Here is a 72,089-nt window from a genome sequence, read left to right on the forward strand (position 1 = left end):
CACAGCCTTGAGAAGCTTATAGAATAGGGGTAGACTGTTAATTTGCTTCATAAAAACTCACCTTTTAGAAACAATAGCTACTCCAGGAAGCTTGCTTAGGGATAATTAATCATAGTTAAAATTAAAGCAAAAACAACCATAAGAGCTCAGTGAGTGCTAAGGCACAGCATCAAAGCCATTTCAATGAAACATGAAAGTTTCATTTACAAAATAAAAAAGGGGGAGATGGCACAGGCACTGTCATGCGACCTGCTTGACACACTACCAGCTTTGCAGGAAGTTCAGCTTGCTGGAATCTCCAGGATAAACTGAAACCATCTTGCCTTTTGCCATGTATAGGTCTTGGGATTAAGCTCTGTGTGGTCTTAATAATATTTACCTATGGCCAGGCTCAGAGCCTGATCAATAACAAAAGTAATGACAAAACTTGCATTGCACCCTGTAAGACTGATCATAATGGAACAAGGAATATCAGTAATGCAGAATTTTTCAGGAGACTCCAAGAGGAAGAATTGTTTCCCCACTTATCTACACCACTTCCTTTAGTAGTCCCCCTAAAACATAGAGAAAGATTGGTGGTTCCCACAGTGGAGGGGTCACCTTACATAGCCTAATTAATAAATGGAAAGTTAAGGTACTTGCCTAGATACATACAATGGGCCTTTTAAGCTACCACCCACCATGCTCCCACTTCCTTATACAGGAATAGTACATGAGAATCTAGGTCACATAATGAGCATACAAAAAAGCAAGCTTAATTTTATGGGGTAAAATTAAGTATCACCTTGCTGCATTCTCAGTAAGAAACAAAACAAAACTCCTTGATAAAACAATGGAACAGAATATATGAAAAATGGGCTGTTCAATTTGTTTAAGGCCCCTAGAAACATAACAAGCTTGAATTTTCTATGAACCACAGCTTCCGATGCCTAGGGGCAAGAGGATGGCATAAACATACATAATAGGGAGAATATTAATCTTAATCAAAAGGACATCTGACTAGCACATAGGTACAGGAAATAACAAAAGACCTAGAAACTGTGATGTGATCTCTAGGGAGAAAAGTGCCCCTAGAATGTGAATATTCCACAAAGCAGATGTTCCCTACCTGTGCTGTGCTTACTTGGTGATTTTTGTTTTAATAATCTATACCTTGGTGATTTCTGTATTAATGATCTATGCCTTATGAGACTATAAAAGTTCTGCTTGAGCATGACAGAGATGTCTGCCTGAGCTTGATTCAGCATCAACTCACTCATCTCTCATTCTTGGCCAACACCCCTCCTTTGGGATCCATGAGACCTGCTGGGGCTGGCCCCTGGCAGGTTTTAACAGTTCCTGAAAATTTCACCAAAGAAAGATCTATAAATGGCCACTTCTACAGATTATACCTCTTAAGAAAAACATACAATGAAGTTACAATCTTTTATCCAATTACCTGAACTTTCTATAACTGTAAAACTTTTAGATGTTTTACTTTGGTTTTGAATTTAGTTTGGAGAGACCAAAGCATCACTGCAGAATTACAGAGCTGAAGGTTGAACCCAGGGCCTTAAATATGCAAGTCTGTGTTCTAGCTGCTAAACAAACAAGGAAGCTTGACCAAAAAATTAACTAACTAATTAATTAAATAAGACACTGAGACAAAAAAAAACCTAGTTTTTAGAAAAGTGATCCTAATAACTCGAATATTTACTGCAAATATCAAAACCCTTCTTAAATTTTCAAGCAAATGAGAAAAACCATAAATGTGTTTAAATGCTCTAAAAAACACATTCACTATACATAACTGGTCTGAGATTTTTCAGTGCTTTTAAAATTATTCTAAATTATGTATTTATTACTATTGGATAGAGACAGAGAAATTGAGAAGGAAGGAGACAGAGAAGACACCTGCAGCGCTGCTTCACCACTCATGAAGCTTTCCCCCTCAGGTAGTGACCAGGGGCTTGAACCTGGGCCCTTGTGCATTGTAACACGTGTGCTCAACCTGGTGCATCACCACCTAGTCCCCTTAAAATTATTTTAATTTTACATGTTAACTTTCCAGATCTGTCATTTCTATCAACACTGAGAGAATATACTTCACATAGTCTACTTTTTAGAATATTTTGAGATTTACAGTTAATTCTTTATATACATGGTATGTATTGAGAATTTCAAAATCCTTCTTCCCAGTCTTTTCTCCTGAGCTTTTGTACTTGGTTTGCAGTCTGAACCAATGACACTGCAGTCTCAGGTAGCAATGATGAATACATGCACCCATAAACATTTTGCAGGGACAGGTGACATAGATGCAACCAGAAAGGATGCTTCAGTACTGTGATTTCTTTCATTCTAACTCTCAATAAAATTGAATAAAATATTTTTTAAACTTTAATTGATTGGATTTAGACCAAATTAGCAGGGCAGCCTAACAGAAAGGTCCTAAGAAGACACATCCCCAAAACCTAACTCTGGTTGAACTCAACAAATGATACTCAATGCCTGAACAACTGAGAGAAAATGTAAGATCATCAGATAAAGAAAGGACTACAAAAGTTGGTTAAGGGCAAGAGACTGGCCCACTTAGTAATGGCCTGTTTGGTCAATATCGTACCATCTGATCATCAGGGGCCCTACTTAGGGAATCCTTGGATTCCCATACACATATACTGGGCCTTGAACACTATAAGGTCCCTATCTCCACTACTGCTGGTCACTTCCATAAGGAACAGCCTCTTGGGGGCCTTCCAGGACCTTAGCTCTACCATAAAGCAATGATGGTAGAGATAGCCCCAGACTCTGAAGGGAAGCTGAGGGTATCCTGCCCTTCCACTTGAAAAAGATTGATCCTGGAATGAGTACAGCCTGCAATGGTCCTCAGATGTGACCATGAGGTATAAGCTAAGACCAACAGGGACTTAGAGGTTACTCAGGCTCTGTGCTAAACATAAATATATATATATATATATGCCCTGGAAAAGATGGATGGAGGTAAATAGTTAATTTTAGGCACATTTTTTTTCCATAATAATGGGAGCTACTCCCTGCCCTTATCTGAATATCTAGCCCTTTTCTCTACTCTGACACCATTCATTCAGACAATATTCTCACCCAACCTCAGACTAGCCACCAAACTCAAGCGCCTTGCCTCTTTGTATTCAATGTCTGATCTATCCAACAACTGAAATGCTTCCATCTGGTAATTTTTGCTACTGAACAAAATATGAAAATCTATACATTTCTGATTCTGCTCATTAAAAGCAAATCTTAAAGATGACATTGTCTTGTATATTATTTCACTTCTCCTGGACTATATTATATATATATATATATATATATATATATATATACGTATATGTATATGTATATATATGGGGGAGAGAGTGAGAGAGAGAGAGGAAGAGGGAGAGAGGAAGAGGGAGATAGAGAGAGATAGAGAGATATAGAGAGAAAGAGAGAGAGCCAGTGCCAGTGAAATATCTCACTTGGAAAGTGTGTTGCTTTGCGATGTGCATAACCCAGCCTGAAGCTGAGTCCCCATAGCATTAAAGGAAGCTTTGGTGCTGTGGTCTCTTCACTTTGCCTGCCTCTCTCTCTCACTCTCTCTCACTCTCTCTCACTCTCTCTCTCTCTCTCTCTCTCTCTTTTTACCAGAGCACTAATCAACTTTGCCTTATGGTGGTGCGGGGGATTGAACCTGTGATTTTGGAGCCTCAGGCATGACAGTTTGTTTGCATAACCATTATGTTATCTACCCACACCCATCACTCTGCCTCTTTCTCGCTCTTTTTTTAATATTTTATTTGTTTATTTATTTATTTATGTTCCTTTTTTGTTGCCCTTGTTGTTTTTTCATTGTTGTTGTAGTTATTGTTGTTATTGCTGGTGTTATTGTTAGATAGGACACTTAGAAATGGAGAGAGGTGGGGAAGACAGAGAGGGGGAGAGAAAGACAGACACCTACAGACCTGCTTCACCACCTGTAAAGCGACTCCCCTGCAGTAATTTGAAAAGTGCTGAGAGAGAGACCTCATAATATACTGTATAGAATGGTTAAACCAACAAGAATAAATATTGGGAAAATTAACCAGGACCACAGTCCAACTAAAAGGGCCCCAAAGGGTGAGGCACAAAATAATGAGGTCAACATCCAAACACTAGTTAAGGAAATAGTGACAGGAGTGTGTAAAGAGTTTGAAAGAATTCTCACCAGATATGCAGAAACAACAAATGAAACACTGGAAGAAAACACTAATTATCTCAAGGTTATTAGAGAGATGAAAGCTGAAATAGCTGAGCTAAGAACACAACAGGCTGGAGAAGCCAAAACAGTATCAGAACAGGATAACAAAATAGATGAACTCTCACACCAAAGTAAAAGACGCTGGGGTGGGTGGGTGGGGAGAATACAGGTCCAAGAAGGATGACAGAGGACCTAGTGGGGGCTGTATTGTTATATGGGAAACTGGGGAATGTTATGCATGTACACACTATTATATTTACTGTTTAATGTAAAACATTAATTCCCCAAGAAAGAAATAAAAATAAATATATTAAAAAAAATAGATGAACTCCAGAAAACAGTAGAGGGGAGAGAGAATAAAATAAATGAGGCTGAAGACAGAATGAGCAAGTTGGAGGATGACTTAGAGACAACTAAAAATGAAATTAGAGATCTCAAAATGACATTAAGAGATACTGACATAAACAACAGAGACCTATGGGATGACTTCAAACGAAATAATATACGCGTTTTTTTTTTTTTCCTTTTTGTCCCTGAGCCTGAAATCTGATATGCCAGTGGACCCAAGTTATTGTCTAGGGAGATGATGTCATGGCTGTAAAAAGGACCAGAAATCTGGATCAGGAAAGAGACTAGCTCCCAAATATGGGAAAGGTGTATAAATATTGCTGACTATAAACACCATCGATTTCATGTGATCTGGGGCCCATATTGAGTTTAGGAGCCTATGTGACCTCTGTATCCCTCTAAATCTGAGATCACATTCTGTGGTCCTGAGTAGGAACATTCCATGTTGCTCCAATATCAATCCATCTTCCTCAGATGTAGCATAGAGCATGTTGTCCATCCTCCCTTTGGAGGAAAGAACACTTTCTACCATTTTTTAAAATATATTTTATTTATTTTATTTTTGATAGAGATGAATACACAGAGTAAGAGAGAGAAAGAGAGGAAGAGAGAAAGAGAGAGAGAGAGAGAGAGATAAAGAGAAATACCAGAGCACTGCTCAGCTCTGGTTTATGGTGGTGCTCAGGGGGATTGAACCTGGGACTTTGGAGCCTCAAGCATGAGAGTGAGTCTGTTTGTATAACCAGTATGCTATCTCCCCTGCACTCTCTATCATTGTTGATCCAAGTTGAGGGCAAGGTCCTATGGGGGCCCACAAAGAGGTCTATTGAGTTGTTGCTATCAGAAATGACCCATAAAAATGGAGAGAAGTATTGATTAGAGGTCTAGGCCCATCAAACTAGCATAGCCACAAGCCCTTTCAAATTTAACTAAAATATGCCTACTAGCTATCTACAAAATGGAGGACCCTGCCCCCAACTCTTCATCTGCACTATTTCAGCCCTTAGGTTCATGATAGGTTAATAATTTGTTTGGCTTTGTATGTTAACTCTCTTTTCAACTACCAGGTTCCAGATGCTAGCATGATGCTAACCAGAATTCCCTGGACAGACAACCCCAACAATGTGTCCTGGAGCTCTGCTTCCCCCAGAGTCCTTCCTCACTAAGGAAAGAGACAGGCTGGGAGTATGGATGGACCTGTCAATGCCCATGTTCAGTGGAAAAGCAATTACAGAAGCCAGACCTTCAACCTTCTGTAGTCCATATTGACCTTGCATCCATAATCCCAGAGGGTTAAAGAATAGGAAAGCTATCAGGGGAGGGGAGTGGATGTCATACAGAGTTCTGGTGGTGGGAATTGTGTGAAGTTGGTCCCTCTTATCCTATGGTTTTGTCAATGTTTCCTTTTTATAAATTAAAAATTAAAAAATTAAAATAATAATAATAATAATATATGTATTATTGGCTTACCAGAGGAAGAGGAGGAAGGGAAGAAAGCATTCTTCAGTAAATAGTAGCTGAGAACTTCCCTACTCTAGACACATAAAAGTTCAAGAAGCCCAGAGGGTCCCAAACAGAATTAACCCAGACTTAAAGACAACAAGACACATGATATTTAGAATGGAAAGGAAAAAGGATAAAGAAATATCCTTAAGGCTGCAAGAGAAAAAACAAAGAGTCACCTACAGAGGAAAACCCATAAGATTAGCAGCAGACTTCTCCACACAAACACTGCAGGCCAAAAGAGAATAACAAGATATTTATCGAGAGCTTAATGACAAAGGCTTTCAACCAAGACTACTGTATCCTGCTAGACTGCCATTCAGATTAGATGGAAGCATAAAAACCTACTCAGATAAGCAATAGTTGAAAGAATCAACTATCACCAAACCTGCCCTGAAATAAGTTCTGAAAGGCCTCCTATAAACAGACCACCATAAACATGCCATCTATCAGATCACTCTAAGAATCTACAATAATGATGTTAAAATATTTTCAGCCTATGATATCAATAAATGTCAATTGCCTAAATTCACATATTAAAAGGCATTGAGTACGAAGATGGATCAGAAAACAGAACCCAACTATATGTTGTCTATACGAAACCCACCTAATTCCACAAGACAAACACATACAAAGTGAAAGAATGGAAAACTGTCATACAAGCCAATGGCACACAAAAAAGGGCAGGAACAGCTATTATCGTATCTGACACGATAGATTTTAAAATGAATAAAAGTTAAAAAGATATGGATGGACACTACCTAACTCACAGAGGATCAATCAATCAAGAGGATTTAACATTATTAACATTTATGCACTTATTGAGAAGTCATCTAAATACATCAAACATGTACTGAAAGAGGTACAGTAATATACAGACAACAACACAGTAATATTGGGGTATCCAACACCCCACTCTCTCAACATGACAGATCATACAGGCAGAAAATCACTAAGGAAATGAAGGAGATAGGGAGACGGGCGGTTGTGCAGCAGATTAAGTGCAAGTAGTGCAAAGTGCAAAGACCAGCATAAGGGTCCCAGTTTAAGCCCCCGACTCCCCACCCGAAGTGGAGTCACTTCACAGGTGGTGAAGCAGGTCTGCTGGTGTCTTTCTGTCTCTCTCTCTGTCTTCCCCAATATCTCTATTTCTCTCTATACTATCTAACAATGATGACATCAATAACAATAATAACTACATCAATAAAAAACAACTAAATAAATAGATAAATAAATAAGTAAAAGAAATGAAGGTGCTAAATGAAGAGATAAATAATCTAGAACCATTGGACATATTCAGAGTCTTTCACCACAAGAAACTAATACACATTCTACTCAAGTCCACATGGGTCATTCTCAAGGACAGTCCACATTTTAGGCCACAAAGACAGCATCAGCAAATTCAAGAGCATTGAAATCATTCCAAGCATCTTCTCAAACCACAGTGGTATGAAACACTTAACAATCAAGAAAAAAATTACTAATGGTCCCAAAATGTGGAAGCTCAAGAGTACACTACTTAACAGCTACCGGGACAAAGAGGAAATAAAGGAAGAAATCAAAATATTTCTAGACTCAATGAAAATGAAGACACAAGCTATCAAAACATTTGGGATACAGCTAAGGAAGTACTGAGAAGGAAGCTGACAGCCATATAAGCACACATTAGGAAACAAGAAAAAGCACAAAGAAACAGCCTGACTTCACACCTTAAAGACCTAGAAAAAGATGAATACAGGAAACCTAAAACAACCAGAAGGACAGAAATCACTAAAGTTAGGGCAGAAATAAATAACACTGAAAATAAGAAAACTATAAAAAAAGATCAATGAAAGTAAACATAGGTTCTTCAAAAGAGTAAACAAAATCCACAAACCTTTAGCCAGACTAACAAAATTGAAAAAAAAAGGGAGAAGACCAAAATAAATCAGATTGTAAAATGAAGAGGAGATATCAAAAAAAGACAGCAGAAATTCAACATATCATGTGAGGTTTCTATGAACAACTATATGCCCCCAAGTTAGAGAACATGGACTAAATGGACAACTTCTTAGATACCTACAAACATACAAAATTAAATAAAGAGGAACTAAATAATATGAGCAGGCCCATCACAACTAACAAAATTGAAACAGTTATTATAACCTTCCCAAGAATAAAAGACCAGGGCAAGATGGTTTAACAAATGAATTCTACAAAACCTTCAAAAAAAAAAGAACTCAAACCTAAGGAATCCAACAAGAAGCTTTTGGAAATCATCAGGACATACAGTAAGGTATCAGGCTATAAAATTAACATTCAAAAGGCAGTGGCATTCCTGTATGCTAACACTAAACTAGAAGAAATTGAAATCCAGAAATCAATTCCTTTTACTATAGCAACAAAAACAATAAAATATCTAGGAGTAAACCTAACCAAAGAAGTGAAAGACTTGTACACTGAAAATTATGAGTCACTACTCAAGGAAATTGAAAAAGACACAAAGAAGTGGAAAGATATTCCATGTTCATGGGTTGGAAGAATTAACATCATCAAAATGAATATACTACCCAGAGCCATCTACAAATTTAATGATATCTCCATCAAGATCCCAACCACATTTTTTAGGAGAATAGAACAAAGGCGACAAATGTTTATCTGGAACCAGAGAAGACCTAGAATTGCCAAAACAATCTTGAGAAAAAGAACAGAACCGGAGGCATCACACTCACAGATTTCAAACTGTATTATAGGGCCATTGTCATCAAAACTGCTTGATACTGGAAAATGAATAGACACACTGACCAGTGGATTAGAATTGAGAGCCCAGAAGCGAGCCTCCATACCTATGGACATCTAATCTTTGACAAAGGAGCCCAGACTATTAAATGGGGAAAAGACAGTCTCTTCAACAAATGGTGTTGGAAAAACTGGGTTGAAACATGCAGAAGAATGAAACTGAACCACTATATTTCACCAAACACAAAAGTAAATTCCAGTGGATCAAGGACTTGGATGTTCGACCAGAAACTTTCAGATACTTAGAGGAAAATATTGGCAGAACATCTTTCCACATAATGTTTAAAGACATCCTCAATGAAATAAATCCAATTGCAAAGAAAACTAAGGCAAGAATAAACCTATGGGACTACATCATATTAAAAAGCTTCTGCACGAGGAGTTGGGCAGCAGCACATCTGGTTTAAGCGCAGGTGGCCCAAAGCTTAAGGACCAACCTAAGGATCCAGGTTTCAGCCCCCAGCTCCCCACCTGCAGGGGAGTCCTTTCACAGGCAGTGAAGGAAGTCTGCAGGTGTCTTTTTTTCTCTCCCCCTCTCACACTGCATAACAAGAGTGATCCATTATCCACAGCCACTCAGTACCCTTTCTCCAGGCCTCCTATACCATTTGTTTAAGGGGCATTTGAATCCAGGGATTCAGTTTCACTTCTAGTTCCTTCTACAGAAAAACAGTGCTACAAAATATGTGCAAAGACACATGCAAGAATACTTGTTGCAGCATTGCTGGTAAAACGCTAAGGAAATATGAGGCCACCCCCAAATTTCCAGCAGTTGGAACTTGTTGAATGAGGCATGGTGCTGCTCTTCAAAGTATGACTGTTTACTGCCCACAAATCAGTGGGTTGCCTAAACAACATACTAAACTTCTTGTAACTCAGTCTCTTGAAACAGAAGATATCAATAGCACCACATCAAAACGTTGATTTTAAAATATAACATAGCTAGTACACAGGAAAAGTTTGCAATGGCACATTGCACGGTCAGCATCTATTACCCTTTGACTCTAACCTAACCAAGATTCTTCAAGTCATCCCAGACAAGTTTTCCTCAAACACCAATGTGAATATAGTCTTGCTCAAATATGTGCCCACTAGAAGGGAAAAAAAACAGAAACCCCCCCTAGTGTGGCTATAACACAACTCAACTCAACTCAACTCAACATTTATTTACTTAAATATTTATCAATGAGAAAGAACCAGAGCATCACTCTACCACATGTGATGCCAGGGATTAAACTCAGGACCTCATGTTGGAGTGTGCAATCCTGTATGCCATCGAATCTACTTGATCTTCAAGACTTTCCAAAAATAACCCTATCATGCCATCCTAAAAGCTCCCTCTGCACTTGAAGGTGCAGATGTTACTAGTTGATGATTCTAACTACTACGAAACGCAGTTGGCATTCTCCCACTTTTATCCCATCCAAGCCCACTGAACACTTTAGAAACGTTACCTTTCATAGATCTGTTTCAACCAGTGCACCGTTTGTTTTCTTTGAATGCTGCTTATCTGTGATATGACTATCCCAAAAACAGTCATCACTTTGAAGCATACATGTGAAGAAAGAATAGATATTCTTGAGGAATAAGATAAACAACACAGTCCAGCGCAAGGATCCCGGTTCGAGCCCCCGGCTCCCCACCTGCAAGGGAGTCGCTTCATAGGCTGTCAAGCAGGTCTGCAGGTGTCTATCTTTCTCTCCCCCTCTCTGTCTTCCCCACCTCTCTCCATTTCTCTCTGTCCTATCCGACAACTACAACAACAATAATAACCACAACAATAAAACAACAAGGGCAACAAAAGGTAATAAATAAATTAAATAAATATTTTTTAAAAAGATAAACAACACAGTCTTAACCACAAATTCAGATCATTTTTTCTTCTGTAACTTAAATATAAATTCCAAATATTTCCCTAAGCTTTCACAGTGTAGACAGTTTAAAAATCAAGTTATAGCAAACAGACATACAGTACTTATACCACACTACTAGTAACTAATAGCACTACCTGGCAGTTTCAAAAATAAAACAAAAAAAATGTTTAACCTTGTTAACACTTCCTGATATGTGCTTATATGAATTCATATGTACTTACAAAAGCAAAGAATCTCTATAAAACTCTTTATAAACTTCCAGTAGTTCATTATTTGTACTGAGTTTTCAGTTAAATGTCTCATGCACGTTAGGAAGAAGACACGACCTAAAGACAAAATAGGAAAAGATTCATTTAAACATCCCAAATTCTGTAGCTACCAAATCATACCTACGAGAGAAATATATGCAAAAAATAATTTAAAAAGACAGATTTTTGTTGGAGGTAGAAATGAAGGGAAGAAAGTTCCTTCCTGTTTTGAAATAGTGAACCTTTCATTTTACATTCTCAAGATTAGTCCCATGCTAGTTTTTTGTTTTGTTTTTTTCCGGGATTTTCACAGGTCTGTGATAACTTTCTGTTTATCTTTTTCCCAGACAGAAAGGGAAAGGCAAAGTGGGGGTGGGGGGTGGGAGGGTGGGGAGGGTGTGAGAAAGAGAAAGAGAGCAAGTGAGCCACATACCACAGCAGCACTCACTGAAGCTTCCCTCAGTGCTATGTGACAGATCTGGAATCTGACTGAATCCTATGTCAAAGCAGGCACCTTCCAAGGCCCACCTATCCCAGTTTTTTGTTTGTTTCTTTCTTTTTTCTTCCAGGGTTATCTCTGGGGATGGTACTGACACAACCTACAAACTGAACGCTCCTGGTGGCCATCTTTTGTCCACTGCTGCTGCTGTTATTGTTGTTACTACTGCTGTTGAATAGAACAGAAAAATTTGAGGAAAGGTAGAGAGGAGGAGAGAAAGACACCTGCAGATCTACTTCCCAGCTTGCAAAGTGACTCCACCTGCAGGAGACTCGAACTGGGATCACTGCATCAGTCATTGTACTTCACACTACATACGTTTAACCCAGTATACTATCACCTAGCTCCCTAACCAAGTTATTTTTAAGATAGAAAGAAATCCAGAGAGGGAGGGAAGACAGAGAGGGGGAGAGAAAGATAAATATCTGCCTACCTGCTTCACTACTTGTGAAACCACCCACCAGCAGGTGGGGAGCCCGGGCTCAAACTGAGATCCTTAATCCAGTCCCTGCACTTTGCACCATGTGAACTCAACCTGCTACAGGAACACCAGGATCCCCCAGCCCCATCCTAGTTTTTAATCATCATTCCCAGGCTATTCAAGCATCAGTCTGAAAATGTAATTCAGGAGCTGGGTGGTGGCACAACAGTAGAGTACATATGACAGTACACAAGGATTTGGGTTCAGTCCTCAGCTACAGGGAGGGAAGCTGCACAAGTGATGAAGCAATGCTACCGATGTCCCCCCCCCCTCCTCTGTCTCTCCCTTCTCTCTCAATTTCTGTCTCTATCCAACAAACAAATAAATGAAATAGTAAAAAGGGTTAGAATGTAGATGTAGAAATAAAAATTTAATTTCATCAAACGTTGAGCTGTGGGAGTATCATAGCCAATGAGCTTTATGAGCTTAACTACTGTTAACTGAAAAAAAATTCATCACAAAACTCCTTTTCAAAATCCAAGTGTTAAAAATAATCTCAGGGAGTCGGGCTGTAGTGCTGCGGGTTAAGCACAGGTGGCACAAAGCACAAGGACCAGCATAAGGATCCCGGTTCGAGCCCCGGCTCCCCACCTGCAGGGGAGTCACTCCACAAGCGGTGAAGCAGGTCTGCAGGTGTCTATCTTTCTATCCTCCTCTCTGTCTTCCCCTCCTCTCTCCATTTCTCTCTGTCCTATCCAACAATGACGACAACAACAATAATAATGACAACAATAAAACGACAAGGGCAACAAAAGGGAATAAATAAAATTAAAAAATAATCTCAAACTGAATTCACAGTAGATTAATTCAGGACCCGCTAGCAACTGCAATTCTATCAACAAAGCTTCTTGAAACATGACATCTAACATGTTCTGAGCAGAGTTAAGAAATGTACACATCAGGGGCTGGGTGGTGGCGCACTTAGATTACACATTTCCATGCACAAGGACCGAGGTTCAAGCTCTCAGTCCCCACTTGGGGGGGGGGGGGGCGGCAGCTCAGGAGTAGTAAGGCAGTGATACAGATGTCTTTTTCCCCACCCCCTCGCAAGTTCTCCCTGTCCTATCAAATATGAGAAAACTACAATCAAGAAAAAGAAACCAGACACTGTATTACGGAGTCTCCTTGCATATAAATTCCTAAAATACTGGTATCTTCCCTAAAAAAAAAAAGGAAAAAAAATATAAATAGTCCAACAGATCCTGATGGTATACCAGAGGCTATATATACATATACCCACTTCTAACATATACTCACAATTTCATAATATCAATACTTTAAAAGAAGCATCATTCTTGGAGAATGTTAAATGGAAATCAACTCAATTTCTGTACTTTTTCTCAAAAGCTAAATTATTTATTTATTAGTAAGACAGAGGTTATGGAGGAGAGGAAGACCGTGAGAGAACCAGAGCATCACCCTGGCATGAGATGCCAGGGCTTAAACCAAAACTTCTTGCTTGAGAGTCCAACTCTTGTTCCACAACACCACCTCTCAGGTGCTCAACTTCTTTTTTTAAACACTGACACAGACAAAGAGGTAAAAAGGCAAAGAAAGTGAAGGAGACCAGAGCACTGGAGTTTCCTTCAAAGGATTGGGGGCTGGGCTCAAACCTGGGTCATGCATAAGGCAATGCAGTGCATTATCCAAGTGAGCTATTTCACTGCCCTCTCCTATTCAGTATACATCCATTAATCAGGAAAATCCCTTTACAAAGAGAACATTTTGAGTGGTTTTCCCCAGGGGCAGAAGGTGTTAATATGAGGAGCAAAGGAAGTCTTTTCCTAAGAAAACAGTTCACCAATTAGGAGACTGTTTCAATGTTCCATTCTGTCCTGATTGAAGACCTGAAATTTTGAAGATGGCACTTGGCTTCCCATTCGTGACAAATCCCAGGAGCTGTCAGACTGTCACCCCATTTGAAATCCTGGTAGGAAAAGTAGACTGATCCACGGGACAGTTCCCAGCAAAAAACAAACAAACAAACAAACAAAAAACACGTGGTTGATATTTTCATAATCAGGCAAATCGAAAACAAATTTATCTTCTCCTACTTGCTGTGCAGCTCTTTGCACCTGGAACATACGAAATTCTCCCTTAGTTTATTTCCCACCAAGGTTACTACTGGGGGTTGGTGCCAGCACTGTGAATACAACACTTCCAGGGGGGCAGTTTTTCCTTTTTTTCTATTTTGTTGGATAGGACTGAGAAAATTGAGAGGGAGGGGAGAGATGGAAAAGAGAAAAGTGGGAGTCGGGCTGTAGCGCAGTGGGTTAAGCGCAGGTGGCGCAAAGCACAAGAACTGGCGTAAGGATCCTTGTTCGAGCCCCGGCTCCCCACCTGCAGGGGAGTCGCTTCACAGGCGGTGAAGCAGGTCTGTAGGTGTCTATCTTTCTCTCCTCCTCTCTGTCTTCCCCTCCTCTCTCCATTTCTCTCTGTCCTATCCAACAACGACTACAACAATAAAAAAACAACAACAAGGGCAACAAAAGAGAATAAATAAATAAAATAAATATATATAAAAAAAAGAGAGAAAAGCCTGACACCTGTAGACCTGCTTCACCACTCGCAGAATGTCTCCACGGGGTGCGAGAGTATTCCCTGGTCCTTGAGCTTGGTGCTATGTGCACTTAACCAGGTGCACCACCAACCAGTCCCCAGTTCACTTATTATTATTTTTATCACTATTCTTAACTCCTCTTAGTTGAAAAGTCTGGTAGGTTTCTATTACCTTTATAGTACAGCTGTAAGCACTACTTCTAAGTATAATCAATTACAATCATTATACCACTAATAATCTAATAATAGCTAATCTAATATTCCATGTCATTAACAAATATACCAGAAAAGCATAAAGCTTAGTGATCTAAAATAAGTATTTAAGAGATCACTGAGTGAAGGACATCTTTAAATAAAAAACAGATTTATAAGTATCCAAGGAGGCTCTGAAACAGCTGACTCGGATAGTACAGAGCTTTGCCATGCTCACGAGCCAGGTTCGAGGCCTGGCCCAGCGCACTGGAGGAAGGCGCACTGCTGTGGTCCTTAACACCATTCAACAAAGAGTCTGCAACACTGAACAGCAGCAAGAAAGCAGAGCTCTGGGACATTTCCAGGCGGCTTCCAAGGTGGCGAGCCAGGATGACTCCAGAGTATTCCTGACCATTTCAGGGGGTGACCTTGCCCCTGTCACACAATCTAGCCCAGTGGGCATCCTCTCTGGGGAACTTACAAGGAGGCCTGCTGCTACCGACCAACACGGGACGACTGGGGAGAACCTCAGGCCCGATTGCCCAGGAGTCCTCCAGGCTACACCAGGCCCCTTAGGTCTACACTGCAGGGTAGACCTAAAAAAAAACAGGGTCCTCAGACCACATGAGAACTGACTGCCCGCCAGGTGACAGGAGCTCGGGCAGAAGTCTACACTGCCAGCCACGCAGCTCGCCCAGGGTGGGAACTGGAGCTCCGGGAGAGGGCGGCGAGCAATAGCCTAAGATGTGCCTGCAGTGGCCAGGCTCCAGGCCGGCATCGCCTGCTCCCCTCCCAGCTGGGCTCACACCACAGCCATCCTCACCAGTCTCCCAGCCACTAAGCAGCGAACATGGCGGCGACCCTACGCCAGCTGATGGGCGGCCGAAACCGTCCTCGAGTCGCGGGGATGCCGGCCAGGCGGACCTCTGACCCCCCTCACAACTAGCTATCTGCCCCTGGAACAAGTATTTCCGGGCCTGCGCCAAGCTCCGCCACTATAAGTGCGTGAACATAAATGAAAACTACAAGTCCCAGAAGGCTTCGCGCCTACTTACTGTAGGTTATGGTCCCTGAAAACACACCCCCATTGAGAAAATTTGGGCTCCCAAATTCTGGAATCAGAATTGATTGACAGTTGAGTTATTGCCTCTGTGTAGTGTTTAAGAAATTACAGTGCGGGAGCCCGGCTGTAGCGCAGCGGGTTAAGCGCAGGTGGCGCTAAGCGCAAGGACAGGCATGAGGACCACTGTTTGAGCCCCAGGCTCCCCACCTGCAGGGGAGTCACTTTACAGGTGGTGAAGCAGATCAGCAGGTGTCTTTCTCTCCTCCTCTCTGTCTTCCCCCTCCTCTCTCCATTTCTCTCCTATCCAACAACGACGACATCAACTACAACAACAATAACTACAACAACAATTAAAAAAGAGACAAGGGCAACAAAAGGGAAGATAAATAAATACAATTACAAAAAAAAAAAAAAGAAAGAAAAATTACAGTGCGCCTTTATAAGCATCGCTTCACTAAATCCTTACAGCAGGCATTATCACTCTTTCCTTTAAAGAAATAATTATTCATTAACAAGAAAAAGAAGCAGAAGGGTGCAGGGCTGTGGTGCACCAGTTAAGCACACATACCACCAAAGGCAAGAACCTGGGTTCGAGCCACACTCCCAACCGTCAGGAAACAAGTCTACAGGTGTCTTATCTTTTTTCCCCTCTATCTCTACATCCCCTCTCAGTTTCTCTTTGTCCTTCTGAAATGAAAAAAAAAATGTTTTATTTAATTTTTTTAATTTTTTAATATTTATTTATTCCCTTTGTTGCCCTTAATTGTTGTAGTTATTATTGATGTCATTGTTGTTGGCTAGGACAGAGAGAAATGGAGAGAGGAGAGGAAGACAGAGAGGGGGAGAGAAAGAGAGACACCTGCAGAACTGCTTCACTGCCTGTGAAGTGACACCCCTGCAGGTGGGGAGCCAGGGCCTCAAACCAGTATCCTTCCACTGGTCCTTGCGCTTTGTGCCACCTGCGCTTAACCCTCTGCGCTACCACCTGACTCCTCAGATTTTTTTGTTTTAATTGGCCGCCAGGAACAATGGATTTGTAATGTGAACAAAGTGGGTAGGGCGAAATGAAAGTCAACTAAAATAGAGGTGGGATAAATTAAAAAATATATATTCAACACGTTGAGGCGCCATTTGTTGAAATTTAACTTTAAAAGGGGATTGGATCTGTGTTGTAACTTGAGACTTAAAAAGGAACTTAGGACTTGGGTGCTTAAGGATTCACTGTGGGAGCTGAGAACAGTGCTAAGTTGCTACTGACAGAGCCCTATCACAAACTGAGGCTGACACAGGCAATTGACAAAGTTAAAGTATTTATTCACACAGACACACAAGACACACACACAGGGGAACTCAGCACTGAGGGTCTAGCTGGGACAGAACCCTCAGGCAACTCTAAGACCCCCTATTTACACTCTCGAGGGATGGGGGTTGCACAAGCAGGATGTCCCAAGGGAAAACAGGTGCACGTTACATTCTAATCTTTGCCTTGAACAAGGCAAAGCACAATTCCTCCTCGATCTTTACCTAAACAGCACATTCCAATCTCTTTCTATGGCACGAGTTTATCTCAGCAAAGCAGGTAAACAGAAGCGAAATGAGCGGGAACATTCGAATTTAAACTGTCACATAAACATTATTTTGCATCATCACTATTGCAGGCTAGTTATCTATAGCTACCCAGATGGCCTTGGTCATTCCTGGGAGAGAGGTTAGTTTGTTTCTCAACTTTTACTTGAAAAGAAACAAGTCCCTAAGATGGAGAAACTCTCAAAATGGGGAGCTCTTGCTCTCAACAGGTTTAAAGAATAGAAGGTTTTGGGAGTTGGGCGGTAGAGCAGCGGGTTAAGTGCACTTGGCGCAAAGCACAAGGACTGGCATAAGGATCCCGGTTCGAGCCCCCAGCTCCCCACCTGCAGGGGAATCCCTTCACAGGCGGTGAAGCAGGTTGCAGGTGTCTGTCTTTCACCCTCTTTGTCTTCCCCTCCTCTCTCCATTTCTCTCTGTCCTATCTAACAACAATGACATCAATAACAACAACAGTAATAACTACAACAATGAAACAAGGGCAACAAAAGGGAATAAATAATTTTTTTTAAAAAAGAATAGAAAGTTTTGTTAGGGTGAAACGGATAAAGGGCAAAATAAACAATTATCATCAGGGGTTAAGATATATATATCTTCTGTTAAATATGATATATATGTATATATATATATATATATATATATATATATATATATATATATAACTAAATAAAGTCTCAGATGCACGTGAGTAGGAATTTTTTGGCATACTGAAGGAGCAGCTTGTATTTGGGAAGCAGGGAACACCCAACATGCTCCTGTGAGTGTGGGCACAGGGACTGGAGTGTCAGGGGGCTGGCAGACCTCATGTCTTATTTCCCACTGAAACCAGAGGCAGATGAAGTTTCACAACTCCAACAGATTGCCCTGAGCTTGAGAACCTTCAGCTAAAGGCAGAGCTTCCTGGCAATGGAAACAAATGGACCTGAGTTACCTTTTTTCTTTTCTTTTCTTTTCTTTTTTTTTTTTTTTGAGTTTCCTTTTTATCTGCCTTTCACCTTTTCTTTCCCTGGTCCTGGCCATCCTGGCCATAGGGATAAAAAGAAGGGGGTGGGGAGAATTTCCTAACCCAAGGAAAGGCGTGCATGCAGACACTTGGCCTTGCTCTCCCACTGACCTGTGAAATGCTCTTAAACAGCTGCCCCCCCCCCCACACACACACACCAGCTGGCTAAAGCTCTGTCCCAAAAGAGAAGCTTCTTAAAAGAGGCTGCAAAGGGCACAAGTGTTCTCAAAGGCTCTGGACTAGGGCATGAGTGAAGCCTCGTTGTAGAATGGCTTCAGTGAATGTACAGGCTTCCTGGTCAGCAAAGAAACTCAGCACCAACCAACTGGTCAACCCAGCTCCAGTGTTAGATCCCTTCCCTGTGTGAGACCACTGCAATAAATAGGATTCCTTCACATTCTCTTACTAGAATGTCCTCAGAGGTTTCCTTAAAGACTACCCTATTTCTTTTTAAGGCTCATTTGTTTGTTTGTTTATGGAGTTGAGAGAGAGACCCAAAGCATCACTCTGGGATCTGCCATACCAGGGATGGAATTTGGGACTCGTGCTTGATAGTGCCTCACTTTACAGCAACACCTTCCGAGTCACAGAGATCCCGGGCAAGCTGAGAGGACTGAGTGCAAAATGCAGTCTGAAGCCTGTTGACCTCTCCCACCTGGTAAAAGGTCAAGGGGGAATGTAGGTCATGGTCCACTTCATCCTGACTTGAGAGCACTTTTCCTGGGGCCAGGCAGTAGTGCACCAACTGAGCACATGCATTAACAGGTGCAAGGATAGAGGGCTCAAGCCCACGGTGGTCCCAAGCTTCACAAGTAGTAAAGTAGTACTGCAAGTGTTTCTCTTGACTGGTTTGTTTTTGTCCCCTTAGTCATCCATGTTTGTGTTTTGGCTTCCTGTGACAGGGACATGTAATAACCTTCTGTCCTCACTGAGTAATTACTTCACTGTGTTCTCCTCAAAACTCTAGTTCTTGGCACTGGATGTCTGTGAGCTCCATCCACCTGAGTGTCTGAATAAATTAAAGGGGGAAGATCCCTCCCTCCACTTACAAATTATTTCAAGATGGTTCACAGATGTCTGCATGGACAACTGTCCCTTTAATGACAGTGTGCAATGGGACACAGTGTGGAGGAAATCAGTTTGACCTTGGCTCCAAAGCTGCTGCCTCAGTGTTTCTTGAGAGCATCTCTGCACACCTGTCTCATCTCCCCCCCCCAAAAAAAAAAAACTGAGGCACAAAGCACAGAGGAGTTGCTTCACAGGTGGTGAAGCATGTCTGCAGGTGTTTGTCTTTCTCTCCCCCATTCTGTCTACCCTTCCTCTCTCCATTTCTCTGTGTCCTATCCAACAATGACAACATCAACAACAATAATAATAACTACTACAACAATAAAAAAATAACAAGGGCAACACAAAGGAAAATAAATAAATATTTTTTTAAAAAAAGAAAAGAGATGAAAAGGAGGAGGGAGGAAGGAAACAAAGTGGCCACCATGAGCAGTGGAGTTGTGTAACCACTGATCCTGGACAATGACACTGCTGGCAATAATGATAATAATAAAATTAAAGTTTAAGAACTATGGACACCTGCATCTGAGAGGCATATATTTCAGTGGGCATGCACTTGAATCACATTCAAACCCTAGCATCACATGGGAGGGTGTCACTGTACTGGGAGAAGCTCTGGTGCTGTGGTGGCTCTCCTTCTGTGTGTGTGTGTGTGTGTGTGTGTGTGTGTGTGTGTGTGTCTCGGAAAGAAGTACGAAGAGTACACTCTGTGGCTCAAATGCAGCAATTTTGCCCGGGTTCCCCATAGCCACATGCCTTCTTCCTCTCCTGCAGGGGAGGAGTCATCTGAGCCCTGAGAAAGAGACTTTTGCCCAGGATCATGCTGAGAAGGGCTCCTTGGAGGAGGTGGTGCAGCAGGTGAAGCCCACAACCATCATAGGCCTACCTATGGCCAGGGTATGCCAGGCTCGATTATTTTGGTAGGCTGAGCTCCTTGGGTTGCAGGAGTGGCCCCAATTCAGCTTGATGTGCAGTGTCTACATCAACTCAGAATCCTTGTTCTCACAGCCCTGTGTGTGTTCAGTGAAGCCACCCCATCATTTGCTTGTCTGGGGAGACCAGTGCCTGTCTGCTGTCTACTGATTGAATGGTCTGGTGGGTGGCGAAAGGAACCTGATAGAAAAATTCAGGCCGTGAATATCATCAACAAGGGCTTTATTTGTGTGCTCCTGGGGCAAGGTTCTCCAGTCTAGGCAGGCAGGGTGGGGTGGGGTGGGCATGGAGTCGCAGCCAGGGTCAGGGAGGGAGATTCTTATAGGTGAGGAGAACAAGGAACTTAGGTGAGAGTTCAGTGGGCATTTTCCATGACATTAAGTGTGGTGGGTCTGTGGTTTAGGAAACTGCTAGCCTCCAGCAGGCATTCCAGGAGGTATTGCTGGGTTCCACATTCTTATGATTGAGTGTTTTTAGCCACAAGCGCCTTCAAAGGTCAGGCCGTCCCAGTTGTATCATTCTTACCTTTTTGGTTATATAGGGTGCCAAAGTCATTCTGGCTGCTTCCTGCTAAATGGGGGCGACATGTGGTAGGGGTTAAAGGTAGGAATAGGTCTGTGAGGGCCCAACCTGCAGAGGAATGTAAGAGTGTAGGAGAAGCTGGTTGACAGATACTCTGCATAGCTTCCTCAAAACTGTGAAAAGGAGACAAGGACAGTGACCCCCGCCCCCAGTACCTGCTCCCCTTCCCCCGGCCTGTTCTTCTCCTATCACTCACTGCCACAAATGATGGGCCCTACATGAAAGATGGAGAGGAAATGCCTTCCACCAAAATCAGCACATCTCCTTTAGAAGAGATTGTATCCCAGTGGGAAAGATAGCACAGTGGTTCTGCAAAAGACTTGCATGTCTGAGACTCTGAAGTCCCAGGTTCAATCCTCTGTACCAGAAGGAGGAGTTATCCATGGGTTACCCACGATTACAAGTTGTTAATTGGCCGTTTAGAATATTTGTGGCCTCAGGAGATAGCGCAGTGGTTCTGCAAATGACTTTCATTTCCTTTATGTTCCAGTTTGATTCCCAGATCCATTATAAGCCTGAGCTGAGCTCTGGGCAAAAAAAAAAAAAAAGTTTGGTATATTGAGGCTTTGATAGCATCTGAAGGGATAGGCTCCATCTGTTTTGGCAAGTTCTCACATTTTAAGTCAGGCACTTGTTAACTTTCCCCATTGACAAATGAACATAAGACAAATGATCATCAGCCTTTCACCTTTCCCAGGCTAGCTGTTAACCTCCATGGCCTGGGGCTGGAGGCTTTGCTCGTGGGTGGTGAGTAGAGACAGAGGGCTGAGGAGAGGGGACAGGTGCCCTCTGAGAGGATGGTCTGGGCTGGTTCCTTGCTGGATGTCTCACTTTGTCCAGCACCCATTACCCATGACTACTCAGCCCCATCCCTAACTGACCACCCATTTACCCAGGATTCTCCAACTCTGTTCTTTACTGACTCTCCCACTTACCCATGATTCCTCATCTCTGTTCTTAATTGACTCTCCCACTTATCCATAACTCTCCAGCTCCATTCTTATATGACCACTCCATAAGCCTGGGATGGAAAGCCACTCTCCCTGCTTCAAACTTGTTATTTCCAAAGAGAAATACCCTGTCATCTGATCCACCCAGACTTCCCCACCCTCCACAAAAGGAAAACAAAGCTTCCTCGAGTAGAGGCAGACTGCAACACCGTTGGTAAATATATAACAGGCAACACAAGTGTCCCCACACTAAACCCAGATCTCTATCCTCTATAGAGTTCCCTTGGCAATCCCCACTCATTTGCATGAAGCCCTACAGATCCCCAGATCAGAGTGGAGGAAATGGGGAAAGGAGACAACTTGGAACCGCAGAAGGCAATTACTTGTCAAAATCTTTGGCATCTTCATCTCACTGCTGCTTCAGCACATCTTTATTCCATTCTTTCTGTAGGCTTAAATTGATTTTCTTTGTTCATTCCTGTTCTTTCTGCTAAATTCTGGGAGGGAAGGCAAGAGTATGACTCCATCCACTGAAACCACCTCCCCCCAAGTCCTCTGTCCTTTGGATTCAGTGGGAAATCTGGTTTTGCTCTCACTCTTTGAAATAAGAGGTAAAGGCAGATGCCAGGTGGTGGTGCACCTAGTTGAAAGCACACATTACAGTGTGCAAGACCCAGGCTCAAGCCTCAGGTCCCCAGCTTCAGGGATGAAGTGCAACAGGTATCTCTCTGCCTCTCTCCCTATCTCTATCCAAAATAAATAAGATTTTTCGACAAAAAAAGAAATAAAGAGAGAAAGAAAGGAAGGAAGGAAGGAAGGAAGGAAGAAAGAAAGAAAGAAAGAAAGAAAGAAAGAAAGAAAGAAAGAAAGAAAAAGAGTCAATGACATGAGCAGAACCATGGAACCCTAGTTCTCTGACAACTGAGGAGTCCAGGTCTTTTAGCCAAAACCCTCTTTCTGTCAATGAATCTCCACTCAAAGATGCTCGTTTTCACTAACTTATCTAAAACGTCATCTCATAGGGTGGCATGTGACAAGCGACAGCCTCAGAGGGTGACTGGGGAGAGTCAGATGAGAACTAGGGTGGGATGAGCTAGGGCCAGTCATGTACTCTCCATGTGTCCACCCATGTTTCTAGTAAGGTGTCTAGAGGGAGAGGGGAGGAGAGGCAGAGAAAGGAGGAGAGGGTTATGGTGGGGAAGGAAGGCCCAAGCCCCTTACTATTCTTGGTTTTTCTGTAGCATGTGTTTGTCTTGTTGCTGACTTTCAATGTGGCTTGGGATCATTTTTCTTTTGTCTCCTTCAGTGGCTTCCATCTCTTCTTCCATACAGTCTATGCTTCACTGCATCTTTCTCATTTTTCCCAACAATGGTGAAGTGCTCATGGGCTCATAAATGGGCAGTCTATAAAGTCGGTGTTTCAGCCAGAACAGAGAGGGCCAGAGTGAAGGCTGAAGCTTTGGGGTACAATGACAGGCCTACTGTTAGAGGAAGGAGCCAGGGCACCCCAAACTCACATGAGGAAACCAGGTAGATGGGTGGGGGCACAGTATTCTATCATCCACACACCAACATTCACAATGCTAGGTAGCAGTTTGTAGTTCTCAAAAAAGCAACCATCACTTTCCTGGGCTTCTAGGGATTTTTTATATACCTCTTTTTCATCACATTTGTCCTTTCAGAGTTGAGCTTTTTAATCTACAATCCTGATAACTGGAAGAAGAGGAGGTAAAGGCACAGTTTATTCTAATGTCGACCAAAATCATCATAACATGTCTACCAAGTAATAGTGAGAATAAGTGCCTAGGAAATAAAAGCTGGTACTTCCTTCTGGAAGCTTCCATTGCACTTGATGGAGACAGAACTTGGGGCCAGGTGGTGTCTCATCTAGGAGAGCACACATGCTGCCATGTGCAAAGGCCTGAGATCAAGTTCTGAACCTGCAAATGAGACACTTCACAAACAGTGGAACAGTGCTGCAGGTATCTCTCCTGCTCTCTCTTTCTCTCTTTCTCTCTCTCTCTCTCTCTCTCTCTCTCTCTCACACACACACACACACACACACACACACACATACACACACACACATACACACACAGACAGACACACACATACACACATTCTATATATATAAAAAAAAAAAATGACTGTCAGAAATGGTGGAGCATCAGAGGCACCAAGCCCCAGATAACCATAGTGACAAATAAGGAAGGGATGGGAGGAAGAGACTAGCTTTATGGAGGCAGAAACTATCTCCATTTGGGGGAGTCTTTCCCAGATAAGTTTCCTTCACTGCTCTCCTAACATCCTCCCTGACCCAAATGCTCATCCTCAGTCCAAATGTAACCAAACACTCTCTTTCCTCAGGACTGGGAAATGAGAGGAATGTTCATCCCAGGAGAATGGCAGGTATGAACATGGGGAAGCCTTTCCATGATGGCCTGGACACTACTTCCAGTCTGGGCCCCCACACTCCTGACCCTGGTCCTGGACCCCCAACAGACTGATCATAAACCTACACTGGGAAGGGTCCCTGCATTATACTGGCCCCTTCTTCCTCTACTAACACAACTGACCACCTGAAATGGCACCTGAAAATGTGTGGCTGTCTATATTCTGCCCTGCACTCATGCAACAGAGAAGAGTAAACCCTCCATTCATCCTCCAAACCCCTCCCCAATGCATTTATATAAGCTGTGAGGAGATCAGAAAGTAGCATCAGCTCCAAAACGTAGTGCACCAAACATGCCTTTAGTCTGTTCCTGGAAACCTGGCCGTGACCTAAACTTCATTCTCACATGAAATGCCTGATTTGGCACACTGCCAGGCAGACATGCGCGGGACATCTGCAGTGGCCTTGTCTTGTCTGCTGCCCCCACTGCACCCCCTCTCAGTCAAAGCATTGCACTACCTGGTCCTTGAAAACTGCTTCCTTCTCCTTAAGCATTTAATAGCTCCATACAGTCCGCTCAGCCTCTAATCTTTTTTTTATTTGTTTGTTTTTTCACACTGTAATATACCACACTGCAGACCTTGGCACGCTGCATGCACAGATACCATAGCTCCTATAATGACATGATGGATCTATTCCTACCTTTTGCTTTCTTACCTTTACACTACTTTGTGTGCTCCCAAGAGTTTATTTCTCAAAGAGTGTGTTTGCTAAAAGGACATATGAGCAACCATTGGCATGATGGTTTTGATAGGCTAAGCCCCTTGGTTTGCAGGGGTGGCCACAATTCTGCTTGATGTGTAGTGTCTACATCAACTCACAGTCCTTGTTCTCACAGCCATCCCCTGTGGGAGGTGGCAGAGAGATAGCAGGATTGCAGGTCTTTGCTCAACTTAGTTAGTGTTGAGAGATTCTGCTTGACTAGGACTGATTCATTAACACAGTAGCAGCACTCTCCTTGTAAGAAAACAATCTGCCATCAGAAGTTCTAGTGCAGGGAGGTTTTGAAGAGCCACCTGGGCATGTGAGGTGATCTGGTGTTGCAGTGAAGCCAGGGAAACTGTGATGGTGTCTATAGTGAGCTGGAACTTGTCCTTGAAGTCTTGTGCTCTTAAGAGACTATTCTCCAAGACTCCTCTGGCCACCAAATGTAAGGTTAGAGATATGCAAGGTTGTTGTGGGGTAAACATCTGAGACCACTCGAGGCCAGTTGAGTGAAATTTGAGTCTTTATTTTAAAATATTTATTTGTTTATTCCCTTTTGTTGCCCTTGTTTGTTTGTTTTTTACCGTTGTAGCTATTATTATTGCTGTTATTGATGTTGTCATTGCTTGGTGGGACAGAGAGAAATGGAGATAAGAGGGGAAGACAGAGACAGGGAGAGAAAGACAGACACCTACAGACCTGCTTCACTGCCTGTGGAATGACTCCCCTGCAGGCGTGGAGCTGGGTGTGCGAACTGGGATTCTTCCCCCAGTCCTTGTACTTTGCACCATGTGCGCTTAACCCATGGCACTACTGCCTGACTCCCAGAAATTTGAGAGCCGTTATTAAGCCAGATGGTGACTACACTCAACAGCTAAAAGTACTGCTCAGAATGCTGTCTGGAGCTCAGTGTAGCACAGCCATTTTAGGGGCAGGTGCAGGAAGCAAGCTAGGTTACAGAAGCCCAACATGCGGTTGTTAGGTTGGTCTGTTGCTGCAGTCAGGATAACCCGTTATGAAAGCAATCAACAATTAATAATTTCAAAACACTAATAGCTACTTTTGTTAGCAAAGTGGTTGAACAGGTTCAGGTTAAGTCAAGATGGAGTCAGTTATGTTAAGGAAGTGGGGAGCCTGTCACATTCCCCACTGGTTTTAGGAGATGATACCTAAAATCTTTGGTCTACCTTGAAGATCGTCTTTGCCTGGTTCGATATTTTTAGTAATAGTATCCAATGATACATTTCTGGTTTTTAACTTGAATTCAATTCTAGGAATGGGTCAAAATGTTTGTCTGTTCACTGGACCTGAATAGAACACTAGGAGAATTCTCAGTTCTGAGCAGCACCGCAGCCAGCCTGACAATTCTGAAATAAGTCTGTCTCCTGGGAGTGAGAGTCTGGACTTGGTTATGTGAAGTTACAGACTTAGAATTGTTCTCTTTTTATCCTGAGTCTGACTGTGGCCTGCCTTTTCTAAATTGATGTCTGAAAAGGTACTCTAACGCAGGATGGGTGAGGATGACTTTGGGTTTTGGTTTCAGTTTGAACGTGCTTTTTCCAGCTCTGTCACCAGATCCAGTACAGTGGTGTCAGAGTGGTATGTACTTGGCAGAGAACTTTGGAGGCCAGTGTTGATAGCCTCGTGGAACCTGTGGGGCATTGCACTCACCTAGGGAAGGAAGGAACACTGTTTGGATGTTTCTTTGAAGCTTCTGTGTTTGTATACTTGAATCGACAGTGTGAGGATTCTGGAGACTAAAAAGAGATGAGAGTAACGCCTGGTCTATAGTCCAGGACCTGGATAACTCACAGGCTCCATGGAAGCAACACTAGTGGAAGGCTTTCTTGGGAGCTCAGTGACAAAAGCCTTGAGCTTACCATCCAATAAAAAATTTTCTCCCTACTCTTTTCCCTGATCCAGCTTTCTAATCTTTCTTCCAACTATGAAACAAAATCCCCCAGATAGCCTGGGTCCACCTGTATATTAGATGTCAGGCTCAGGAAAAAAATACCTTATTTTTTATATTTATTTTCCATTTTGTTGCCCTTGTTGTTTAACATTGTTGTGGTTATTAATGTCATTGTTGTTGGATAGGACATAAAGAAATGGAGAGCAGAGGGGAAGACAGAGAGGGGGAGAGAAAGACAGACACCTGCCTCACAACTTGTAAAGTGACTCCCCTGCAGGTGGAGAGCCAGGGGTGGAACCGAGATCCTTATGCTGGCCCTTAACGCTTTGCACAAATTGCGCTTAACCCACTGTGCCACCATCCGACTCCTGCAAAAATTCCTTCTATCTTCCTCCAAGATGGCTCAGAGAAGGTGGGTTCATTATGTTACAGAAATGATTCCCAAAGCACAAGACTTGAGCCAGTATTTGGTGCATTAGAGGACTTTATTACATCGGTGTATAAGAGACTCCAGGTCACTCTGGGAATTTCTCTCTGTACCTTTGAAAAGCACACAGTTTTATTGAGGTCCTACTCCACAGTGGAGTGGAGAGAGCAGGTTTGTTTCACTATTACAAAGTAGGCAGAAACAGACAAAGGCAATCTTTCCGGTAATCGCTATACACCTTCCTTATCTGTGGTGTGGGTAAAGAAAGGGAAGAACTAGTGCCTGGCATGCATCAGTCTAGAGACAGCTCAATTTACTCCCTAGTCATCAGTTTTCCTTTAGCACTGCTGTCTGGGGCCCATTAGCTTAGCAATGTGGAGGGGAGGGAGGGAGGGGTAACAACTACAGCAACTGTTTTAATTGCCAGGAGAGCAAGTACAAAGGAAATGCAGTCTGAGGCTATGTCTCCATATCAGAGAGGAAAGGCACTTCTTCACCAGGCACATAGACTAAAGTATCCACATGGGGTAAATCAGGGGAGTATGCACTGTTGGTATGCTTCTAGTTCTGCTTCTGGGGTCTATTCTGTTACATTGCTTGACATTGTGGTCTATTTACATGGTCATTCTGTTACATTGGTTTGGTCTTGCTCCCCCTGCCTCCGGGAGATTTTGGTTTAGTCCTTGCTAGTTCTGGGCTTCTTCCTTCTCCCTGCCCCCAATTGTAAGTACTTCCTTGGTTCCTGATGTGGTGGCCAGGAGGAGAGAGATGGGGGAGCCCATTGTGTTGTGATTAGGTTGTTGGACTGTTTGCCTGCTCATGAATAAAGATTAAACTGCGTTCTCAGCTCAGCCATGAGTTTCTGGTCATCTATGTCTCCCACCCGTGAAGCCAGCCCAAAGAAAACAATGCACTCTGTGATCATCTATTTCTCATAATAATTATTCTTAATAGCTACATCTTATTTCATTGTATATATATATATATATCACAACTTTCTCAGCCACTCCTCTGTTGCTGGGCACCTGGGTTGCTTCCAGGTTTTAGCTATTACAAATTGTGCTGCTGAACATAGATGTACACGTATATTTTGGTTGGGTGTTACGGAGTCCTTGGGGTATATCCCTAGGAGAGGAATTACTGGGTCATATGGAAGGTCCACCTCTATCCTTGTGTGGGCTCCTCAGGCTGCTCTCCACAGTGGGCAGACTAGTTTACATTCCCAACAGCACTATAGGAGGTCTCCTTTGTCTGCACAATCTCTCTAGCATTTTTGCTGCTGTCCTTTTTGATGCATGCCACTCTTACAGGGGTGAGGTGGTATCTCAGTGTTGTCTTTATTTGCATTTCTCTGACAATCAGTGACCTGGAACAATTTTTTCATACGTTTGCTGACCTTTTGGATCTCTTCTGTAGTGAGTATTCTGTTCATCAACTCTGCCCATTTTTGAATGGGCTCATTTGCTAACACATTTCTAATAGTGACTTATTCTTTTAAATATTAAATCTCCTAAAAGCTTAGACCAGGGAGTACAGATGCAACTGGTGGCATTATTTTCTAAGATAGGACTATATATAAATAACATTAAAGGACATAATTTAAAGGACATAAATTTTGGTGAGGTTTTCTATGATATGATATCTTAACAATGGGATTTTCAAAGTTAACCCAATTGCCAAATAATTTGTTTATAGCAAGAGATTGTCTTCTTTTTTTAAAATTTATGTATTTATTTATTTCCTTTTGTTGTCCTTGCTGTTTCATTGTTGTAGTTATTATTGATGTCATTGTTGTTGGGTATGACAGAGAGAAATGGAGGGAGGAGGGGGAGGCAGAGAGGAGAAGAAAGATAGACTCCTGCAGATCTGCTTCAGTGCCTGTGAAGCGACTCCCCTGCAATTGAGGAGCCGGGGGCTTGAACCGGGATCCTTATGCTGGTCCTTGAGCTTTGCACCACCTGCACTTAACCCGCTGTGCTACTGCCTGGTTCCCGAGATTGCCATCTTAAACTCTGAGACAGCAGGAACCTTCCCCTTTCCCTATAAATCCAGTATTTTCTTTCTTTTTTTAAAATTTATTTTATTTATTTATTCCCTTTTGTTGCCCTTGTTGTTTTATTGTTGTAGTTATTATTGTTGTTGTCGTTGTTGGATAGGACAGAGAGAAATGGAGAGAAAGAGGGGAAGACAGAGAGGAGGAGAGAAAGATAGACACCTGAAGACCTGCTTCACCGCCTGTGAAGCAACTCCCCTGCAGGTGGGGAGCCGGGGTTAGAACCGGGATCCTTATGCCGGTCCTTGTGCTTTGCGCCACCTGCGCTTAGCCCACTGCACTACAGCCCGACTCCCATAAAGCCAGTATTTTCTCCAGTTCTTAAATCTTAAGGGTGGGGCTCACTTTCTGGCATGCTTCTCTCAAGTCATACCAACTGATACTGCATCTGCGGATCTAACCTAATCAATGCAAGGAGTACCACCTCAGCATGTTTCACGTTGGACTGTGTTCAGAGATGTCAGGTGTTGAATGTTACCGAGCTAGCTTCACAGGTGGAAGAGAGAGACGACCAGGGACTCATGGCTAAGTGGTACGCAGTTCAGTCTTTATTCATGTGGAATGCAGTGCAATCTAAGCTATCTCTAATCACAATCCTGTCCTTATATATCCTGAGGTGGAACTGTCAGGTCGGAAGAGGATGTACCTAGGATAGGGGGTGGGGAGAAGGAAAAAGCCGGAACCAGTGAGGATTAAACCAATGCCCTGGAGGCAGGGTGGTGCTTAGTTAACAGTGTTATGTAAATAGACTGCAGTGTTAAACTGGCAGGGCGGTGCTTAGTTAAGCAGGATTAGAGACAGAGGCTTTAAGCAGGGGGGAGCTAGTTTACTGCTCAACAGAATGTCAACTCTTCAGCTTCATTACCCTGCTGAGACCTTTCCTAGCTCATAGGACTCCTTAATTCCATTTAGGGTGGTGCACTTCTTAACAAAGTCTCAAGACATATATATAGACCAGGGCCCATGAACACATGCATCTATAAAGTAAGAGGAAATAAATACCTTTAAGCAAAAGTGCACAATAGTTTGCAGTGAGTCAAAAATGCAGCAAAGCAGAAAGATCTAAAAAGACACCATAAAGTACCTAATCAAATAGTTTCTACTTAGACCTAGATGCCCTCTTCCCTCCATCACTCCAAAGCTCACTTTGCCAAAATAAGGACTACAAAAGCTGAATAAGGGCATGAGATGGGCATACTTTAATGATAACTCTTTAGTCACTACCAGGACATCCCATCACCTGGGACTCTAGTCAGGGAGTCCTGGGATTCCCACAGAGACATGATGGGCCTAGACCTCTAAGTGATCTCTCTCACCACTGTCACTGGTAATCTCCATCAGGAACAACATAATAGACCCCTTTGTGGAACAATTATGTTGAGGACCTTGCAATCAAGCTGGATCAACAATGGTAGGACTATTATTCCATTCTCCAAATGAAGGTTGGATAACTTACTCTACCTATCACCAGAGGAAGATGGGTTCTGAAATTAATGCAGCCCAGAGTGTTCCTAGTAGTGACCACAGAATGTGAACTCAGACCTACAGGGATACAGACGTTACAACAGACTTCTGTGCTGAATATGGGCTCCAGATCAAACCGGTGGGGTTTGTAGTTAAAAATATTTATATACTTTTCCCATATTTGGAAGCTACTCTCTTCCCTGATCCAGATTTCCAGTCCTTTTTACAACTATGACACCATCTCCCCAGAGAAGAAGTTGGGTCCACCTGCATCTCAGATGTCAGACTCAGGCAAAAACTAATGGTCATGGGACCCTTGGAATATACCTAAAATAGGCCTACCTGCTTTTTCTAAAACAGAGACCCCAAATTTTCATCTGTAATATTTTTGCCTTAAGGCTCATTATTAGTCAAATATTTGATCTACTTTGTATCTTAACTCTTCTTCAGCCACCAAGTTCCAGATGATACCATGATGCCAACCTGACCTCTCTGAGCAGATGACACCATCAGGTGTCATGGAGCCCTGCCTCCCCAGGCCCTTCCCCTGCTAGGGAAAGAAAGAGACACGCTGGGAGTATGGATCAACCTGCCAATGCCCATGTTCTGCGGGGAAGCAATTACAGAAGCCAGACCTACCTTCTGCACCCCATAATGACCCTGGGTCCATACTCCCAGAGGGGTAAAGAATAGGAAAGCTATCAGGGCAGAGGGTGGGATACAGATTTCTGGTGGTGGGAATTGTGTGGGATTATCCCCTTCTTATCCTATGTTCTTGTCAATATTTCCATTTTATAAAGTAAAATTATATAAATTTTAAAAAAGCCTTCAGAATTGTGTGGAATTATAACCCTCTTAAACCCACAATCATTATTAAATCATTGTCAATCATTATTAAGTCAGTGATATAAATAAAATTTTTAAAGAAATTAATTTTTTAAAGTATTTTATTTTATTTTATTTTTGAGAGCAATGCTGAGATAGTAATATACAGAGAGAAACACCAGAGCAGTGCTCGGGTCTTGCGGGAAATTGAACCTGTTACTTTGGAGCCTCAGACATGACAGTCTCTTTGCATAGCCACTATGCTATCTACTCATGCCCAATGCTTTTAAAAGAAAAAAAATATTAATGATGAGAGAGAGAACAAGAACATTGCTCAGAAAAGACCTCAGGCTTGCCAGGTCATTGATTTATGAACTTCACTACCTCCCGTGCCACTGGAGGATCTGTCTTTAGTCAGATATGTGGAGTCCTGGGAGTCCTGAGATAGCCTGATCCAAGTGCCTTCTGCTAAAATCATCACTGTACCAAAGCCACACACTGTGGGCAGTTTGTCCTGACTCCCCCGTCCCCCAACTGCCTCATGACCCCTAATCTCTGACCTTACTATAATTAGAACAGAATCTTTCTCTCCTAGGAGCCTCAGTACTTGCTCCAACAGTCCTGAATCAAGCTCCAGGATGCTTTAACTACTGTTAATATGCCAGGGCGACATCATGGCGGTTAATAATAATAATAATATCTGTCATGCCTGAGGCTCGAATGTCACTGGCTCAACCTTCAGCACCACCTTAAGCCAGAGCTGAAAAGTGCTCTGGCTAACTTTTTAAAAATTAATAAAAAATAGAGCACTTGAGAGTTTAGACTTATATTCCTACTTCTAGAATGACTTCATCCACTTGACCCAGCCAGCAGGAGCACTGCCTGGAGGACACCCATCACTCAGTCTCATAAATATGCATCAGGGCTGAATTGGGCGGCCCTGAGCAGAACATGGGGTGGGGCCTAGAAACCCATCCCAGGCCACATCCACCTGGCCTGAGGGGGCGTGGCCCGACGGGGCGTGGCCTGGATCAGCGCCCACTGGACCACTGGAGAACTCAACTGGCGCCTGCGCACCTGCCAGGGACTCTTTCACTGACAGGATGGGGGAGGCCAGTCTGGCTTCCTCTAGCATTTCAATTCCCATCTGAGTTTTTAAAAGTTGGGCTGTGAACATCCCTGTGCATAATGTGAAGGCTTTAACTACTGCATCGGAGATTACAGAGCCGAGCCGTGTAGTGGGCCACCAAGGCTGAGTGGGCTGGTCCACGGCCCAGACTCCAGCGTCTTCCAGGCGGCTGGGCACGTAGGTGTGGGCAGTGTTCCTGCACCGTTTGCGTAGGAGCTGGGGTTGAGGGGAGACCCTCAGAGCCCACCTCTGCTGTCCAAGCACTGGTGGGCAGGGGTCCTGTGAGGAGAGGAGAGGCAAGGCGCTGCCTTCAGAGCCCAGCGATCACTCTCAGTCGTTGACTGGCCAGACACGTGCGGGCGGGCACGTGTCTTTGTCAGCAGTGTGGAGTTCGCCAGCCCGCCCGCCCATGGAGGCTGGGAGCCCTTTGCCACACTGGTGACGGCAGGGGAACATGTCTGAGGGAGGTGTGGCAGTGGTGGTAGTGGTGGGAAGCTACATGCCTGCCTCCAAGAAGCAGAAGCTGAGCAGCAACTGGAACAGCAACCTGAACCTGTCCTGGGACAAGAATGTGAGTGCAGTGTGGTCTGGGAGTGCAGGGCTCTGGGTGTGCTCTGCTCCCATCCCACTGGCAGCGGGGGAGTCAGAGCAAGGACTCCTGGCTTTGTGAGTTTTTACAGACATTTATCACCCTTTCTCTTTCTTCCTTTCCCCTTCCTTCACCACCCGTGGTCACATTAAAAAAATAACAATGATAATTTTCTAAATGAGACTGGAGCAGGAACCTGGCATGCGTGGAGTGGGGGATGGAACCTGCGACCTTGTGTTTGCAAAGCCTGGGCCCTGCCTGCTGTGCCTCCTCCCCAACCTCCAAAGTCGAATCTATTACTGTTATGATTATGATTATGATGACTATTACTAAATTTTTAAAGCTCTGCCATGGACCTTGATGACTCATCTAGGCCCAGTGACTGACTGTGTTGAGGCGAGTCATGAGACATGGAATAATAATAACAAGTTGGCATTACTAGGGCAAGGGAGACCTGCATAATGATTCTGCACAATCACATTTCTGCCTGAGGCTCCAAAGTTCTAAATTCAGCCCCCAGCAACACCAGCAGCTGGTGCTGAGCCATACTCTGATAAAAAGGAAAAGAAAGAAATGAATGTTACCACTAAGCCCAGTTTCATGGTGAAGTTTCTATACAGTGAGCTCCTCAAACTGTCTTAAGTGACGATGTGTTCAAAGTTGCTCTTCTAAATTCTGAAGCCTCTTCTGATAGACCACTGCTAGGCTAAGGATACAGGTGTTTCTTCCTGGGCACCTGCTCTCTGGGTTGGAGAGAACTGGACCGGAGCCAACCTGGGCTGCTGCTTAGCTAACAGAAGAGAGACCAGGAGAGGAAGAGAGACCAGGAACTCCTGGCAGAGATGGAAAGCAATGGGTTTTATTGATCAGAGACAACACAAACCAGAAGTGGCAAGTCAGAAAATGAAATGACTAGGAAAGGGCATGGAGAAAAGGAAAGAGCAGGCGAATGTTAGAGACTCTTTTAGCAAATGTTGTGAAGGTTTTAACCCGTGGGTGGGATTAATTAATACCCTGAAGGCAGGGCAGATCTCAAGGTACAAAGAAGATAGATCAGGCAAAACAGTGATTATGTAAATAGGCCATGGTGTCAGCAATGGAGGATGGAGCAGGGGGGGCTGCCTGACAGACCTCAAGATCATAGCTTAAACTGGTTTGTTACAGGAGGCTGGTGTAAGTTTCTCAGGGTGTGTGGTGTTTGTTTTTGTTGGACCAATGTTAGGAGTAAAGGTTGCATCTTACACATCTAGTCCCTAGAGTCTTCATCACTGAAATACACTGGCACAGACACAGCCTTTGCAAGGTAGGCCTTGACTTTCAAAGTATTCAAGATAGTGGGGGCTTGTCTGTGGGATTTATCCTTGAACTTTCTGGAGACTGCATTTTACATCATTTTCCCTTTCCTGCTTGTGTTCCCAATCTTACTCAGTATTGGGAGTTTACATTTTGTAAACTATTTATTTGTTCCCTTTTATTGCCCTTGTTCTATTGTTGCAGTTGTCATTGTTATCGTTGTTGGTGGATAGGACAGAGAGAGAAATGGAGAAAGGAAGGGAAGACAGAGGGGGAGAGAAAGACACCTGCCAACCTGCTTCACCACCTGTAAAGTGACTCCCCTTTGGGTGGGGAGCCGGGGGCGTGAACTGGGATCCTTAAGCCGGTCCTTGCATTTTATCAGTGATTAGAACCTGGTACTGGATACAGGTAGTAGGTTAGAATTCCCACAGATAGGGAGTTGGTAGTATTACAGTGGGTTAAGTGCAAGTGAGTTTGAAACCTGCAACCCTACCCAGCAAAAGATCAGTTAGGTGAAATAAGCCAGAATATTAAAGTGACTGGCACACATGAGGCCACATAAAGGTAGTATCATTCCCATCATTCTCATTGGGGGTGCTTTCTTTGTATTTTTTGCTGATATGTTAAGGCACCAATTCTAGAATTCACTTGGGACTTTAATGCTTAGAGGACTCTACTGTTTGTAGTGTCCAGATTCTTCTTTTTTTCTTCTTGTGATAAAGGATAAGGAACAGAGAATGAGATAGACTGTAACACCACTCCACCACTTGTCAAACTTCCCCCAGCCACCCAAGATGTTACCATGTGGTGACTTGTGCTGGCACCCTGGTAAGCCACCTGCTGTCCCCACCCTGTGTGGGGCTATGTGTAAGCTTGATAGAGCTTAGGGAGAGCTCCCCCATCCCTGGATTAAGGTCTGGGAAAGACACCCACTTGTAAGTCTCCCTTGCTGAGGTGAGCAATGGGGAGAAACCACATCTCTTATACTTAGCTCTTCCTTTTTGACTCTCAAGCCCACAGAAACCTCCCTACCCCTCTCCATTAACCGCAGGCCACATGGCTGCCTACCTTAAGATTCATTTACTCAAAGTTCACCTCACCTTCTGATCACAGAGGAGAACACACCTTATCATACACTCCATCATACACCTCAGACCCCAGACAAGAGAAATTCTCAACTATATGGCCTTTGATATCCATCTTCTCTCTGTCTCTCTCTACTGGTTTAACCCCTATGTTTCTTCCAAATACCTTTGGATAATTAAGTTGTTTGCGTCATGGTGAATAAGTGTCTTGTATCTCATCAATTCCTGTGATACCAGCCCCATACCATAGGGGCAAGCTGACCTTTAAGAAACCTGTAATTTCTGACATATTTGAATAATGTCCTTAGTTTGGTTTTCTATTTAAACTCATGCCCACCTGATAATAAAGGATATTTGAGAACACATCAGTTATTTCCGGTGTCCCTGCTTTGTGTCATCCCTTGAGAGAGAGAGAGAAGGGGGGGAGGGAACCAGTTGGATTAGCTTTCCTGTTAGTGTCACCCCACCTGAATGCCAACAACCCTGCCACTTTTTTCTTTTCTCTAGATGATAGGTGAGTGATAAGAGAGATAGAGAGACAGGATAGACCCCACAGCACATCTCCACTACTCCAGAAGCCCCACCCCCACCACACAAACTGTCCTCTATGGTGGCCTGGGACTCAGACCCAGGGTCTTAGACATGATAGCCTGTATACTCCACAGGTGAACCACCTGCTGACACCAGCTGATATGCTTTTTATTTGGAAAATGCTTTTTTTTATATCAAGCTACCCAGTAAAAGTAATTTGCTACTAAAAAAGTGTGCTCACACTTGGTGGATTTTTCCCCCTAAACTTATTCCTTGCAGTATGATGCTGTCCGTGTAGAAGGTGATACAAGTTCAGAATGCCCCGATACACATACCATTACCATGAATGCACCTGGAAGGTAAAGCTGGGGGAAAGGAAATGGAAGTCAAAGAAGTGTAAATACTCCTTCAAGTGTGTGAATAGTCTCAAGGTATGTGCTGAACACTAAGCATTACAGTTACTTTGCAGTGGAAAGTATCTTTGAGAAACTGTCGAGGTTAGAGTAATTCCAATTTAGATTATTCTCAAGTTTTCTGTTTTGTAGTTGAGATGAATAGTCATTTTGTATTGCTTAATTTTTTACTTTGTTTTAAATGGGTAATACTTGGCACATAAGACTATTTTTTCTGTTTTTATTCAAGGAAACTATTGTGGGAAATGTTACTCTTTTGATAAAATCTTAAAAATATATAAGTAGCACTTGTTTCTGAAAATAGTTGACTAGTTAACCTTAAGTCTGTATGAATTGAAAGATATTTTTGTGCAGTTCATACATATGTTTTTTAAAATTTTTATTTTTTTATTTATTCATTTTGTTGCCTTTGTTATTTTGTTGTTGTAGTTATTATTGATGCCGTCGTTGTTGGATAGGACAGAGAGAAATGGAGAGAGGAGGGGAGGACCCAGAGGGGGAGAGAAAGACAGACACCTGCAGACCTGCTTCACCACCTGTGAAGTGACTCCCGTGCAGGTGGGGAGCCAGGGGCTCGAACCTGGATCCTTCCACTGCTCCTTGTGCTTAGCGCCACCTGCGCTTAACCCGCTGCGCTACTGCCCAACTCCCACATATATGTTTTGTTCTTTGCTTGTGATTGCTTTCAAAGAAAGGGTATAAATGTGGGATGGGGAGATAGCGTAATAATTATGCAAAAGAGACTGTCATGTCTGAGACTCCAAAGATCTCAAGTTCACTCTCCACACCACTGTAAGCCAGAGCTGAGCAGAAGTAAAAAGAAGTTGGGGGGGGTGACAGTATGTGTGTAAGGAGAGCATATAAATGTAATACATTTTTGATTGTTGAGTATTTGGGGAAGACGGACTTGGTTACATAAGTAATTACGTCCTCGGGGGAGACTGGTGGTGGCACACCTGATTTAGTGCCCATTATCTCCAAGTACAAGTGCGAGGACCCAGGTTTGAGTCCACATTCCCCACCTCAGGAGCACACTTCACAAGCAGTGAAGCACATATTTCTCCCTTCCCTTCTCTATCTCCCCTTCCCCTCTCAATTTCTCTCTGTCTTGTCAAACTGGGGTAAAAAATGAAAACAAAAAAAGGCCACTGGAAGAGGTGGATTAGTAGTGCTGACACTGAACCCCAGCAATAACCCTGGGGGGAGGTGAAAACTTCTTCCTCAGTAGATTTTATCGATAAGAGGGAGGGATGACTGGTGATTTTAGTTGTTTTCCTCTACATCTGTTCCTTTTCCATCTTGGAGCTGTGGGTTATTGAAACGAGAGTCATTCTTGGGTACCATCTTTTGTCTTAGTGTGCTTGGGTCCTTGGAGTATCACTGCTGACCTTATTCTCTTGCTATGGCCCTCCTGGCATAGTCAACAGGGCAGGGACATGCATTACATTGATATGTACTAAAAATAGTGTCCACAAGAGGCCAATGTCAGGGCACTTCCTTAGTGGTTTGACCTCTAGGTTTGCATAGGAGACCTCCATTACACCAAGGTTACTTTGGGGAAGTTGGTAAGAAGCATTGCTATGTAAAGAGGAGTCAGAACTTTTGCTCAGTTGTCCACCCTGGACCATGTGCAGAGTGCAGACACTGGAAAACGCTACCAGAATTAAGATTGGAGCTACTCCCATACCTGATGTGGTGTGATAGGGCTGCTACAGGGCTCTGGAGGGAGAGCTCCCAAAGCCCACTGATGTCCTGAAGACCACATTCTTTAGCAGAAGGGCTGAGAAGCTGACTGAGGTGTAGGGGGAGCTTATGTCTTGTGAGTGTGAAAGCACACAGAGGAAGAGTCATTAAAAGTACTGATTTTGATTCAAAATCTTATGATGGTTTAAGAAAATAGAAAGCAAGTTTCAAGCAGTTTTCTAGATAAGTACTTGTCACCAAGCCTCTGAGTTAAGTGTTTGTAATAAAATGTTACCATGCAGCCAGTATTTGAAAATGTCATAACGGGGGGGGGGGGAGCAGGTGGTGGGGCACCTGGCTGAGCACACACGCTACCGTGTGCACGGACCTGGGTTCAAGCCCCTCGTCCCCCCCACCAGCAAGGGGAGACAGGTGTCTCTGTCTCTCTCTCATCTTCCCTCTCAATTTTTCTCTATCTCTATTCAATATTAAATAAATAAAATAAAATAAATTTATTTAAAATGTCTTAACTGGACTGTTAAGTCTCTTTATGTATCAGAAAGTGATGGTATATAAAATACTGGCTTGTATTTTGGAAGAATGTTGTATGGAGAAATGGTCAAGTGGCTTACCCTGTTTTTGATTTCTAAAATACTCATATTTTTCCTCATTTTTATTTTATAGGAAGGTCACAGACAGCCACTGTTTGAGGTTCAGTTTAACTGGCGCAGTAAAGGTGGGGATCCATTAGTGTTCCCAACAGTATGAAGCAAAAGAGTAAGTCTTCCTGGATGTGAGCTGGTAGATGCAGGTGTGTGCATAAATACTGAATTGTGATGTTTTTGAAGTTTATGTAGTTGGCTTGGCTGTTTTTTTGTATAAAGTTACGGGCTGAGGAGACAGCAAAATGATTATACAAAAGGCATTCATCCCTGACTCTTTAAGGACCCAGATAGAAACCCCAGCATCACCCATAGCTAGAGCTGAGCAGTGCTTTGGTCTTGGAGTATCAGTTATTGATTAAGTAAATTTAAATTTAAAAATATATATGATTAGGCCAAGAGATTCTCCTTCCTGGTGCTGGGCTGTGGCATACCTGGTAGAGCGTACTGTATAAGGACCCTGATCCAATTCGCCAACCCCCTCCTACAGGGGGAAAAGCTTCATGAGTGCGGAAACAGTGCTGCAGGTGTGTTTATCTCCCCTTTCCTCTTAATTTCTGTCTCTTTCCACTATAACTTTTATTGATTCTATTTTCTATTTTTACCAGAGCACTGTTCAGCTCTGGTTTACGGTGGTGCAGGACATTGGAACCTCAGACATGAGAGTCTCTTTGCATAGCCATTATGCTGTCTGCCTCCACCCTAAATAAAAATTTTAAGAATATTTATTTGTTTATTAATGAGAGAGATAACCCGATTATCACAGTCATATGCATACCAGGATTGAACTCAGCACCTCTTGCCTGAGGTCCCAAGGCTTTAGCCACTGTGCCATCTCTCAGGCTAGTTTTTTAAAATTGTCCTAGCAAAGCTAGTATTAATGACTAAACATCATTTCTTTCATATTTCTCTGGATTTTCATGAGAGGTTTTTGTTCCTCTCATATTCTTTTTCATATCTGTAGAATTGTAAGCCTTTTGCTTTCTAAGTTTTAAAGTATTTTTTATCATTTATAGAATGGAAAAATTGGCAAGACCATAGGATAAAAGGGGTACAATTCCACACAGTTACCACCACCAGAACTCTGTATTGCATCCCCTTCCTTGAAGACTTCCCTATTCTTTATCTCTCTGGTAATATGGACCCAGGATCATTATGGGGTGTAGAAGGTGGAAGGTCTGGCTTCTGTAATTGTTTCACAGGGGTGGAGATTCATACTTTCAGCCTATCATGAAAGAGATTTTTATATTTTATTATTTTGGTAGGGGTTAGATAGCATGATTATGTCTGAGGCTCTGAAGTCCCAGGTTCAGTCCCTGTGCCACCATAAGCCAGAGATAATCAGTACTCTGGTATATATATTATTGCTAGTTTTTTTTTACCATGTGCAGGGTAAAATCCCCAGTCCCCACCTGCAGGGGGAAGCTTTACAAGCTATGAAGTAGTGATCCATGTCTCTCTTTACCCTAACCTGTCCTCTTCCTCTCAATTTCTCTGTCCTATCAAATAAATAAAGGGGGGGAGGAGTGTGTGTGCACAAGACCAAAGAACTGAAGCTACTTCATTGTGGTGGGGGCACAGCAGCTCGCCATCCAAGTGAGCAATTTTTATCCTTGAATATGTGTTGTGTGTATTTGAAGAGAATGTGTATTCCAAGTTTTTGGGGTTAAGAGCTCTGAAAATGTCCAAGAGTTCTAGTCTGTCAATCTCTTCATTTAATTCTCTTTTTTCTTTGTTGATTCTGTGATTTGTTGATCTGTCTAAGTGTGAGAATGGGGTGTTAAAGTCTCCCACTATTATTGTATTACTATTGTTGTGTTTTTGAAGTTCTTTGAGAAGGTGTTTGATTATATAGATGGTCCTTCATTGGGTGCATAAATGTTAGTAATTGTTATACCTTCTTGGCTGATTGGTCCTTTAATCATTATGTAATCACCTTGCCTATCTTTTATTACTTTATTTAATTTAAAACCTATTGTGTCTGAGATGAGAATGGCTGTTCCTGCCTTTTTTTTTTGTATTCCATTAGCCTGTAGGATAGTTTTCCATCCTTTTACTTTAAGTCTGTGTTTGTCTTGTTGGGTCAAGTTGGATTCTTGCAAGCAGCATATGGTTGGGTTATGTTTTCTGACCCATCATCCCACTCTGTGCCTTTTGATGAGTGAGTTTAAGCCATTGACATTTACTGATATTATGGATTTAATGTGTTGTAGTCCCATTGTTCAACAAGTTTTTATATGATATGTTGCAAGTATTATAGTGATGTTCTTGTTTGTAAGAGGTTTTTAGAACCTCTTTCAGGGCCAGTTTGGTGATAGTTGCATCCTTTAACTGTTGTTTGTTGAGAAGGTTTTGATGACTCCATCTAGTTTGAATGAAAGTCTAGCTGGATATATTATCCTTGGTTGAAACCCTTTTTCATTCAGGGCTCGATAGATATCTTGCCATTCTCTTCTGGCCTTTAGAGTTTGGGTAGAGAAGTCTGCTGATCGTCTTATAGGTTTTCCCCTGCATGTGATTTTTTGTTTTTCTCTTACAGCCTGTAGGATCCTTTCTTTATCCTTACTTCTTTTCATTGTGACTATAATGTGTCTTGGTGTATTCAGGTCTGGGTTGATTCTGTTTGGGACTCTTTGAGCCTCTTGGATCTTAATGTCCTTTCTGTTGTTCAGGTCTGCGAAGTTTTCTTCTATAATTTCTTCTAGAATGCTTGCTTCCCCTTCCTCTCTTTCTTCCTCTGGCAGGCAAACTATGCAAATGATACTTCTTTTGAGATCATCCCATATGTCTCTGTTGCTGTTTTCAGTGTCTCTCAATCTCTTTTTGAGCTCTTTCAACTATTTATTATTTTTCTCTAACTCATCCTCTGTCTGACTAATTCTGTTTTCTGCTTCTGCTAGTCTGCTTTCCCTTCCCTCGGCTGCTTTCTTCATTATAGCTATTTCAGCTTTCAGTTCTCTAATTGCCTCAAGGTAGTTAGTATTTTCCTTGAGGGTCTCATCTATTGTTTCCCTAAAGTGCTATTCCTTTCATCCAAAGCTGTTTTCATTTCTGTGATTACTAAATTTATTATTGCTTGCATGCTTTTTATTATCTATTGTTACTTCTGTCTGATTTGTAGTTTCTTCTTGGCTCTTGTCTTCATTTATTGTATTAGCAGTTCTATTTGCTCTTGATCTACCCATTTTAATGTGTTTTTTATTTTTATGTTCTGTTGCTCCTCAGTTGCTTTGTTTTATGTACAAGCCACACTATACTAAATACCTTTATGACAAATGCAATCACCACCCTCAGAAATTACAGTAGAAACTAAAGCAATGACTGAAGCAGTATAACCAATACCAGTTAGTCCTACAATGTCTCCAGTTCAAGAAAAAAATAGCAACCAAATCTAAATGAAAAAGAAAGAGAAAGGAAAAAAGGGATAGCAGGAATAGACAGTTATGCAAATCTACTGTCCACTATAGATTCTAGGAGTAGCAAGAGGGGAAGGGGAAGTAGAGCAGAGACACACACAAAGAGAGTCCACTCTGAGTCAGTCTTCTTCCCTGAAAGTGTTCACAAAGAAGTATCAGTGAATTCACAAGGTAGAGGGAGGAGCAAGGGAGAAAGGAAGACAGTGGAAAAAAAAGAGAGAAAAGAAAAGTAGGAAAAAGAAAAAAAAGTAGTGAAAGGAGAGTTGTGTATATATATTTTTTAATTGGCTTGAATGTGGGAGAAGGGTGATAGTGTTAAGAGGAGGTATGAAAAGTGAGACAAGTTTCTCTCACAGTGGGTGGTAATTCTTGTCATCTAGCAATGGAAAGTATACTAAGAGTTAATTTTGGTCACCTGAGGAAGGGAAGGGATATGCATGTATATATAATAGTATTTGTAAAATAAAACAGAATAAAAAGCCCAAGCAATGTGTCTTCAGCTTGGATAGCTCCCTGTTAGCCTATGTACATTTAGTCTAGACACCTGATTGAGAAAGAAAACACAATACAAAACAAATATGAAAATTAAAACTTTCAAGCAGGCTGGGTGAGGCTTGCTTGATCAGCTAATTATCATTTGAATTTGTCTAAGTCCCTTAATCAGAGGAACAACAGAAATAGCCTAGAAATTTGGAAGCAGGGTTAATGGCACCCCTGAGGGCCAGGAATCTTGGTAAAGAAAGAGCTCCACGGGGAGCCTTCTAGCAGCAGCTCCCTACCCCTGGGGTCTGGTTATGGGGAGAGGCGTCTAAGAGAGTTAATCAAGAAATATACTTTCTTATTTTTTACCCAAATTGAATTATAATCACCTCCATGGTCTACCTTTAGGATGCCTCCTTGCTTGTCCCGCTGAAGGCCAGGATTTCAAGGCTTTCTAGCAGTTGATGTCAGCGCCCACAGGTGCTGCTACATTCCAGTCACCATGTTGGCTCTTCCCCCTGTTACTAAGTTTTAATATTGGAGGCTAGATTATTAATCCATCTGTGTAACATTACCAGAAAAATTTGAAAAAAATCAGTACATAAGGTAAAGACAAAAATAGCAGCTATCTGAAATTCTTAGGACATTTGATATTAGGATGAAAGTATTGAAAGAGTTTTCTATAGCTTTGGCTATACTGTTACAACAGAAGAAACTACTGGCTGGTGCAAGTTGTAAAGTCATTGTCAAATGATTTGCATAATACCTTAATTTTCAAAGTTCAGGTAGCACCTGTGTATATCCTGCTTTTTCCTAAGATGCATACACACCTATGGTGAAGTTTGGTTTATAAATTAAGCACAGTAAGAGATTAATAGCAATAACAAAGGGACAGTTGCAATATTACTGTAATAAAAGCTGTGTTTCTCTGCCACCAAATAGCATGTAATTTCTTATCAGAATTGGCCATGGCATAACAAATTACTGGAAAGGGTAATTTCAGATGAGATTTCATAGTCCATTTACAATGTTTCTTGCACCCATTTACAAATCAGAAGTAAAAAACGCAATAGAATGATAATACACTCATTTTCAAGAGGTGACTTTTCTAAAGGTAGAAAGGTTTCTTAGGACAATTTGACTACTCAGTGGCCTTACTTTGATAATTCGATGGTTTTAAAAATAGGTTTATACAGATGCTTGCACTGGGCAATTGGGTTGGCAAACTCTATGTTTGGGATTTAGAAGCTGAAGATCCTCACAAAGCTAAGCAAGTATTTAGAAATTCATAATTTCTATCCTTTTCTCTAAAATGTTTTATCACTTTAGAGATTCTTATATCATTCCAGAGTTATTTTGATGCACCTATTTAGTTTTTACCAAAGCACTGCGCAGCTCTGGCTTATGGTGGTGCTATGGTTTGAACACTGGGGCCTGGAGCCTCAGGCATGAAAATCTTTCACACAACCACTATGGTGTCTCCCCAGCCCTACTTTTTTGTTTTTTTTATTTTATTGCTTTTCAGGAGTATAGTGAAGGAATATTAGTTTTCTATGTAAGTTACACAGTACATCTTAAATTTAAAATATGCTCATTTTGGACAGAAGTCTTTGTGTGAAGTCTGTTTTGTTTTGAATGCCTTCTACATGAGGTGGAACATTGTTCACTGTCTCATTCACAGTTTTAAGTGAGTTAGATGTAAATGAATGAAACACGACAGCATTCTGCATGAATAGTATAACCTGTTGTCATGTTTTCTCCCTAGATGTACAACATTGTCTCATCATAAATGTGGGGTTGCTATTTGTCAAACCAGCTTAGCAGAGACAGTGGCATGCTCATAGCTATTTGTGACAATGGCAGCATTTGATGATGGGACCGACTTCGATAAAATACCTTTTCCTAATCAAAATTAGCGTGTGTTTTCTGTGTACAGGAGAACTAATATATCTGGCTATTAAGGGCACTTAGAGCCATTGTTGTCTATCAGCATTCAACCAAGGTGAGCTGAATGTAGTGATGTTTACACTGTTCACATTCTTTATACTGTCTCTTGCTCAGATTCTACTGCTTTTAATAAAATTTTATTTTTGTAAAATTGTGTTGCTTCATTGTGATGAAAAGAATGGTTGAAAGTAATAAATATATGACTTACCTTTTTGTAATGATCTTTATTTTTGTAGTTCTTTTTCCTGATAGGACATAAATTGTGGTTCTGCCAGTCCAAATAAAGTTTGGATCATTTACTTCTAAACAAAACAAAACAAAACAAAAAAAACACATAAGATTTTGCTGCCACCATGTGCTAACCTTGGATAAGTATCTTAGAATTTGTTCCAGTTTCCTTATGTATGGAATAATAAGCTTCATAGGGTTATTGTATCAATACAGTCAGTTAACACATGTAAAGCAACTGGAATGTAGCCTACACTAAACTGTAAATACATTTTTAATTTTATTAAAAATCTTAGTTTTAAAATTTTGTCAGCATGGCTGCACTACTCTGACCTGACTTTCAAATAGACTCATCACCAATGCTTTCCTCCAATGCAGAGGGAGCTGGGCTTGAACCTAGGTTCTAGGCATGTCAGAGCATCCCAGTATTAATCTATTTTATTATTTATTTATTTATTTATTTATTTTAACCAGAGAACTGATCAGCTCTGGCTTTTGGTAGTGTGGGTGACTGAACCTGGGTCTTTGGAGCCTGAGGCATAACCATTATGACCTTTGCATAACCATTATGCTATCTCCCCCCACCCACACCACACTATTAAAGTGAGTTATTTTGATGGCCTGCAAATTCTAATATATATATAATTTTATTAGTGTTCCCTGAGGAATAAACTCTGGACTGTGAGTGTACCCAAGCACATTTTTTTCTTTCCATTTATCTAGAGAGACACCTAGCACCATGCCACCATTCATGGAGCTCTCCTGCCACTCCTCCCACTCTCCATGTGATCTCTGGTACTCCTGTTTCATACCTGGTTTGAACGCAGGACCTCACACTCAATAAGCTCATCTATTTCATGAGCTATTTCCTGACTACAGTTGAATACAAAATATTTAGTAATATGTAAAATATTGCCATAGGACTTTTAGTGGGAATATTAAAGAAGGAATGAACTTAGAAGTAGAAACAAATGCAGAAGGCTAACAATGATGTCAAGTATGCCTAAAGTTAATTATTTCACCTGTAAATTGGTTAAGAATAATTGGTTGAGGATATCATAGAGCTGACAATCGCTGTTTTATCCCAAAGGCAACATGATTTTTCATATATTTATGTTTAAGAAACAAAAATGAAATCAGAAGGTAAAAGACCATAAAATCCCAGAATATCTGGAGACAGCAGATGAAATGAGTGTATCTAAAGCAGAGGCAATACAGAAGGCCTGTAAAGCAGGTAGAAAGTAAAATGCCATCTGGGAGGTGGTTCAGTGGACAGGGTGTTGGAATCCCAAGGATGAAGTCCTGTGAGTTTCATCCTTTATAGCACATGTACCTAAGAGAGAAAGAGATGTCTGATTCTCTCTCTCAAGATCTGGAAAGAAAAGTCAGGTGATCACAAAACACAAAGACTGATTTTTTTTTGACAAGTTTTTTTTTTTTTTTTTTAGGTTTATGGCCCTTATTTATATAACAACGATCATGATAATACACCATATTGCACATTAATTTTTCCTTTTTGAAAATTGTGATTAGTAGCGGTTTACAAAATTGAATGCACCCTCCCACCGCCCAAAGAAAATCACACTATAGATGATTGTCACTCACTTGTAGTGGCAAAGCTTGGCACATTGCCCGGAAGTACTGGTCCCCAGGGTGGGTCGCTAGTTGTGAGGGAGGACAGAGGTCATGCACTGGGTGGCCCTGTAGTATGGGCCCTTGAGCCTCCTGCATCTGCTGGACAGAATTCCTCCCCACATGGCCTGGCATATCCACGACTCATCAAAGGTTTTGGCCACCCGCCAGCTGGCGCAGGGTCTCCGCCATGTTCACTGCTTAGTGGCTGGGAGACTGGTGAGGAAGGGCGGGGTGGGGGTGGTGTTGAGGCCAGGCTGGGCGGGGAGCAGGGATGTCTGGCCCCAAACCTGGCCTCTGCAGGCGCATCCTGGCTGGGCCTTTCTTTGCTCACCACCCTCTCCAGGAGCTCCAGTTCCCACCCAGGTCAAGCTGTGTGGCTGGCAGTGTAGACCTCTGCCGGAGCTCCTGTCACCCGCCGGCAGTCGGGAGTTCTCATCTGGTTTGAGGACCCTGTTTTTTTAACGACCCCCGTGCTCGGACAGTGTAGACCTACCCGGCCGGGTGTAGCCTGGAGGAGTCCAGGGCAAGCCGGACCTAAGGTTCTCCCCAGTCGCCCTGTGTTGGTCGGTAGCAGGACTCCTTGTAAGGTCCCCAGAGAGGATGCCCACTGGGCTAGATTGTGTGACAGGGGCGAGGTCACCCCCTGAAATGGTCAGGAATACTCTGGAGGCAGCCTGGCTCGCCACCTTGGAAGCCGCCTGGAAATGTCCCAGAGCTCTGCTTTCTTGCTGCTGTTCAGTGTTGCAGACTCTTTGTTGAATGGTGTTAAGGACCACAGCAGCGCGGCTTCCTCCAGTGCGCTGGGCCGGGCCTGGAACCTGGCTCTTGAACATGACAAAACTCTGTACTTGAGTCAGCTGTTTTAGAGACTCCTTGGATACTTATAAATCTGTTCTTTATTTAAAGATTTCATTCATTCGGTGATATCTTAAATACTTATTTTAGATCACCTGGGACTTCAGAGCCTCTAGCATGAGTCTCTTTGCATAACCATTAGACTATCTACCCCTGCCCTGTATGTCATTTTTTTTTTAAAGGTGATTGTGTACCTGAGAGGTGATGTTGGACTCTCATGCAAGAAGTTTTGAGTTCAAGCTTTGGCATCTCATGCCAGAGTGATGCTCTGGTTCTCACTCTGCCTCCCTCTCCTCCTCCATAACCTGTGTCTTACTAATAAATAAATAATTTAGGTTTTCAGAAAAAGTACAGAAATTGAGTTCATTTCTGTTTAACATCCTCCAAGAATAATGCTTCTTTTAAAGTATTGATATGAAATCATAGGTATATGTTATATGTGAGCATGTGTATTCATAGCCTCTGGTATAATGTCTGGTATACTGTCAGCATCTGTTGAACCATTTATACATAAGGGAAGATACCAGTATTTTAGGAACTTTTATGCAAGGAGACTCAGTAATACAGTGTCTGCTTTCTTTTTTTTTTATTTTGTTTTATTTTAGTTTTCTTATATAGGACATAGAGAAATTCTGAGGGGGGAAGAAAGACACCTGCATCACTGCCTTACTACTCCTGAAGCTTCCCCCCCTCCACCCCCTGCAGTTGGGGGCTGAGATCTTGAACCTGGGTCCTTGTGCATAGTCATGTGTAATCCAACTGTGCCACCAACCCACCCTTGATGTGTACATTTCTCTTTTTTTAAGATTTTTAAAAATATTTATTCATTTTCCCTTTTTGTTGCCCTTGTTGTTTTTATTGTTGTAGTTATTATTGTTGTTGTTATTGATGTTATCGTTTGTATAGAACAGAGAGAAATGGAGAGAGGAGTGGGAGACAGAGAGAGGGAGAGAAGATAGACACCTGCAGACCTGCTTCACTGCTTGTGAAGCGACTCCCCTGCAGGTGGGGAGCCAGGGGCTTGAACCAGGATCCTTATACCGGTCCTTGTGCTTTACGCCATGTACGCTTAACCTGCTGCGCTATCCCCCGACTCCCAATGTGTACATTTCTTAACCTGCCCTGATCGTGTTAGTTGTCATGGGTCAAGAAGCTCTGTTGATAGAAATGCAGTTGGTATCAGGTTCCGAATTAATCTACTGTGACTTTCAGTGTGACTGAGAAGATTATTTGTAACATTTGGTGCCCCAACCAGCAGGGTGGTGAGCAGGGGCTAGGAACCCAAAAAGACCTGGAATGAAAGGGACACGAGACACGAAAGAATGACAGCAGGACAGGTTTCTGATCAAGCTGCAAAATTTTATTGTGTTCCCAGGCATTATAAGGCTTTGGGGAAGGAGAGGGAATGCTGGAGGAGGGGGGAGGGGGAGCAAACTTCAAAGCGGAATGTTCCTTGCAACAAATGGCGGAAACCAAACTGTGTGTTGACTCACTTGTGTTGACTCACTTGATTACTGATAAATGGTTTACCTGAGGAGAAATGGCCTGCCCAGGGGGGAATTAACACTTGTCTTGAGGGGTTCCATTATCTCAAAGCTTATCATCTATCAAGCAGAGAAATGGCTCCTGGCAATTGGGATTCTTAAAAGGAATTTTATGATGCTTTTCTTCTCCAGTTAACGGTAGTTCAACTCTGATAAAGCTCATTGGCTATGATACTCCCACAGCTCAAAGTTTGATGAAATTGCATTTTTATTTTTACATCTGCACTCACTTCTTTACTATTTCATTTCTTTATTCATTTGTTGGATAGAGACAGAAATTGAGAGGGAAGGGAGAATTAGAGAAGAAAGGGAAGGAACATCTGCAGCACTAACATATGCAGCAGTAGCATCAGCAGCACTGCATCATCACTCATGATGCTTCCCTCCCTGCAGCAACTAGGGACCAGAGGCTTGAACCCAGGTCCTTCTGCAGTGTCATATGCACTGTACTGGTGTGTCACCACCTAGCTCCTGAATTACATTTTCAGACTGAAAATAGACTGGAATAGTCAGACTGGAATAGTCTGGGAATGAGGATTCAAAACTAGCTAGTACCCCGGGTTAAGCACACATAGTGTGAAGCACAAGGATGTGCACAATGATCCCAGTTCAGTTCCCTGCGGGGGAGGGAGGAGTCATTTTGCAAGCCGTGAACCAGGTCTGCAGATGTCTGTTTTTCTCTCCTCCACTCCAACTTCCCCTCCTCTCAATTTTTCTCTGTCCTGTCTAACAGCAGTCGTAACAAGAATAACAGCAGCAACAATGGACAAAAGATGGCCACCAGGAGCAGTCAATTTGTAGTGCCAGCACTGGGCCCCAGCTATAACCCTGGAGGCAAAAACAAAAACAAGCAAACAAACAAAAACTGGGAAGGTGCCTGCTTTGCCATATGATCCACTCAGATTCAAGATCTGAGAGAAAGGAGGAAAAAAGCGAGAATTCTATGCACTACTACACAGAAGCGCCCAGCTTCTAGCAGAGCTGAAGGAGCAGAAAGTTGTTTTTTGTTCCCACAGAGCTTGGTGATATTGATTCCAAAAGTTTTTGTTGAAAAAGGATGAGGGTGTTTTACCCCTGTTATCCTATGGTTTTATCAGTGTTTCCTTTTATAAATAAAAATAATGAAAAACAACAACAACACAAAGCTGTCTGTCTTTCTGCTAACTGCAGAAAGATACAGGTTTTCTTAAAAATGTTTTAAATGAAAAAATATATTAGTTTGGAACAGAAAAGGATAGAGATTCTTTTCAACTATTCTTATCAAAGTATCCCCCCCCAATAAGTTGATAACTATCGTATAAAGGAGAGAGAAGACCTCAAAGACAGGGTGACTGTGTACAAGGGAGGGAAAAAATGGAAAAAAATAAAGAATACAACTTGCTCCCAGGGACAGGAGAAAATTTTAAAATGCTGAAATTCATCAGTGTTTCATTAGTCATATCCTTCATCTTCCTCTCTTTCCTCCCCCTAATCACCATCTTCTTCTCCTTCATCCTCATCTCCTTCATATCTTCTTTTTTAAAAAAAATATTATCTATTTATTGATTGGATAGAGACTGTCAGAAATCACGAGGGAAGGGAAGGATAGAGAGGGTGAGAGACAGAGGGACACCTGCAGTACTACTTCACCACTTGTGAAGCTCTACCCCCTGCAGGTGGGGATTGGGGGCTTGAACCCAGGTCCTTGCACATTGTAACACGTGAGCTCAACCATGTGCACCACCACCAGGCCCCCACTTCTTCATATCTTCTAATCCTTCTTCCTCTTCTCCTTCATCATCATCATCATCATCATCATCATCATCATCATCTTCCCCCTCACCTTATTCATCATCCATATCAGGAATCAAGTAGTATTGTAGTGGATTTGGCCAGATACCATCTTTAATGACCTCTCTTAACTCACCTGCATCTGCACCAGAATGGTCAATAAACCAGGTGAAGAAGGTCTCTGGTTCCTCATGCTGTCTCTTCCTGTTGGTTTTATTTTGTGTTTGAATTGAACATTTGATCAAATCCTTTCCAGATTTCCATTTGATTTCAGTGGATCCTTCAAAAAGAAGGATCACCACTCTCATTCAGATGAAATTCTTTGGGGAGAACTTTATTTTCAAAGTAAGGGTTTTAAACAAAATAAACGTCTATTCGGTTACCTGATTCACTATCTTCAAATTCTGTCACTTCAACTATTGTCAGGTAATGCAGCACTTCTTCATCCTCTTCCCCAAGCAGTGTAGACACCTGTGGGTGGTTGACAAATGCTACCCCAAACTTTGGCATATTGGCCATCAATTCTGATCTCTTCTGAAAAAATGGTTGGCATAGTTTGATATATTTCTGTTCTACCTTCAAAGTTGTCACTCCCCATAAAGCAGCTTGGTGAAAAAGCAACAGGAAGCAATGGAATATATCCATTTAGTACAGAATGAAATAGACTTAATGAACAAGCCAGCTAGGAGATTTCTAGAATTTTCTATCTCACCTTAATTCTAATCCCTGAGATTCTCAACTAAGACTCTTTGCTGACTCTCTACTACTTCAAAGAGTCAAAGTTCAGATGTCTGCTGGGTAAGGAGGATGGCCTAGGTAGGTGAAAGAAATGCATCAAGTGAGCTGAATGTACCGTGTTCCATTATATATATCCTGAGTTGTAGTTCTAAACTGAGCTATGTGGCTTAATAGAAATTAGTAGGGTCCTCATGTCTGTGGCTCGTGACTTTGCTTGAAGCATATGGAGAAATCCAAAGTTTTTTTTTGTTTGTTTGTTTGTTTGTTTTTAGGTGCTCGAGATACCTAGAAGTTGTCAGACAACCTTTTGAGGACTGGTCCTTCGATTTAGAGATTTTCTTTGTTATCTTAAGTTGCTATTTATGCAATCTTCTTTCATTCTCTCCTATCCCCCCTATTTCTCTCTCTCCCTCTCTATCTCTCCCCCCCTCTGCCAGGAACTGAACCTGTCACCTCAAAGCGTCAGACACAAAAAATAATTTTGCATAAAAACTTTCCTATATCCCTTGCCCATTATGCATTATATTAAGCACTTAGCACTGTTGGTGTAGAGTAAGAATGTATTATAGGTTCCTATTGTATTATTCTCTCTTCAGTGTATCTATATGACCTCTAAAGCCTAAAATGAAAAGTTTGAAAGGAAACCAACTCTCTCTCTCTCTCTCTCTCTCTCTCTTAATTCTGCAGTCAACTTTCTACCTAAACCTCCAGGTTAAAAACCCATTCCAGCCTCTGGAAATATTGCACCTGTAACATTGCTTATCACCTTGGAGCTTAATAAGTCTGTCTTTACAAAAACAAGAACCAAAAGGTAACAGGCTGTTTTTTTTTTTTGGGGGGGGGGTGGAAGTGCACACTTTACTAAATGTAATTTGAGTTGTATCTTGATTCAGAAATATTAGATATTTGCATTCATGCCTTCACAGAGTGTCCCACCATTTGTGCTCCGTAGTGAGGACAGCAGGGATGTCCAGGGCTCACAGTCTCTCAGGAAGAAGGTAGAACTGTATGGTCATCAGTGTTTCCAAATACACTAGAGATTTCACTTACCTTGTTTAGTAACTTTGCTTTAGAATGTTAATTCCACAGGCAGTGTGTGTGTGTGTGTGTGTGTGTGTGTGTGTGTGTGTGCTGACCGCATTTTCTATGCCTGAGACTGTGCTGTCCGTAATGTTCAAAAGTAAAGTTGTAAGCAAGCATGCTGAGATTGAAGTCCAGGCTTATCAGACACATAGATCCCTAACTTCTGCAATGCAGATCCCTGAAAAGAACCACTGAGACATCTTCCATTGGCTATATTTGCCTCTAAGATGATAGTTACTCTAGATGTGAAATTGTGTGGTTGTTGTTTTCTTATAGAATACCGCATCCATAGTCCATCAAAGAACACCAAAACAGAACCTAAGACCTCTGAGACTACATCTTGCGAAAGCAGGGCAGGTACTGGTCTCCCCAGACAAGCAAATGATGGGGTGTCTGCCACTGAACACAAATAGGGCTGGGAGAGTAAGGGTTCTGAGTTCATGTAGACCCTGCACTTCAAGAAGAATTGTGGCCACTCCTGCAACCGGAGGTCTCAACCTATCAAACACATTGTGCTGATCATTGTTCATACATCTTTTCATCAAACACAGTTCTGGAGAAATCCAGTCTTGGGAGAGCACAGGAAGAATTCTGAAGGTAAGAAAGAAAAAGGTACAAGCAGACCCTTGGTGTCATTGTAGGAGCTGTGCTATGGGTGCATGCATCGTGTCAAGGCCAACAGCCTGCTGTACTGCCGGGAGGAAACATAAAAAAAGGATCCAGAGACCAAGCAGATTCTATGGAGATAGCTGATAACGAAAGACAAGGACACTGTGTTCAAGAACCAGGTTTCCCTGAGCAGACTAAAGTCTTGTTTGGTGCACTACATTTTGGAGCTGATGCTACTTTCTGATCTCTTCACAGCTTATATAAATGCTTTGGCGAGGGTTTTAGAGGATGAATGGAGGGTGTGCTCTATTCTGTTGCATGAGTGCAGGGAAGAACATAGACAGCCACACATTATCAGGTGCCATTCTGCTTGCTTGCTTGAGCCAGTCCTTAGGCTTGAAAAAGAAAGGCCTTGACTTAAAAACCTTCTCTCAGCTAGGAAAACACACACACACACACACACACACACACACACAGACAAACACATATAAAAGCCCATAATTTGAACTCCTGTGAAACGTAGCCTTTGTAGAGAGAAAGATTAGTAGTCCAGAAAAAGAAATACATTTCCAGCATGTGTTTTATTTATTTATTAATTTTTTAAAAAATTTTTCCCCGTAAAGTTGGACTACAATCAGAAAAAAAAAAAAAAAAAAAACAGTTCACAAAGAATACAGCTAATAACCTTGGAGTCGCAGAAGCTATGAAAGCACACAGGAACCAGAAATGACACTTTTTCTGTAAGAGTTGTTTCTGCCTCTCTCTTGCATATAACCCTGTCTGGGAATGTTTGAACCCACCCTCTGGAGGACAGATTGAAGAGATGCCAGTGGGCTTTACAAGAGTGACACTTTCTCTCTGGGTGGGAGCTCATTCCATAGAATCTTGGGCCCCTCCCAACACCCCCAGAACTGAGGTCTTTTCCTGAGTAAGACCCTCAGGTGAGCTGTAGGTGCAGAAGGTTCAAGAAACCTCATTTCAGATGGTAGTGAACATGTCTGACCATCATTTTCATGTTTTTAGTCACTATGGTTCCTTTTTTTATTTGCCTAAATCATCCTATTTTCAAACTATTATCTAGTTAAACTGACAATTCTGTACATAATAGATAGTCCAGAGTATTGCCTTAGTTCAACATGCAGGGCATTGGGCCAGTGGTAGAGCTTAGTGGAAGACTTTGTGGATGCACACCTGTGGCCCTGGTGTTTGATCTCACACACACACACACACACACACACACACACACACATCATAGGGAAGAATAAAAGAACTATGACCTCCGGTCAGTTTTTCTCAGAGTCACATTTGATCAGGTGAGCTTAACATGTAGCTGCTTCATTGGCACATTTAAACATTATTATTTTTTCTTTTTGATAGATAGTGATGGCAACCAGAGCACTGAGGTTTCCTTCAGTGTGGAGGGGGCAGGCCTGAAACCCAAGTCTCACCAATGACTGTTTAAGCCAGCTATTTTACTAGCTCATCAGTTGTTTCCTTGCTCAGCTCAAAGAAAGGAACTGCCCCTCTTTCATCCTAGAATTCATACATCTTTGAAGACCTATCACCAATGCTGCTGTCATCTCTGCAAAAACAAGAGGACTATTCTCAGAGTCTGCTAAAACAAATAGATGCCAATCGTCAACTGGCCAAGAAAGAGCAACAAAGCCAGGAAGTCTTGGAGCAAGTAGAACTGCTACAACTCAAACAAGAGTAAGTTTTGGTGGACTTGCAGGGACACTCTAGTGGGGAGAGGTCGGGCAGCACATCTCAGCCAGCCAACTGGGGTCTCCATGCAGCCCTTCATCACCACCATGCTTAGCGTCAGGACAGCCTTAGTGGCCAGGAACAGTTGTCAATCAGCACCATGTGCTTTGGCTTTGTGATCAGTGGTGTTAGTAGAGGAAGAAGGGGCCAGTCTGAAGCAGGAACTCCTCCCAGTGTAGGTTTATCATCAGTCTGTTGGGGGCCCAGGACCCAGGGTCAGGAATGTGTGGTCCCAAACTGGAAGCAGAGGCCAGACCATCACGGATAGCCTTCCCTGTACTGATACCAGTCATTCTCCTGCAGCTCAGCCTGGGATGAACATATCTCTCATTTCCATTTCCCGAGGAAAGAGAGTGTTTAATTGCTCTTGGCCTGACACTGAGCATTTGTGTCAGGGAGCAGGTTAGGAGAGCAATGAAAGAAATTTCTGTGGGAAAGACTCCCCCAAATGGAGGTAGTTCCTTCCTCTATGAAGCTAGTCTCTGTCTCTCTTCCTCCCTTGCTCCCTCTTTCCCTCCCTCCCTTCATTCCTTCCATATTTACTACTATATTATGTGGAACCTGGTGTCCTGATTCTCCACTATTTCTGGCAGTCCTTTCTTTGATAGAATGTGAGAGCTAGAGGGAAACAGAGAGCAGGAGAGGCACCTGCAAAACTGTTCTAATATTTGTCAATCATCTCCATTGTGGGTGAGGACCTTGAACTCAGGTCTTTGCAAATGGCAGAATGTGTACTCTTCTAGATGAGACACCACCAGGCCCCAAGTCCTGTCATCATCAAGTGCAATGGAAGCTGCCCACTATCACCAGTACTATTCAGCATAGTGTTGGAATTTCTTGTCATGGCAATCAGGCACGAACAAGGAATTAAAGGCATGCATATTGGAAGAGAAGCAGTCAAACTCTCCCTATTTGCAGAAGACATGAGAGTATAAATATAAAAACCTAATCAGGGAGCTGGGAAGTAGTTCAGTGGGTTAAGCTCACATGGCAAAAAGCACAAGGACCAGCATACAGATCCCGATTCAAGCCCGTGGCTCCACACTTGCAGGGGAGACTCTTCACAGGTGGTGAAGCAGGTCTGCAGATGTCTATCTTTCTCCCCCCTTTTGTCTTCCTCTCCTCTCCTCTCATCTCTCCATTTCTATCTGTCCTATCCTACAACAACATCATCAATAACAACAACTATAATAACTACAACAATAAAACAAGGACAACAGAGGGGAATAAATAAATATTAAAAAAAGAAACACCTAAGGAATCCAACAAGAAGCTTTCAGAAGTCATCAGGCAATACAGTAAGGTGTCAGGCTACCAAATTAACATTCAAAAGTCAGTAGCATTCCTCTATGCAAACACTAAGTTAGAAGAAGTTGAAATCCAGAAGTCAACTCCTTTTACTATAGCAATAAAAACAAAAAATATCTAGGAATACACTTAACCAAAGAAGTAAAAGACTTGTATACTGAAAATTAGGAGTCACTACTCAAGGATATTGAAAAAGACACAAAGATGTGGAAAGATATCTCATGTTCATGGGTTGGAAGAATTAGCGTCATCAAAATGAATATACTACCCAGAGCCATACACAAATTTAATGCTATCCCCATCAAGATCTCAACTACATTTTTGGGATTGATGTTACCCTGCATGCAGGGCGGGTCTCGAGGTAATATAAGATACATCAATGGGATGGGTGGGGATCTTTTAGGCAAAACAATCATTATGTAAATAGGCCATACTATCAGCAATGCAGGATGGAGCAGGAGGGCTGGCTTCATGCATGACAACTGACTGCTTTAAAAATATTTAATTTCAAAGGCTTAAGAGAAAGAAAATTCATTTAGGAAACAAAATACTACAGAATAGGGTTGAATGGATAGATTGTATTTTGTATTTCTAAACTTACTGTATAGATATGGAAATTGAGAGAAGGGGGAGACAGAGACACACATTGACTCACAAGTGCACCACTGGTTCACTTCTAGGGAAGCTTCCACCTCACAAGTTCGAGATGGGGCTTGCACCTGGGTCTTTGTGTGCTCATTTGCATACACTACTGCACTGATATTTTAAAGTGGGTAAAATATTCTTTAAAAAAGGTTAGAAATAGCACATAATGCTTGATAAGATATTTCTTCCATATCTGATTGCAAAATAAGAAAAGACAAGGATGTCTATTTAGTCTTCCTTAGTCATTATGGAATGCAGTAACTTGTAACTACATGTAGAAGCCCTCAGGGAGCCAGGCACACTTGTTTGAGTATACACATTACAGTGTGCAAAGAGCCAGGTTCAAGTCCCTGGTCCCTGCCTAAAGTGGGAAGCTTCATGAGTGGTGGAGCAGAGCTACAGGTGTGTCTCTAATCCCATCTCAATTTGTACTTGTTCATTACTAAATAAATAAAAAGTAATATATGTGAAATTGAGAGAGACAGAGAGAGAGAGAGAGAAGGTTGGGACATATGTTAGCAATATCAGCCATCCTCTGCTGGCTGTGGCTGGATCTAGAGGCATAATTAGGATTATTGTCCCATAATTCCGGGCTTTTGAGGAGAGGCCTCTCTTGGGCACAGATTCCCTGGCGTGTCCACCCTGTTGTGCACCAGGAGCAGGTGCGTAGAAAAATGTGAATCGAGGCAGCCTGGGTAGGGCCTTATGGAACTCTCAGTGTCCATTGCTAGTGACATGACATAAAATGATCTGGAGACCATGTTTAGGAATGATCTGTTTATTTAACAGGAAAGCAGGATTTTTAAGGGATCGTAGGAGGAAGTAACATGTATATTCCATATATGGTAGGAAGGCAAGGGGTCTGGAGGGGGTCAGGACTTCTCTAGTGAGTGATCTAAGGAACGAGGGAAATGTTAGAGATTGAGAAAAGTTCAAGGTTTGTTTAATGACTATTGAGAAAGGGTTTAATTGGTTGGAGGAAAGAGGAAATGGGGTTATCAATGACCAGAAGACAGAGAGGAGTCCTGAGGGTAGAGAGAAGATGGATCAGGTATGATCAAAGGAACAGAGTGGGTTGGGAGAGGGCCTGAAGTTACTGTTTGACAGAGAGCAGAACAATGATGTATGGGTCATATACGATCAAAGAGAAGAACTTCTAGTAACCCCTGAGTAAGCTAACCATCTGGTTTGGAAACGAGTAAGTGGGCTGTGTGTCAGGGGCTGCAGGATCTTTGTGAAGCAGGGATACTGACAGGGGGGCAGATCCTGTTGGTTGTTTCCCTCCTTGCTCAGTTTCTAGTGGAGAGAGAGAGGCTAGCAGGATGGCCGTGCCATCCAGACACCCATCTTTCAATGGGAGGTCCCACACCAAGTTCAACCGCATCCTCACAATTTCCCTACACCATTGCAATGAGTGCATAAAGTAGGTTTCTGGTTCAGTTGTAGTGCACTTTTACTCCCTCCGTCTCTCCTCTCATCCCTCCTCCCACTCACCCTTGCAATGCATCTCTGTGAAAGAAAACTTATTGTGCTGAATTTAAAGCTAGTAGAATAATATCTGTAAAATTTGCTGGACAGTACCCAGTATCTTGTATATAGCTGTGCTATTGGAAGCTTCTAATCTACTTGGTCTAGGCTTTTGAGAGAGTCCGCATATCAAATACATAGCCTATATATTAAAAAGATTCAGTTTGTCTTTTGAGAAACTTTGAGACATACAATTGATTTCCCCCTCTCATATTAATTAGCTACTGATTTATATGTCTACATTTTGCTAGGAGTGTACATAAACACCATTCCCACACCATAACAAAGGGACTTTTCAAAGTTAACCCAATTAACAAATAATGTGATGATAATATTAACTATTGATTGTCTTTTTGAACCCTAAGACAGCAGGAACCTCATATCTTCACTATAGAGCCCCTACTTCCCCCAGTCCTGGAACCCTTGGATAGGGCCCACTTTCCCGTATGCATCTCCCAATCCAAACCAAATAACATTGCATCTGCCGATCACAACCTAACCAAAGCAACGATTGCTACTTCAACATGCTTCACCTCAGAATGTATCCAGAGACTTCACGTGTGGAATGAGAACCCTTCAGCTTCATCACTCGGGTGAGACCTTTCCTTTAATAGTACACTCTAATTTCATCTCAGGTAGTTCACTTTCTAACAAAGTCCCATAACCTAGATATACACCAGTTTCTGTGAGAGAGAGCTTATGTGCACACGTATCCATAAACTACTGCAAAATATATACCTGAAAGCAGGACTACACTAGAGTTTGCAGTGAGTACCTCCCTAACACTTCCTCTCCACTATTCCAAGCTTGGGATCCATGATTGCTCAACAAATTGTTTGGCTTCATATGTTAACTCTCTTTTCAATCACCAGGTTCCAGATGCCACCAGGATGCTGGTTAGGCTTCCCTGGATTGAAGACCCCACCAATGTGTCCTGGAGCTCAGCTTCCCCAGAGTCACACCCTACTAGGGAAAGAGAGAGGCAGACTGGGGGTATGGACCGACCAGTCAACGCCCATGTTCAGCGGGGAAGCAATTACAGAAGCCAGACCTTCTACCTTCTGCAACCCTCAACGACCCTGGGTCCATGCTCCCAGAGGGATAGAGAATGGGAAAGCTACCATGGGAGGGGGTGGGTTATGGGGATTGGGTGTTGGGAATTGTGTGGAGTTGTACCCCTCCTACCTTATGCTTTTGTTCACTAATCCTTTCTTAAATAAAAAATTAAAAAAAAAAAATATCTGTAAAATTTCTCATTTGACTTTGTTCATACAGCTTTTCTTCTTCTAGCGTTTGCCCTTCTTCCGTATCCAGTCAACAGTGTCAGGTTGAGCCTGATGTAAAGTTTCGAGACCTCCTTTGAATCTGGAGAGGTGACAGTTGTTGACTATGTGGGTCATAGTCTGTCTGTAGCCGCAGGGGCAGTTCGGGTCGTCTCTGGCTCCCCAGCAATGGAACATAGCAGCGCACCAGCCATGGCCTGTTCGATAGCGATTGAGGAGGACCCAATCATATCGTGCTAGGTCAAAGCCGGGTTGACGCTTGCAGGGGTCTGTGATGAGGTGTTTGGTCTTTACCTCAGCTGACTGCCAACTCTGTTTCCAAGAGACTGGAACAGAGAAGTTCAGTGTAGGCGTAGGGGACCAGATTGGGTGAGAAGACGTCAAGCGTTGGACAGGGTGGGCGAAGATATCCGCGTATGTTGGCAGGTCCGGTCGACTAATCCCTAGCACTGCAAAAACAGTATCATCTGTTTTCCATCTACACCATGGCTCGGCCTTGCATGAGTTTAATGTGCAGCTTTGCGATACGAGAATCCGGCATGAAGCCCAGCCAGTCTATCTTGGCGTTACTCTCGATCGCACTCTGTCATTTCACAAACATCTCATAAAAACTGCAGCAAAGGTGGGCGCGAGGAATAACATCATTGCAAGACTGGCCAGCTCCTCATAGGGCACGAGCGCTTCTACACTATGATCATCATCTCTGGCATTATGCTATTCCACTGCAGAATACTGTGCCCCAGTATGGTTCCGTAGCCCCCATGTTCACTTGGTCGATTCCAAATTACATTCCTCCATGAGGATAATTTCTGGAACCATCCATTCCATTCATACAGCTTATTTCTACCTTCAGACGTAAAATTTTTCACTTTTGAGTAATCAAAATTAAAGTGGAAATGCAAAGATTTTTTTGCCAAGCACTTTCCCTCCTGTCTTGCCTTATTCTGAAAGCGCAAATCACTATTAACAGAAGAGTAATTCCATATTACAAGACACTCACATGAACTAAACTGCCTTGAAGCTTTGCTAAGAACTTTTGCCAGAGAGGTTCCTGGAAGATGGTGGACTGAGAAGCTGCTAGTGGCTTGAGGTCTGACCACATCTTCTGGAAATGGTAGGATTTTCTGCCTTTAGTAGGCCAATCAATAAGGGGTCCTAGCAGTGACTATAACTTAATTTGGGTGAAGAAATAGAGTAGAAAAAAAGGGGAAAAAATTCTTTCCTTTTAATTAGTAAGCACACCCCCTCCCCCCCCCCCCATAACCAATCCCTGGGGACCAGCTCCTAGCCGGATCCCCTGCTGAGCTTCTGTCTTTACCAAATTCCTGTCCCACCATGGAGTACCATTCATTCTAAGTCTATAGCCTTCTGAAACCTCTGGCCTTTTTTCTTTCTAAGTAGCCAACCAACCTCACCTCAACCCGCATAGCTAATTAAATAATTAAAAATAAATAAATAAATAATCTCTTTCCTTTCACATTTCTGTTATGACTGTTCTTTTTTTATCTTTTTCTTTTTTCTCTCTTTCTTTTTTTTCTTTTTCTGATTCTTGTCACCCTTTCTTCCTTAATCCTACAGCTTCCAAAGCCACAGGCCCCAACCCCCACACCACCAAACAGAGTGCTTTTTTGACGTCACTGATACACATTTGGGAATTATTTTGGGGAAGAATTCTGACTCAGTGTGGACTCTCACTGCGAGTGTCTCTGCTCCACTTCCCTTCCTCCTTTAGCCACCCCTGGAATATACAGTGGATAGTAGATTTGCATAACTGTCTATTTCAGCTATCCTTGTCTAGTCCTGAGGTTTTTTTTCTTCTCATTCTTAACAGCTGCCTCTGATCACGAGGTTTGAGGTAATCTGGGACAGGGTTTTTTTTTTTTACCCTGCTCTATTTTATTATTAATATTATATAAAGGCATATATCTTCCCCCCTTTAGGTTGATCAGAATTAACTCTTAGGGTATCTTTAATTGCTAGGGTAGTGGGCATCTTATCTATTGTGGGAGGAACTTGTCTCCTTACTACTACCTCCTTTACAGACTCTCCCCTCCCTTCTCCTCCTAGCTAATTAAAAAAATCAAATTAAATTAAATTAAAAATAAAGTAATAAATAAAGCCTTTCCTTTCACTGCTCTTTGATTACAGCTCTTTTTCTTATCTTTTCGCTTTTCTCTCACTTGTGTCTTTTTTCTTTTTTCATTTTCTTTTTTTATCTTGTCATACACTTCTTCCTTCCTTCTTCTTTGCCTTTCTGAATTTGTGAATTATTTTGTGGAAGAAATATGACTCAGAGTGGACTCTCTATGTGTGTATCTCTGCTCTACTTCCCTTACCCCTCTTGTTACCCCTAGAATATACAGTGGATAATAGATTTGCATAACTGTCTATTGCTATCCCTTCCTTCTTTTCTATTTCTTCTTCACTGGGATTTGGTTACTATTTTTTCACAGACTGGAGAAATTGTTTGGCTAACTGGAAGTGATTAAACTGCTTCAATACTTGCTTCAGTTGCTACTGTAATTCCTGAGGTTGGTGAATGCAATTGTCATAAAGGTATTTAGTTCAGTGTTGCTTGTGCTCAAGACACAACAACTAAGTAACAACAGAGCATTAAAAAAGAAACACATAAATCAAAAAAATGGGTAGATCAAAAACAAATAAAACTGCTACTCCAATGAATGAAGACAAGAGCCTAGAAGAAACTAGAAATCAGACAGAAGTAACCATAGATGAGAAAAGCATGCAAGCAATAATAAACTTATTAATCACATAAATGAAAACAACATTGGAGGAAAGGAATGGTAGTATTAGGGAAACGACAGTTGAGACCCCCAAGGAATATACTGATTATCTTGAGGCAATTAGAGAACTGAAACCTGAAATAGCTGTAATGAAGAAAGAAGCTGAGGCAAGGGAAAGCAGACTAACAGATGCAGAAAACAGAATTAGTCAGACAAAGGATGAGTTAGAGAAAACGAAGAAAGAGGTGAAAGAGCTTAAAAAGAGATTGAGAGACACTGAAAACAACAACAGAGACATATGGGATGACCTCAAAAGAAGTATTATTAGCATAATTGGCCTGCCAGAGGCAGACAGAGAGGAAGGGGAAGCAAAAATTCTAGAGGAAATAATAGAAGAAAACTTCCCAGACCCGAATAACAGAAAGGACATCAAGATTCAAGAGGACCAGAGAGTACCAAACAGAATCAACCCAGACCTGAAGACACCAAGACACATCATAGTCACAATGAGAAGGAGTAAGGATAAAGAAAGGATCCTAAAGGCTGCAAGAGAGAAACAAAATGTCACATACAAGGGAAAACCCATAAGATTATCTGCAGATTTCTCCACTCAAACTCTAAAAGCCAGAAGAGAATGGCAAGATATCTATCAGGCCTTAATGAAAAAGGGTTTCAACCAAGGATAATATATCCCACTAGACTTTCATTCAAACTAGATGGAGGGATCAAAACCTTCTTAGATAAACAACCATCACCAAACCGACCCTGAAAGAGGTTCTGAAAGACCTCTTATAAACAAGAACATCACTATAATACTGGCAATATATTAGAGCAACCAAAAAAATTTTTTTTTGAACAATGGCACTACAATACATTAAATCCATAATATCAATAAATGTCAATGGCTTAAACTCACCCATCAAAAGGCACAGAGTTGGGGGATGGATCAGAAAACAATCCAACCATATGTTGCTTGCAAGAATCCCATCTGTCACAACAAGATAAACACAGACTTAAAGTGAAAGGATGGAAAACTATCATACAGGCTAACGGACCACAAAAAAGGTCAGGAACAGCCATTCTCATCTCAGACACGATAGATTTTAAATTACATAAAGTAATAAAAGATAGGCAAGGACATTACATAATGATTAGAGGACCAATCAGCCAAGAAGACTTAACAATCATTAACATCTGTGCACCCAATGAGGGACCATCTAAATACGTCAAGCACTTACTGAAAGAATTTCAAAAATATATCAATAGTAAAACAATAATAGTGGGAGACCTCAATACCCCACTCTCACTCTTAGACAGATCAACAAAGCAGAGCATCAACAAAGATACAAGAGAATCGAATGAAGAGATTGACAGACTAGACCTCTTGGACATTTTCAGAGTCCTTCACCCCAAAAAACTGGAATACACCTTCTTTTCAAATCCACATAACACATACTCAAGAATAGACCATATGTTAGGCCACAAAGACAGGATCAATAAATTCAAGAACATTGAAATCATCCGAAGCATCTTCTCAGACCACAGTGGAGTAAAACTAACATTTAACAACAAACAGACAATTATTAAAAGTCACAGAATTTGGAAACTAAACAACATGCTCCTTAAGAACCACTGGGTCAGAGACTCACTCAAGCAGGAAATTCAAATGTTCCTGGAAACTAATGAAAATGAAGACACAACCTATCAAAACATTTGGGACACAGCTAAAGCAGTACTGAGAGGGAAACTTATAGCCAAACAATCACATATTAAACACCAAGAAGAAGCTCAAATGAACGACCTTCCTGCACAGCTCAAGGACTTAGAGGAAGAGGAACAAAGCATCCAGAAGGACAGAAATCACTAAATTAGAGCAGAAATAAACAACATCCAAAATAAAAGAACCATACAGAAAACCAATGAAGCCAAATGTTGGTTCTTTGAAAGAATAAACAAAATTGACAAACCCATAGCCAGACTCACCAAACATAAAAGATAATTTGAGAAGACTCAAATTAATAGAATTGTAAACGATGGAGGATATATCACAACTGACACCAGAGAAATCAAGAGAATTCTGTGAAACTTCTATAAAGAACTATACACCACCAAACTAGAGTATCTGGAAGAAATGGAACAATTACTAGAAGCATATGCCCTTCAAAAACTGAACCAAGAAGAACTACAAAATCTAAATGCACCAATCACAGACAAATAAATTGAAACCGTTATTAAGAACCTTCCCAACAACAAAAGTCCTGGACCAGATGGCTTCACAAATGAATTCTGCAAAACTTTCAGGAAACAGTTAGTACCCATACTTCTTAAGCTTTTCCATAAGACTGAAGAAACAGGAATACTCCCTTCCACCTTCTATGAAGTCAACATCACCATGATACCAAAAGTTGATAAAGACAGAACAAAAAAGGAAAACTACAGACCAATATCGGTGATGAACACAGATGCCAAAATATTAAACAAGATCTTGGCCAACTGGATACAACAACATATCAAAAAGATTGTTCAACATCACCAAGTGGGATTCATCCCAGGAATGCAAGGCTTGTTCAACATCCATAAGTCAATCAATGTCATTCACCACATCAATAAAAGCAAAGCCAGAAACCACATGATTATCTCAATAGATGCAGAGAGAGCCTTTGACAAAATCCAACACCCATTCATGCTCAAAACTCTACAAAAATGGGAATAGATGGGAAATTCCTCAAGATAGTGGAGTCTATATACAGCAAACCAACAGCCAACATCATACTCCATGGACAGAAGCTGAAAGCATTCCCCCTCAGATCGGGGACTAGAGAGGGCTGTCCACTGTCACCGTTACTCTTCAACATAGTATTGGAAGTTCTTGCTATAGCAATCAGGCAAGAGAAAGAAATCAAATAAATACAGACTGGAAGGGAAGAAGTCAAGCTCTCACTATTTGCAGATGATATGATAGTATACATAGAAAAACCTAAAGAATCCAGCAGAAAATTACTGGAAGTTATTAGGCAATATATCAAGGTATCAGGCTACAAAATCAATGTACAAAAATCAGTGGCATTTCTTTATGCAAACACTAAATCTGAAGAAGACATTCAGAAATCACTCCCACTTACTGTTTCAGCAAAATCAATCAAATACCTAGGAATAAAGTTGACCAAAGAAGTGAAAGACTTGTAGGCTGGAAACTATGAGTCGCTACTCATGGAAATAGAAACTGATACCAAGAAATGGAAAAATATCCCATGCCCATGAATTGGAAGAATAAATATCATCAAAATGAATATTCTCCCCAGAGCCATATACAAATTTAATTCAATACCCATCAAAGTTCCACCAAGCTTTTTTAAGAGAATAGAACACTACAATCATTTATCTGGAACCTCAAAACACCTAGAATTGCCAAAACCATCTTGAGGGAAAAAAAAAAAACCAGAAATGGAGGCATCACACTCCCAGACCTTAAACTATATTATAAAGGCATCATCATCAAAACAGCATGGTACTGGAACAAAAATAGGCACACAAACCAGTGGAACAGAATTGAAAGCCCAGAAATAAATCACCACACCTATGGACATCTAATCTTTGATAAGGGGGCCCAAAGGATTAAATGGAAAAAGGAGGCTCTCTTCAGTAAATGGTACTGGGAAAACTGGGTTGTAACATGCAGAAGAATGAAATTGAACCACTTTATCTCACCAGAAACAAAAATCAACTCCAAATGGATCAAAAACCTAGATATCAGACCAGAAACAATCAAATACTGGTTTTGTTAATTAATCCTTTCTTAAATAAAAAATAAATGAATAACTTTTGCCAATCTGAAGTTTTACATCTGGGGTCACATTGGATTATCTTTTCAATCTTTGTTTGTACTTGGCTAATTTAAATGATACAGGAGTGGCTATAGGTGGGTCTTCTGAGTTTTTTCCATCCAAGAATGGGGGGTAATTTCATTTCAATTCATAATCAGACTAAGAACTATTGTTCAAATGAAGCTATTTTCCCATTTTTTATCTTTTATTTTTTTATTTTTACACCAGAGCGCTGCTCAGCTCTGGCTTATGGTGGTGTGAGGGCTTGAACCTGGGACTTCAGAGCCTCATGTGAAGCAACTCCCCTGCAGGTGGAGAGACAGGAGCTCAAACATGGATCCTTTTGTCAGTCCTTGGGCTTTGCACCACTTGCTTAACCCACGGCACTACTGACCAACTCCCGCTCTCTCTCTCTTTTCCCTCCTATCATAAATAAATAAATAAATACCTCTTTAAAATAAAGAAGAAACAATGTTTTAAAATATTTTTTATTGGGTAGAGGCAGGGAGTCACCTGCAGACCTGCTTCGTTACTTGTAAAGCTCTCCCTTTGCAGGTAGGGACCAGGGCCTTGAACCTGAGTCCTTTCTCACTATAGTGTGTGTGCCTACGGAGGTGTGCCACTAACTGGGCCTGAAAAAAAATTTTTTTTCTGTTCTATTTTTCTTTGTTTATATGCAGGGCCTCACATATGGTTGGCATGTGTTTTTCCATTGACTCTTTTCCTTTTTTTTTTTTCTTTCTTTTTTTGTCATCAAGACTGCTGTTGGTCGTTCTCAATGACAATGTACACCACCTTTTTCTTTTCTTTATTTTTTAAGATGTAGTTATTTACACATGGGTAGTTTAGAAGAGAGAACTAGAGCATCATTCTGGCACATAAACTGATGCTCTTGAACCCAACACTTTTGGCACTGTGCCACCTTCTGGTCCATGACTTTTCCTTAAAAACTATTTAATTTAATTAATTTGTTTATTTTTGTGGGACTGGTAGATACCTTACCTCGTAGACAGCAGTGTACATTACCATGCTTGAGGATCAGTGTTTAAGACCCTCACCAGCACATGGGAACATCTGTTTGGGGAGACTTCATAAAGGTCAAGAATTGCTATGTGTCACTTCCCTTCTCCTCCCTAACCCATCATCTTATCTATCTATCTATCTATCTATCTATCTATCTATCTATCTATCTCTGTCTGTCTCTCTTTACCAGAAAACTGCTCAGCTCTTGTTTATGGTGGTGTGGGGGAATGAACCTGGGAACTGGAAGCATCAGGAATGAGAGTTTCATTGCATAACCATTATGCTATTTACTCCTCACCTCCATCTCCCAGTCTCTAAAGAAAAATATAATAATTCTCTGGGAGCTGTGTTATCTGAAAGTTGTGGAGAACACGGACCATAAAAGTTGTGGTAAGAAATTAAAATACTTCCTGTATTTTCTCATGATAAAGAATACATAAGAGCAGAGCAGAGATTTGTCATGTATGATGCCAGGAATTGAGTCTAGGGTGTCATGCAGGCACCTGGTATTTTGGGTTTAATATAGGAATCTTATACATCTACATGTTCCCCTTCCTTTCAACCTTCCCCCCAAGATTTTACTGTTCTGTCAAGTGTACACATTATTATGAGCAGAACCAGGTTCACACCCATGGTTTCCTCCCACACCAGGAAGTTCCCCCTTGAGCCCCACCCCCCCAGCAGTATTCAATTCAGGCTTGTGGTGCAGGGAATTGAACCTCAGATTTTGGTACCTCAGGAATGAAAGTCTTTTTGCATAACCATTATGCCTTCCCCTTTCTTGATTTCTTTGTGCTATCAAATTAAATTTTTCAACAATCTTTAAAAGTTTAATTTATCTATTTTATTTGTTATGATATACCAACCAGAGCATTCTCCATCTGTGGCATAAAGTAGTACCAGGAATTGAACCATCAGCTTCTTGGATTTCAGGTGATCTAATGAATGATCTAATGATCCAATGACTAGTGATCTAATGAACTGAGCTACCCCCTTTAGTTTGTTATCAGGCCTGTGGTTAGGAACTGCTGGCATAATATCAGTATAAACTTAAACCCATGAGTACCATCTCAGAAGTATTTCTCCTCATTAGGGAAAGCCATTATAGCACTGAAGTACTATGGGGGCCAGGCTCAAACTGGGGCCAAGTGCATGGCCAAGTAAGCATACTATGAATGTAAGTTATTTCTGCCTGTCCTGAAATGTTTTTAAGACCTAGAGTTATATTTTTTCTGTTCTTGAAAATTTGAGCTCATACCTGTAAATTTACATGAGATATAAATATTTAAAGTTGCAGTATAATCCTATTTTTGTTCTTTACACAGCTAATGTCCAAGCTTTTTAAAACATATTTATTTTCCCTTTTGTTTCCATTATTGTTTAATGTTGTTGTTATTATTGTTGTCATTGTTGTTGAATAAGACAGAGATAAATCGAGAGAGGCGGTGTCAGGCCTAAAGCCAGTCCTCCCTGTAATACTCCATTCTCCATTGCTGACACTATGGTCTATTTACATAATCATTGTTTTGCCTGAAAGATCCCCACCAAGTTATACACTCAGGGTATTGCTAATTCTGTTAAAACCATTGCAGCAGTTGCTAAGGATGCTTCCATATTCCCAGCATGCGTTTTATTCTCTCCACCCACTTTCCTGGCAATTTCCATTTCAGGCTTCCCACTCTGTTTCTTACCCTATAAAGCGCGCTACTCTTCTGGTTTCACTCTCCTTCTCTTCCACGTTCTGACCTGGAGAAGGGCTGACATGCATAGTAGGAGGTGGCTTTTGCTAGCTCCATGTGGCCACATCAATAAAGTATTGTATTACCACACTGCCACAAGTTCCTCGTCTCTTTCTCTGGTGAAGATAGCCCAGCAAGGAGGGGAAGACAGAAAAGGGGAGAGAAAGATATACACCTGCATACCTGCTTCACCACTTAAGAAGCAACTCCCCTGCAGGTGGGGGTTGAGGGCTGTGTACCATAATCTTTATGTGCTTTGTGCCATGTGCACTTAACCCACTGCACTACTGCACGACCCCCCTTTCCCTTTTGAGCCCCACCTCCCCTTTCAACTTCTCTTCATTCAATAATAAATAAATAAAAGGTTGAAATGATATATAAAAATATTTAATTGATTTCTTAATGCAAGGTAGTGGTGGGGTGGGGAGATCCAGAGCATCCTATTGTTTCTGAGTGACATTTCAGTGTCTCAGCAGATTATGTTCAGAATACAAATAGTAGAGCTGTCTTCACAAACTCTTGAGTTCAGTTTATCTACCACATTATATTCATCATCCTCATTTCCACGACCAGGGAGCTTTCACTGACATTACCCTTTTCTGGATGTTCACCATATATTCTTAGGCTTGCAGCTTCATCTCCACTATGCACATGACATCAGCTTTACTACTTTAGTGGTCTCAAACACTAACATATAGGTGTAACATATGAGGTGTTTCTCCAGATCCTCTGATGTGACATTTCTTTACACCATCAAAATTCATTGCTTCTAATCATATACTTCTTAACAAGTAATTTCCTATGCACACTGTTGACTGTCCTCTGCAAACATCAGTTCTCTCTCTTACTTCTTTGCCTCTTTGCTTTCATTCTTGGGTATGGTACTGGCAGTCACCTCACTATCTGCCTACGTCCTTCCTGATTATAGCAGTGAGATGACCACTACTTTCAGAGATGACTACAAGTCTCTTAATCTTTTTTTTTGCTGAAACTTTAAATGAAATTGTAAGTATTCATAATAATCTTAAGATGACTAACCAGTTGTCCAGTGAAATGAATTTCCTCAAATTACAAATGCAATGAGCTTTTGGGTGGGGAAAGATGAAATAGTGAAGTAGCAGGGCCCATATTGAAGAACCATGCATTTTCAGACAGAATTTGTAATTTTCTTTCTCCTATAAAACATTTATAGTCTCTGGACCCCAAAGGGCCTAGAACTGTAGGTGATTTTGTCTGGCAGAGAAATTGTGATTTCCAAAATAAATACCCCATACAATGTAATGCTTTTGTGTTATCAAATTCTGTTGCTAATCAGACTTCTTATCCTCAAGTGTGGATACTGAATCAGTATAAATGAATGTATGTCCCCAATAAAGAAATTTTAAAAAAAAGTAAATAACCATGGTGGCAAAAAAAAGAAAGAAAATTTACTTACTGACTGTGCATAATTGATCATTCTTTTCATGCAGTGTGCAGTGATTTATGAAGATGGGACAGTGTGCTTGACACTACACAAAACACAAACTGAGCATATGCTCACCAAGTAGAGTAATGGAGTAAGTCATGGAGCATTAGAATGGAAGGCCTTAAAATAATATACTCTGATTTGTAATTGTGTTTTTGAAACCTGAAACACCTTTTTTTCCTTTTTCTTTCCTTTACTTCTCCTTCTTCTTCTTTCCCTCTCTTCCCATTAAGGTTATTGCTGGTGCTTGCTGCCTCCACAGCAAAACCATCACTCCTACCCACCATATTTTCATTTTTTGATAAAAGATGAGACAAATAGAGAAGGAGGAAAGACACCCTCAACACTAATCCACCACTTGTGAAGCTCCCCCCTACAGTTGGTGACTAAGGGCTTAAACCCCAATTTTCAAGCATGGTCACATGTAATCTTTCTGTTCTAAATATTTTTTTAATTTATTTATTGGGGAATTAATGTTTTACATACAACAGTAAATACAATAGTTTGTACATGCATAACATTTCCCACTTTTCCATATAACAATACAACCCCCACTAGGTCCTCTGTCATACTCTTTGAGCCTGTACTCTTCAACCTCCCCAGAGTCTTTTACTTTGGTGCAATACACCAACTCCATTCCAGTTTCTGCTTGTGTGTTATCTTCTGATCTTGTTTTTCAAATTCGGCCTGAGAGTAGAATCATACCCTATTCATCCCTTCTGTTTCTGACTTATTTCACTGAACACGATTTCTTCAAGGTCCATCCAAAATGGGCTGAAAATGGTGAAGTCACCATTTTTAATAGCTGAGTAGTATTCTATTTTGTATATAGGCCACAATTTACTCAGCCACTCATCTGTTGTTGGACACCTGGATTGCTTCCAGGTTTTGGCTATTAAAAATTGTGCTGCCAAGAACATATGTGTACACAGATCTTTTTTGGATGGGTGCGTTGGGTTCCTTTGGATATATTCCCAGGAGAGGAATTGCAGGATCATAGGGTAGGTCCATTTCTAGCCTTCTGATAGTTCTGCAGACTGTTCTCCACAGAGATTGGACCATTCACTTTCCCACAAAAAGTGGAGGAGGGTTCCTTTGACCCCACAACCTCTGTAGCATTTATTGCTGCTATCTTTGCTGATGTATGACATTCTTATAGGAGATAAGTGGTATCTCATTGTTGTATTCATTTGAATTTCTCTGACAATCAAAGACTTGGAGCACTTTCTAATGTGTTTCTTGGCCTTTTGGACCTATTCTGTGGTGAATATTCTGTCCCTGTTCTCTCCCCATTTTTGAATGGGGTTATATGTTTTCTTGTGATTGAGTTTGGCAAGCTCTTT

General features: G+C 41.7%; 1 non-coding gene and 1 pseudogene across 1 annotated transcript; one reads left to right on the top strand and one right to left on the bottom strand.

Moving 5' to 3' along the window:
- Positions 1–38,088: 38,088 nt before the first annotated feature.
- On the top strand, positions 38,089–38,214 carry LOC132534197 (small nucleolar RNA SNORA3/SNORA45 family). The gene has a single exon (XR_009545871.1). It is a non-coding gene; the product is annotated as a small nucleolar RNA SNORA3/SNORA45 family (small nucleolar RNA).
- Positions 38,215–50,341: 12,127 nt separating this feature from the next.
- LOC132533763 (protein SET-like) lies at positions 50,342–51,639 on the bottom strand (annotated as a pseudogene).
- Between the last annotated feature and the right edge of the window lie 20,450 nt (positions 51,640–72,089).

The sequence above is a fragment of the Erinaceus europaeus genome, chromosome 17, assembly GCF_950295315.1.
Source record: "Erinaceus europaeus chromosome 17, mEriEur2.1, whole genome shotgun sequence".
NCBI classification, from domain to species: Eukaryota; Metazoa; Chordata; class Mammalia; order Eulipotyphla; family Erinaceidae; genus Erinaceus; species Erinaceus europaeus.